This window comes from Sphaeramia orbicularis, chromosome 1 (genome assembly GCF_902148855.1).
Source record: "Sphaeramia orbicularis chromosome 1, fSphaOr1.1, whole genome shotgun sequence".
Classification (NCBI taxonomy): Eukaryota; Metazoa; Chordata; class Actinopteri; order Kurtiformes; family Apogonidae; genus Sphaeramia; species Sphaeramia orbicularis.
Window position 1 is genome coordinate 27,389,575 of NC_043957.1, and position 72,089 is coordinate 27,461,663.

At 36.4% G+C, this 72,089-nt stretch overlaps 1 long non-coding RNA gene across 1 annotated transcript; it reads left to right on the forward strand.

Moving 5' to 3' along the window:
- Positions 1-5,976: 5,976 nt before the first annotated feature.
- On the forward strand, positions 5,977-15,941 carry LOC115419113 (uncharacterized). Its single transcript, XR_003935405.1, has 3 exons — positions 5,977-6,082; positions 14,096-14,245; positions 15,862-15,941. It is a non-coding gene; the product is annotated as an uncharacterized LOC115419113 (long non-coding RNA).
- The last annotated feature ends 56,148 nt before the right edge of the window (positions 15,942-72,089 follow it).

The following is a 72,089-nucleotide window of genomic DNA, read 5'->3' on the forward strand; positions in this document are numbered from 1 at the left end:
CCAACACTACTGTGAGGTATCAGACAAACTTACAGCCTAGACTCTAAAATCGCCACCTCCTCAGAGAATTTACAGCTTTAACAGTAAACACATTTAATGGTATCACCTATAGAGTCATGTTGGAATGATACCAATCAATATTAATGTACCAGTATATGTTTTTAAAATAATGAGGTTGGAGAAATATGTGGCCATGTCCCAGTCGAGCTGGTAGGTTGTTTTATTATAACACCAGTGCTCTTGCTTACATTTCTGCTCTGTGTGTTCTGTCGTTCTGTGTGGAGACTCTTCCTCAGAGGTTCTTTTTCATCTTGCCCGTAAGCGTAGTTAGCTGCATAATTACTTGTTTGTCTCAGAAGAGAAAAGAAGTTTGTTAAGATACTGTACAAGTGGGGCTGCCATCCTATTGCTTTTATGCCAACGTTTTTTCAACATGTCATTAGTGGCTTTTCCATTGGACATCTGTGCAAAATTTACAGATATTTACAAAATGTTGAAAAAACAGAAGTACGTAATATCAGTTTTTCCAATAAATCACAAATGCGATTATTTGTTTATTTATTATCATGAGATGACATGAGACATCATTCCATAAACATAGCGACGAGCACAAATATCACATTGATTTACAGATATACAGGGTGGGGAAGCAAAATTTACAATATTTTGAGGCAGGGATTGAAAGACAGTGTATGACCAATTAGTTTATTTAAAGTCATGAGAATTTATTTACCACAAGAAAATTGACATAATAGAAAATGTTTTTATTCTATGTGTCCTCCTTCTTTCTCAGTAACTGCCTTCACACGCTTCCTGAAACTTGCGCAAGTGTTCCTCAAATATTGGGGTGACAACTTCTCCCATTCTTCTTTAATAGTATCTTTCAGACTTTCTCGTAATAGTTTTGCTCATAGTCATTCTCTTCTTTCCATTATAAACAGTCTTTATGGACACTCCAACTATTTTTGAAATCTCCTTTGGTGTGACGAGTGCATTCAGCAAATCACACACTCTTTGACGTTTGCTTTCCTGATTACTCATATGGGCAAAAGTTTCTGAAAAGGTATGGATAATAGTGTTAGGTATGATTATGACATCAATATATGTTTGGTTTCAAAACAATTGACGAAGTGACTGCTGAGAAAAAACAACTGAATGTTCATTGTAAATTCTGCTTCCCCACCCTGTATTTATTATTATTATTATTATATATTACCCCTCTATCCTGTACTAAATTAAAAAATTATTTGGTTTCCTGGTGTGTCCACACATACCGCACTATGTTTCTTTTAAAAGTCTTCTTCTTCGCTTGTGGTAACGTCCGTCGACATCATTTTTTTTATGTGACTCTAGTTGGAGAAAAAGGTCTTTCCATTGCAGTTTTGCACGAAATGCCAATTTCGCCACCTCTTGCCATCGCAAAAACTTTTCATCAAAAAACAAGAGTTTTGGCGAAATTGTCGTTTTACCATTAGACCCTTCACGATACAAGAGATAGGAAAGCCTTGGGATGCATAAATTTGCGCCCTGAAGTACATGTGGACAGATACCTCAGTAAGTAACGCTATGGTCTACAATGTTTGTATCCCAGCAAGAGCGCCTACATTTTTTTCAGCATTTTACATGTTCAGACAGGGGGTGTGGTCACCAGTAGATGAATCTGCAATTGATAAAGAATTTAAACTAGCCATAGAAACATTAGGTTACCTAACCATTTTTTTTGTATTCTCTAGTTGCAGAAAAAGGTCTTTCCATTGCAGTTTTGCGTGATATACCATTTGTGCTGCACCCGAAAAACCACTTCTTGCCAACGCAAAAACTTTTCATCGAAAAATGAATTCTGGCGAAATTGTTGTTTTTCCGTTAGGCAAATTACATGCGCAAGTTATATTTGCGCAATTTGAGGGTCAATGGAAAAGTGAATATTGCACTTGATGTCCATCTTTCTCTTCTTTTAGTGCATCAGTCTACCCATCTCTCCATTCATCATACAGGCATTCACTCCCAGATCCATCCATCCATCCATTTATTTGTTCGTTTTGTAGATGTTTACTGTTGCAAATCATTAATTTGTTTCTCCTATCAGGTCTTTAATGCTTGCACAGATGTGTGTCTACATATAAACATTACATGCAAATCCAGTCATCTGCAAACATATGCAATTTTTGGACTTTTTTTCTGTCCAGTGTTGTCAGTGACGTTTATCAAAGCCTGTTGAGTTTTTAATTTTCAATTATATAAGTGTTTTTATTCATTTTTTTAACCCAAAAAAGACCCAGTGCAACTTTTATAACAGCTCCTAAATGAATTGCTCTCTCTTTTTAACCTTTCTTAAGTGACTTATTACCATTTATTATGATATCATCCTATGTATTTTGCATTATTCAGTGTAAGTAATGTATTTTTCCCTATATTTAAATACCTGATCATGTACAAGGGTTGGACAAAATAATGGAAACACCTTCACCTCAAGATGATAATGCCCCAATCCATACAGCTAGAATTGTTACAGAATGGCATGAGGAACATTCTAATAAAGTTGAGCATCTCGTATGGCCGGCACAGTCCCCAGACCTCAACATTATTGAGCATTTATGGTCAGTTTTAGAGATTCAAGTAAGACGTCGATTTCCACCGCCATCGTCTCTAAAAGAGTTGGAGGGTATTCTAACTGAAGAATGACTTAAAATTCCTTTGGAAACAATTCACAAGTTGTATGAATCAATACCTCGGAGAATTGAGGCTGTAATTGCCGCAAAAGGCGGACCTACACCATATTAAATTATATTTTGTTGATTTTTTAAGGTGTTTCCATTATTTTGTCCAACCCCTGTAGATGTTTGCGAAAAATATATTAAAAAGAACATATAAAAACAGAGAAAACAATAAGAAGTGACTTTCAACAAAATATATCATTAAAAGAACATAAAAACAAGCCTCAAAAACCAATCATTTGTCATAAACTCCATGGGTTTTACTGGTGAATCAATGTTGTAGAAGATGACAGTGTTTCCATGGTTACTACAGAGCCTCTGAATGTCCAAATGGGTCATATCTGATGACCATGAAAAGATGACAAACTGTATTTTACACCAGTTATTTATTACAGTTATTTATCAACAGGTATTAGACATTTTAGATCAGCAGATGTTTTTGGTCAATAATTTATGTTTGGGTTTTTATGGATTAATGAATGATCAATCAAGACTCAACACTTACAGTTCTCTAAGTAAGTAAGTAAGTAAGTTAAAACCTATCAAGCTGAGGGAATCTTACACTGTTTTAATACCAAAATCAGTATAACCAGATTTTTAAACAGTGGGTTACTAAAAGTAGGCAAATGACAAAAATTACAATAACATTCATAAGAGTGGTCAATTTTTAATTTTTGATATTTCCCCCCCAGTTTCATATGTTCTCCTACCTTTCATATGTTCAACCACCTAGAGTGGTTGTTTCAATGCCAGTCTTACAGCATCAACACGACAAAGATCATAATCAATGCTGCACGTTATTAATATTCCAACCTGGCTATTTTTACATCAACATCTGGCATTTCATCACACATCATAGAATGGTGGAGAAAAAACGCAGGTATATGCAGGTGATCAGACCTTGAACTTGCTGTTTTTTGTTCTCACTCAAGCTGTTTTAACACTAACATGCCCAGCTTTTGTTGACCAAAAAAGCGTGTTTATTTTTGTCACTTTAAAACCCAGGTAATTAATCTATATCAAGGCATAATTAAGTTCTTTTAACATTTGTTAACCTCACAAATGTAATAACTCCTGTTATAAAAACTTGCAGCTTTTAACATAATAATCCCACAAATGTAATAACTTTCCCACAAACATAATAACAGTTGGCTACTACAAACATAATACCTCATTTCCCACAAATGTAACAATTATTACTTTTTTGGGGATTTATTATGTGTGTGAGATGGTAAAACTCTTCAGTTTCCAAAATTTTAATAACTTCCCACAAATGTAATAAATTAATACATCACATACATTTAAGTCATGCATGCATAAATATTAATTTATCTTTCTTTTTCTTCTCATTTATTCTTGTCCTTTGGATACTTGCCTTTTTAGAATGATCAGATGCAGTTACACCACATGGTATTAATTCCAGATTAAGAGGTGTTTAATTACAAATACAAGTGGAGGAACAAAATAGAATGGGCAAAAATGTTATAAAGGTTTTATTATAAAAGCTTCAGTATGATCTGGATCGGTGGTTTCCAACCTTTTTTGGCTCGTGACCCCATTTTAACATCACAAATTTCTGGCGACCCCAGATATTCAAAATGGAGACTTTATTTGCTAAAATTAATTTGTTTTTGATCATGTAATAGTTTGCTATACAATGTTGCAAACAAACATTCATTTTAGAGGACATTTAGTCTATATACTGTATATTATTATGGACGGAGGCAGAAAAGCCAGGTGTAGATTACTGCACAAAGTGAGAATTTTATTTTCCTTGGTCAGGATATGTACAGTCAGTTCAGCTTGGATTTACAAGGCTGACAATTAATACTGAACAAACAATAACTCAAACTATGAATTATGAAAGAGCTGCAGCATCTGAAACTGACCACAATGAACATTTGAAAGATAAACAGTACCACAGTGCTTCAGTTTCAGCTTCAGAGTTTGTCATGTCTTTTATGGATATTCATTGTCTCTGCCAGCTCACCATAGATTTTTTATTTGTAAGTTTTTTTGGTTTTGTTTTTATCAATTACTAGAAATTTCAGGTGACCCCAAGGTTGAAAAACACAGAACTGGATATTACTTATTCTCATTAAGTATAATAGAAGCCTGTGTTTGAACCATGTAAATGAAACGTCTAGATATGATTATGATAACAGTGGAGAAGGTGGGAGCACACTGTGAGAAAAGGAGATATTAAGTTTGTGGTAGGCGACTGTTATTACATTTGTGGGAAAGTTATTACATTTGTGGGATTATTACGTTAAAAGCGGCAAATTTTTATTACGTTTGTGGGGTTAACAACATTCTTATCAGGATTCCCCCTTAAATAAAGCTGAAATCTTAACGTTATTTATTATAAAACTAGATGTAAACAAACTAAAACACATTGTAAATGAAATCATACCAGTGCTTCTCTTTCCAAGATCTTCATTTCTTTCCCATGTTTTTTATTGTTTGATTTAGAGAGTGCATCTGTATATCTGCTTGCTACACCATATATCTGTAATTATGCCTATCTTCACTACAGCACTGCAATAAAATCTGTATGGATATATTCAAATGCAGTCTGTCTGGTCACAGGCTTGCAGCCACCAGTGCATCCAAGTGTGCAAAACAGGGGGGAGAATTGACTGTATTTCTCTGCTGTTTTTCTTGCTTGTAGGGACAGATTTGTGGTTAACAACATCTGAGCAGAGTCCTGGAGCAGCATGCTGTTCTCCCAAACACTACACATCTACAGATTGACAAGGAATGGGGAAAAAAAAACCCACACATGAATCCACACGTACAGGGATTTTAAAACAAACAATATGAGCACAGAATGTAATGAAATGTCGCTCAAATGTGTTCAGCTTTGTTCAGTCAGAAGAAACACAATGAGAGAATAATCATAATAATCCCATGTACCTGTGATCACGTCCATGAGATTCTAGATTGTCACAAAGGATAGATCACGTGACACATACTAGTTAATTTACCCATAGAAATAGACTGCCAGTCCTCCACTGCCTGAATTGGCATCGCCTGGGCTCTAAACAAAGGCTTGTTTCTCCTCTGGAATAATGAAGTCTCCATCTGCTAGGAAGGTGCATGTGCTTGTTTGTGTGATCGTGCATGTGTATTGCCAGGACTACCCAGCTGCTGAGTTATGTAAGGGCTGTTTTAGTGTAAACACATTTCCATGGCTAGAAATGTGTCAATCCTCTCTTTTCCTGCCTCACCTTCACAGCTCATTTACTCCTTCCACCGGAATCAAATAACAGAGCAAGTCGCCCAGAAGAACGGCACCAGAGTTTCCTCTTCCTTCTTGTCTTCGATAAGGATCAGGCTCACCTTTTGGGCAGGAACGTTTGGAGAAGGTGAGGCAATTACTCACAGTGGCAACAGTCTTTTATCAGCCATACAATGGGATTTTTTCTGCTGTTTGAGATGTTATTTAGTGCACAAACAGGATGTATCATCAAACATCCTACAAGCCTGTGAAATACATTCACTCCACAAACACTGTAAATAATAATTTTATTCATCATGTCAAGTTCATATAAACTCTTACTCAGTAACTAACCAGGAAGTGTAGTTATGGTAAATGATGGATGATACTGCTACCGCAGGCTTCACTTGATTAACGACTCAGAATGAACTGCTTGTTTTGTTTGTACAGCAATAACCACAGCTGTTTATATGAAGAGGGGAAAAAAGTTTAAAATAACCGAATATTTGCTTAATGTTGCAGAGTTGCAACATTTTTGCTCTTATAATTGCAGGAAAAATACAGCAACTTTCCAATAAATACAGCCTGAGTAGTTGTTTTGGATTCTATTATATTAAACTTTTTCCTGCTGTGCGATGTGTTTATTTTGCCAATTAGGAAGTCCAATGCAAAGCAGGTCCATTTTTAGACAAGAACAATGGGTAAAATTTTGCACAAGTGGTAAAAGTACACCCTTTCTTTACTCAAATATAGGAAAATAAGAACTCTGGTAACATTTATTATACAAATATATAAATATATACAACAAATATTTATAAATGAAGAGGGGTAATTTATGTATTTTATTGACTTATGTGCAAAAATCAAAACATACATTTTTATTCATGTAATGTGTCATTTCATTTCACCTGGTTTGGACCGGTTTAAACATCAGAGACAATCATAGACTGGATAACATTAGCTGATGGAGGAGCCGTCACATTACCCACTAGTTTCTCCTGTTTTCAGACCAGTAGTTTGTGATTTGTCTGTTGCCATGTTATCTTTGCAAAGCCAGAAGTGACCATATTTGGACAAAAGAGGTGGAACTGCAGGAGCCCAAGGGGTCAGAGGTGAGCTAATGCTAAACATTAGCTTACTGATCTGGTCTTGTTCATGTAACCTATTAACCACAAACACAGTGGAGCTGTTTGTCAGGGAAAAGTCTATTTTATTAAATGAACCAAAGCTCTGAAAGTCCAACTCAGTGGTCAAGGGAGCTGTCAATCAAAGCCAGACACAACAGACGTCAAAGCCTTCTGCTTGAACCTACAGCTTTTTAATGTAAGAGAAGAAGATGGATCACCAGATCACTTCTTAGAGAATGAGCCCTGGAAAAACAATTAGCATTAACCATTTTAGAGAAGTTAATGTTAGTCTGTGTGAACCAGGGCTTTTTGGAGCCCCCACTAGTGGTTGTCAAAGACAAAAGATAAAATTAGATAACATATGACTTTATTGATCTCACTGTGGGGGAATTGCAGTGGTAACAGCAGCAAAAAATACAAAAAATAAAGTGGAAAAAGACAGGCAGAAACATTCAAGAGTGAACAAGAAATATAAAAGAGAATCCTCTATTTATTTGTATTACTCGTTTATTTACATATTATTCACATATCTGCTTATAGTTGCACATGACATTGAATGAAAGCTAACATTGAGATACCTCTGCATTGTTTTTATTTTGGAGCTGAGGTCCTTGCCCCTTGGAGACAACATAAGTGTACAGTATATGAAAGGTACTGCAATGTTCATATATGTCACCTCTAACACAGTATTTCAATATAAAGCAAATTTATGGATACATTTCAGTATGGTACAATGTGCAACCACCAGTTTCTGTAAACCACCAAACTAATATGAAATACAAACTGTGTGATTATTGTACAAATGTAGAGTGAATAAATGCTAAATTGAGCTTCAACAGCAGACTCATGTAAAAGTGGACTATGAATTGCTTCCTTTTTCCACTTTTGTCTCAGACAGGTCAGTTTAATATGAAAAATCTCTAGAGCCATAAAGTCTTTATCTGGTACATTAGTCTTGACTGTGAAATGGTTCTTCTATTACACGCAATAAAAAGGTATCTAATTGTTAAAAGATGTCTATTCACAATTCAATAGAATGCAGGGTTGATCATATTATGTGTTACCTTGAAGGCGGTTCGCTTTGTGTGGTTGAGAGGATTGTTTCTGTCTTATTAGAATTACAAAATGCTGTATATGTTGAATAATCCATAACAGTCAGACCTGTTTGGACACCACAGAGTTAGTGCAGGGTGAGCGCTGCACATAGCCCACTCTGTCTGTCACACTGAGCACACAGATTTATCTCTGACAAATAAATCGGAAACTGTAATGATGGACTCTGACTTAGTCATGACTTGTAGCCTGCCTTCTCCACTCCTGAGCCACCAATTGGCCCATCTGTCAATCAATTGGCTCCATGATTTTCATGTGCCGCAGATTATGTATCGTTTATCACGGCGGCTCATCCAACCCCTGCAGCTGTCTATCATTTACCACAATCATCCCGCTAGGAAATTTGCCTCACACTTTCTCCATTCCATTTCCCTCCTGGATCATTTTTTTTCTGCCTGTCATAGGCAAACTGGATAGCGTGCCCCTCTCTCCTTTGCTTTCCGGCTTGAATTTAAGCCTGTTACATCCTTTGCATTTTCCATCTGCCTCCAACAACGTTTACAGTTGTTGGAGCTCCGAACTGCCACATGAAACAAGCAACTTATGAACATCCTCCACAGGACGCCATCGGCCCCCTGATGCAGTTTCATGTTCCCTCACAGAGGACACATTCATGGGGGCAAAACACTCATCAAAATGCTATTGCTCACAATGTGCTGTGTTCTGTCAAACTTCAAACTCCAGACAGTGATTTACAGCTGGACACCTGCATAAAACATTTAGCTGCAGATAACAATGATTATGTGAAGGCCTGATTTTCCCCCTCAGCCTGCAGAAATCAGAATCAGAATACTTAATTAGTCCCTGGGGGAAATTATTACTCTGCCCCCCGAAGGGTAGGCAAGGGGTATTGTTTTTGGTTCAGTTTGTTTGTTTGTTTGTCAACACTCTAGCAGCAAAACTATTGCTTCAATTCAAACTAAACTGGGTTTATAGATCGCCAGTGACCCAGAATACATATGATTCCATTTTGGGAACAGTAGGTCAAAGTTCAAATTTTTTATGAATTTTTTTAAATCTTTTTTTTTTTTCCCATTTACTTATAATGGGTGAAATTTCACATGTCTGTGGCAACAAAACTATTGATTGAATTCATACCAAATTGGGGTTATAGATTGCCAGAGACCCAGAATACATGGGCAAAAGTTCAAATGTCTACAAATACATCAGTTTGTTTCAATTTACTTCAAACCTGGCAGATATATAGAGGCAACTGATATGCTGACATCAACACACGCATAGACATGATGACATCAGCTGGACTGATGCCAAAATATGCTACAATATGTGCAAGGGGTGGGGTTTGTTGTGCCTGGCACCCCTTGTTGGGTGTTACAGTTGCTCCATTCAAGTATAATAAAAAGTAGCAGGAAAGATATTGTCAATACAACAGAAAAAGAATAATACCTAAATATACGCATATATATAAAGCTCTAACTGTACAAACATACAGGGTGGGGAAGCAAAATTTACAATATTTTGAGGCAGGGATTGAAAGACAGTGTATGACCAATTAGTTTATCGAAAGTCATGAGAATTTATTTGCCACAAGAAAATTGACATAATAGAAAATGTTTTTATTCTATGTGTCCTCCTTCTTTCTCAATAACTGCCTTCACACGCTTCCTGAAACTTGCGCAAGTGTTCCTCAAATATTCGGGTGACAACTTCTCCCATTCTTCTTTAATAGTATCTTCCAGACTTTCTTGTAATAGTTTTGCTCATAGTCATTCTCTTCTTTCCATTATAAACATTCTTTATGGACACTCCAACTATTTTTGAAATCTCCTTTGGTGTGACGAGTGCATTCAGCAAATCACACACTCTTTGACGTTTGCGTTCCTGATTACTCATATGGGCAAAAGTTTCTGAAAAGGTATGGATAATAGTGTTAGGTATGATTATGACATCAATATATGTTTGGTTTCAAAACAATTGACGTAGTGCCTGCTGAGAAAAAATAACTAAATGTTCATTGTAAATTTTGCTTCCCCACCCTGTATATACAGCTATGAATATATGTATATATATTAAAACAGTCTATTAAGATACAAACTAGCAATTTGTACGATATGTAGTAGACAATATATGATCAATATGATAATTAAAGACATACATATATATATAATAAGTGTGCAAAAATATAGTTGTGTGTAAGTATAATTCTGTGGTTATAAGGTGGAGTTAAACAGTCTGATGACCACATGGAAGGGATGATTTCCTGTGTGGTTCACTGGTGCATTTGGGTGGAATCAGTCTGTCACTGAATGTGCTCCTGTCCAATATTGTCTGGATTAATAAATAGTTGTTTTGTGATTAATTTTCTTCTTCATCAGTGGGGTCAGTGGACATTTATACATTTTAATACAAGAGGGCCAAACTATAATGGAACACTGAACTCCCATTCAGCTGAGTCTTTGACCTGCATCAGACACAAGGCAAGTATTAATAGAATGGACCTGCCCCGTGTCCAGTACCCCATGTGGAAGACCAGCAGAGGATCAGGATCCCACCAATGTGTGTGTGCAGGTCAGCCATGAAAACAGTGATTAACTGGCTGATTTATGCAGCCCATGCTGTATAATCAGGTGAGGCTCTTAGGAAATAGAATAAAGTAATTTAGGATGAAAACAGTACTTATCATTGAACCGACTACTTCATAATCTCTAGTGTTAAACATTTATCACAGTTGACCCGTGAGCTTCTGCATATCAGTGCTGGAAGGTGTAAACCCTGATGGGAATCGCTTTATATAATCTTTGATATATTTCTTTTGCAGCTTCAACTGGGCTCATATGTCAAATACATGCGTCCACATACTTTATATAATGGCTTCCATCTCTGTCACATTATGAATTAACCAAGTAAGAAAAAAGCTTCTTACTGTTAAAGGTCACTCCCCGACACATTTATGACACTATAGCCACCAAGACAGGGTTCTGTCAACATCCTGTTAATTATTCGTCTTTATTTCCTGTAGTAGAAGTTACAGTTGTTATAGTTGGAAATGATTTTGTATGTGTATGAAAAGAAGACATTGCCTATATTGGATTTCAAGTTGGCAATGCAGAACTTTGCTGCAATGAAGAGGCAGAGAAAAGCAGAAAAAGTAGAAGCAATGTTTGGGGTCATGTAGAAGAAGTTGTGTTACTTTAATCAGATTAGAGACATATGTGTAACCCCCATCCATATTTACATTTGTAATATATACTTTTTATACACTTTTTAAAACTCAACTGGTAAGTTCCAGAATCACTCTGTAAAATAAATGTGTTATTGAATGGAGCACCGATGTGCCTGCTATTTGCATAAATTGCTCAATACTGTTACAAACAACAGTGTTGAGCAATTTAAAATATTTTTTTATGTGCAGTATTTGTACAAAATCTGTTCTGCCGCATGCACCTATTCACAAGAGCTTTTGCCATAATGATATGCTGGTACAAACATGGCCATAATTTTTTTTTTTTGCACTTGAGTTCAACTTACTCTTGCTTTTTCAGGTGTTTCTCTGCATTTTTTAGCACTTAAGAGAAAAACAAAACCCTCAAACTGTGTGTCTTTAAATAGGAGGGACGTGCTCAAGCTGAGCTCTCCACAATGAAACCAACTCTCTTTCCATGTAAATGCAGATAAATTCCATTGGTGCTATTTGGGTGGCAGCACTGTTAGCAATGAATCACATCCTTTGTAGGTGCTTTGTGCATCATGCACAATATTTTAATCATTTGCACTGGTTTTGTTTCTGTAAATACCATGCATTCCTTTTTGTGGATATGGCCTATAGTAGTTGTGCCACAAACATTATCCATGTAAGTGTTTTAACCCTGTAAAGCCTGGACCATTAAATCATTGACAGAAAATTCCAGTTCTTTGAAACTGGTCCGTCTGAACAACCAAAAAAACATTTTTTTCAAATATAAATTTCCATGTATGAGTTTCAATTTTGCATCATATTTGATACATCAGGTCTCAATGCCCAAATATAATTTTTGAACAAACAAAAAAATAATATAGCACAAACCTGTCTAACAAATTGGTAATTTGTTCTCAAAACTGGCAAAGTTCTGCCTTTTTCCTCATTAACCAATCTTGACAATTGACAGTCTTGTAGTGTCCCTGGAAAGGCCTCTGGTGAACAAATTCCCCCTCCCTGGTGGATTATCTGTGTATTGCATGTATCTAATTGTATACATCAGGTTTTTTCAAGAAAAAAAAAATATCACACTGATCATATAGAGGGCTTCAAAACTCATCAAATATGAGATGTTTGGGGTCATAGGATTAAAATGACAGATAAAGACATGTACATTATCACTTTGTCTGATAATAAACAACAACTTAAGAGTGAATATGTGCCTTATTATAAAATGGTACAAACAACAGTATTAAGCAAATGTTCATTTAATGATGCTGATGGATGGATGGTACCACATACAGTAGATTACAGTTCAATACAAGGGGAATCTCTTAGGCTACGTTCAGACTGCAAGCAAATGTGGCCCAAATTCGACTTTTTTGCCCATATCATACCTGTATCCGATCTGTTAAAGACAGTTTGAACACCTCAAATCAGCTTTTTTCAAAGCCAACCCAGGCCACTTTCAGATGTGGACCTATATTCGATACGTATCTGATATTTTATAATGCAACATCAGTCTGAATGGCCAGGTCGCATTTATCTGACCTTTTCGTCATTGAATTGTGACAACTGTCACAATTCTGTGTCCCAGGAGAGGAAGCGGCTGGAAAAACATACTTACTTCCATAAACACAGTGCGTGGTCACGTATTAAGTCAGGGCCTCTTTCGTGCATGTCACTTCAGGGTCACATTCAGGTCATACTCAAAACTGATAGAAGTCGCATTTAATGTGTAATATGAACGAGCACGCAAAAAAAATCTAATTTCACCAAAAAATCTGAATTGTGCATCAAGAACTGCTGTCTGAACGTAGCCTTGGAAGCTGAGGCAGTAAAAACCGTGCATGTCAGCCTGTGGATAGCACTAGATAAATGTTTCAGAAGTTGCTACCATAGGTATCTGTACCAAACATCATTCCAACTGATCCAATAGTTTGACTGATATTTCACAAGAAATGAAACCAAAACTACACAAAAAGCACCATGCATGCATCTGTACCCCCCCATCTATCTATCTATCTATCTATCTATCTATCTATCTATCTATCTATCTATCTATCTATCTATCTATCTATCTATCTATCTATCTATCTATCTATCTATCTATCTATCTATCTATCTATCTATCTATCTATCTATCTGTCTGTCTGTCTGTCTGTCTGTCTGTCTGTCTGTCTGTCTGTCTGTCTGTCTGTCTGTCTGTCTGTCTGTCTATGCAACATGTGTCATAAAATGTAAAGTCGTGTCTCCTCGCCTGAACTGTGACAGTAATAATCACTGGAGGAGCTGTGGAGATAATTCAGCCTGGACCCCAGTGGTTGACAGGTCATCCAACATCGATGTGTTTAAAACATCTGAGACTCTTTTCTGCTTTTAAAAGGATGACAAGCAGGTCATTTACACCTTATTAGGCACACAAACAGTTGTTGACACGGGCATTGTTAAAGGCCAATTGTAAATGAAAAAAGACAGTGCTAATTAAAAATAATGAGCTGCTTGTGTTGTTTCTATTGCAACCTTAGAAGCAACACTGGTACTGCAAGTAACATACCTTTAAAACAATTGTGTCATCTGACTTTAGTTGCTTAAACTTTGCCATAGCTTAATCACAATTGTGGCTGGTTTGGTTTCCTGTACATGCACCTTTTTTTTTTTTTGTTAAAATGTCTCATATTTTGTCTTTTCTTACTATATTCTGCCTATTTGATTCTCTGAAAGAATTCCACTGGTGGCATCACTGATTTTTTTTTTTCATTTTTTCATATCTTTTGGTCTCCAGAGTCTGTCAGTAGTAATAAATGTATGACCTAATGGGCTGCTGTGGTAAAACTTGAAGACTTGAAGGCATCTCTGGCATCAGCCCAGTCTCAGAGAAAATTTCCTCGCTGCCAGCCGCCGACTCCTCACATCAAGTGGAGAGAGAAAGCAGGTGGGTATTAGGGGTGAGGGGGCGCAGAGAGACTCTTGTATGTGATCTTCGTATCTCATCACTGATAGAAAAAAAAAAGGAGTGGAGTGTGTGGGTGTGAGCACATGCAAATGGCTGTGGGAAGGGCAGAAAGGCAGACGAACAGACACACTGAACTGATTTGTGAAACATTCCCAAAGACAACAGAGATGTAGAGAAGCAGGTGAAAGCTAAAACATTCACTCCAGTTCATAAAGTAAGTTTCTTGCAGACTTGACCTCCAGTAACATGACAGAACACAATGAAATTAAAGGCTGTTGTTCGCTCAGTGAGGCCTTTCCCAGTCGGTTTGCTCAATAATGTAAAAGACCAGCTGGGCAGAAGAGAAGCTGCAGATTTAATCAAACTTGGGAAGCCTGTGAGCAGATAAATGATGACTCTTATGTTAATCAGAATAGTCACCTCTGATTAATTTAACAGTCATTACAGATGGATAAATCACTGTGATACTGATCCCTTCATTTATGCATTTTTGAGGACATTCATTTTAAAAACCATCCTTTGTTTGTTGCTTTTTTATGGGTCTGCCTCCTTCTGTGTTAGAGATTCTCAAGGTCCGTGGGCCAAAACCGGCCCGCCAAAGGGTCTATTCTGGTCTGTGGGATGAATTTTTAAATGTAAAAATCACAACGATGATATTAACAGTAAAGGGTGTGAAACTTCTAGTTCAGGGGCCACATACTGCCCCATGTGATCTCCAGTAGGTCAGACCAGTAAAGTAATAACAAAAAAAAACATAAATAATGACAACCCCAAATTTTTCTTTTTGTTTTAAAGTGAAAAATTGCAAAATCCAAATCACACTATCAAAATATTCACATTTACAAACTGTCCTTTCACATACTCTATGAACAACCTGAAAAATAATAGCAATTTTAACAATATTATGTGTATTACTAAATGTGTTGTGCCGTTGTACGTCCACTGCGATCTGTGAGTTTTAAGTGTAAATGCTACAGTGAGGCAGAATATTGTTATTAAGAAATTTCAAGGTGAACATGGTTGTTTAGGTTATTCACAGTTTTTTGTGTAACAATAGTTTGTAATTGTAAACATGCTTGTGTAATTTAACCTTTTTGTACAAAAACAAAGAAAAATTTGGAGTTGTCATAATTTATAGGTTATTGTGTTATTATTTTACTGGTACGGCCCTCTTGAGATCATATTGACTACTGAACTAAAATGTGTTTGACACCCATGGTGTAGTCAAACCAACATTAAAAGCCCTTTAGTGCCACATTTAACTGAGTTTAATACATGGAGCCACATGGCAGCAAAGACATCTACCAATTAGCTAAACAATGGAAAATATAAATCAAATGTATAAGTGCTTATTGTTGATAAAATTATAATAAAACATGTATACTTAAAAAAAAAAAAAAAAGTACACTTATGAATACCCTACCAGATTTAACCAACTTAAATCTTATGTTATTGCAAATAACATTGTTTTACTGTAATTGATACAGTCTATAGTCAACAAAAAGAACAATTTAGAAAACTAACACTGCAAAAGACGATCAGATGGATGATGTGTGACAGCTACAGTAAAGAATATTTTTTCTACCTATCAACAGTTCTCTATAAGTGGTGAACCTGCGATTGACCTCATATCTGGGGAATGATGTTGGTAAATTTGAACAGACTTTTCTTCTGGTAAGTGAATGCACCACATCAAACATAGACATGGGTGGTTCATTTCCATCTGACTGGAGGTCAGTCACAGGGTATACCAACCCCATGAATAGGCTTTAAGGATAGTCCTTTCATTAAAGAAAAAAGACACTTCCTTCATCTGTACCTGCAGATATCGCAGTAAACTCAGTGTTTCATTAACTGTGTGGTTGTGAAGGTAGAGACATTAACTTATATATGTTAACATCCTCACAGCTCCCCTTTATCAATGTTATATATGATGTTATGGCATTATGATATGGTAATTACCTAATTCTAATTCAAAGCAAAGCTAACTGCTATCAAGTGTATATTTAAGTGCTTGTAAATGCATAGTGGTGCAGGTTTTTTTCAGTCTTATTAATAACAAGTGGTGCCAGCCACAACAAACCCCGCCCCTCGCACGTATTGTGTCTTATTTTGGCATCAGTCCAGTTTATGTCATCATGTCTATGCATGTGGCGATGTCAGCATATTAATTGCCTCTATATATTTGCCAAGTTTGAAGTAAATTGACACAAAATGTTTGTTTTTATAGACATTTGAAATGTCACCCATTATAAGTAAATAGGAGAAGAGAAACATTTTAAAAATTCCTAAAAAATTTGAACTTTGACCTACTTTTACCAAAATATAACCACATCTATTCTGGGTCCCTGGCAATCTATAAACTGAGTTTGGTATGAATTCAACCAACAGTTTTGCTGCTACGAACATTTGAAATGTCACCCATTATAAGTAAATGGGGAAAAAAAGGATCTTGAAAATTCATAATTTTTTTTACTTTGACCTACTGTGCCCAAAATGTAATCAGATCTATTTTGGGTCACTGGCAACCCATAAACCCAATATGGTATGAATTCAACCTATAGTTTTGCTGCTAGAGTGTTAACAAACAAGCAAATTAATAAAGAAAAAAACAAAACAAAACAAAAACAGTACCCCTTGCCTCCCCTTTGGGGGGTGGGGCAACAATTATACAAACCTCACAAATAAAAAAAACTCCATATAAAGCATCCCCCTTTGTTGTACAACAGGTCCTGTCATGCAGATGAGATGCTCTTTAATCATATATTGACATATAATACTGGAGGTAAAGAGTATTAGTCACTGTTGACCAGAGTCACATCAGTAATTTATCAGCATCATCTTTCATAAAGATACACAAATATATTTATGACCAGGCGCTGTAGCTGGGAAAAATTGCAAAGTTGGACAATTTAATTATTGGATGCCTCATCCTCTTCGGTAGATCTATAATATGATCATTACCTGCAAAGAAAGTTGTGGTGCTTAAATGAAAATCTGCAGCTTAGACCATAGTCATGCAGCAGTTTGAAACTCAGATGCATATGGATCGCAGATCAATAAAATCTATTCCAATTTCATCACACAGTGCACAGCAAAAACTGCAAGGTCAGTTTTATGAATGTCTATGTAAATAAAAGAAAATAAATTGAAGGGGAATAATAAAGTTTCATGGATAAAAGTTTACAGAATTACCAAGAGGGATTATTTGCAGTGTCAGACTCCGTAGTGCAGGTACCCTTGACCACAGTGAGATAAGGCATTATCAGGCGCTCTTGTTCACAGCACTTTGTCTTTTTTCCTCCTCTTTCTCATTTATTTCCTTCAGTCTGTCTGAGTATTGGTGTTTTGCACCTCCCTCTTCCCACTCTATTTTTCACTACAGCATCTTGCTCATAAAAAAGTCAGCCACCAGGCTTGAAGGCAGAGTCCAAACCAGATTTTTCTGGTAGGTGTTTGTTTCATATTTTTTAAACTTTTAGTGCCAGTTAAATGGCCTCCCAAAGCATTTTTCTGAAAAATTGAACACTTATGCTGCAAACCTTCAGATATTTCAGATATATTGCTGTGTTTTTCAGAATCTGGCCACCTAGACAGCTAATCATTAGTGATGTGCAGATCGATACTGAAATATCAATATCTCAAATACCAGATCTTTACACTCTAGAACTGATTCATAAATCCAAATAACGATACTTTTGATACTTCAGTCAGTTGAGGTAATGTGTATCAGGAACACAGTGGAAAGCAACTAAACTATTGGGATCTTGTCCAAATGTTACGTGATTGGTGGGAACTACTTCCTCTTCCGCCTGGGTAAGTGTGTACTGCGTCCCACTTCTCAGTCAGTTAACTCTGACTCAGTCTGTATTGAGTAAAAAACAGAACAGACTAAAGGAGAAAACAGTAAATGTGCTTTTATTCCTTCACAAAAACTTGTGAATGAAGGAAAGTGTTGACATTGGATGCATTTGTTAGTGTTACATGTTCAGTGTTTTCATGTTTTATGTTAACACATTCATGTAACATGAATTAATATGCAAGTTTTCATTTGTATAATAGTTCTTAATAATTAATTACTCTCATGTCTGTATTCTTTATGAAGTTATGATTTGAAGTACACTTTTTTCCCCAGACATTAAGTGTATTTGTACAAAGTATCTGTCTCGGATCGATATCGCCAATACTAGGCTGAATTTTACTCGGTATCGGATCGGAAAGGAAATCCATGGTATCACTACTAATCATCACTTCCATTATGCAGTAAAAACCATATCCTATTTGTATTAAACCCTCAAAAGTTTTAGTTACTCCCATCCACTAGAACAGAACCCATAAAGACCCAGGGCTACTTTTGTGGCAATTCCCAGATGTTTTTTTCCTCTATTTCTACCTTTAACTGATTAATCAACATTTTTTTTAATAATATTATACGCTGTATTTTGCATTTTTTGCTGTAAATTGTATATTTTCCCACATTTAATTCACTGATCATGTAGATGTTCATGAAACTAATTATATCAAAACCCCAAAAAATGAATAAAAAGTGATTACTTCAGCAATGACATTACTAACTGAATGTAAAAACAAATGTGTCCATCCACTGTCATTGATCCAACTCCATGTTAGTTTTTTTTTATACTTTGTTTTTATTTGTTTTATTAACAAACAGACAATACAACACACAAACCTGGGGTCACTGGTTGAACACAAAATATTGAAATCACAGACAGCAATAATTGAGCATTGTTTTGTTTATAGTCCAGCCATTTTCTCCAGCGCTTCATGAAGATATGTTCCTTGAGTCGTAGGTAGTAAGTCAGTCTTGTCATGGAGTATATTTCCTCTATTATAGCTAGCCACTGATCCTCACGGGGTGCATCCGTTTTGAGCCAGTTCCTTGTAATGGCCTTTTTGGAAGCAATTATAAGAATTTTTAAGAGGTATTTGTCTTCTTTCTCTCATACATTTCCAGGTAGCAGTCTCAGTAAAAGGAATTTGGGGTCCTTAGGAATTGTGAAGGTCATAATACTCTCAATTATTTCAAAAAGTCTTTTCAGAAAGACTTCAATTTTATACAAGTCCAGAAAATGTGAGAGTGATTAGCAATTGTGTGCCCACATTGTCTCCAACAACATTGTTGATGTCCCCTTACTTTAGTAGTGATATGTGGTCTAATAAAGAATCTGATCAGGCTTTTCCACCCAAATTCCCTCCCAACTCCATGGGTTTTAATGGTGAATCAATATTGTAGAAGATGACGATGTTTCCATGGTAACTACGAAGCCTCTGAACGTCCAAATGGGTCATATCTGATGACCATGAAAAGACAACAAACCACATTTTACAACAATTATTTACATGTATTGATAGGCTTAATGGACCAACATGTATTAAACAGTTTAGATCAGTAGATGGTTTGTGACACCGGTGGCTGTTTGGGTCTTTGTGGGTTAACTTGATGATACTGTGTATAATGTACTCATGTCTAAACAATATGTAGCACACTGTGTCACATACTTTACAGAGACATTAAGCTCTTTATGTGTCTCACATATGACATGAACTGTTTGTGACCATATTAAACCAAATCCATAAATAATCCATTAAAGGCTAAAGATTGAGAGGATTAATATGAAGTAATAGCAGCTCTGTCATGATGGGAATCTTGTGAATCTATTGTCAGTGACTAAACCATATGACAGATTCAGATAATGGGGAAATCTCATCAACTTTTGTATTTATGTAAGACATTTATTAATATCTGAAGCAGGAATGTCACATCTTAGCTATTTGCTGTAGCATATTATGAAGGATATTCAAATAGAATGTATTAAACAAAAGTGGCAGTATTTGTCAAGTTAGTTTGTGTTTCTGGAATACTCTACTAATTAAACGTGCAGTTTTAAGCTGTCTACATATTCAACACGTGCGATGTGTACAAGCGACGCAATACCTTTCATAGTCAACACATTGAATGCAATAGAGCCAGGGGACATTTAAAATGCAATACATATCCTCCTGAGACCCAGCAATGCATTTTTGTCCTCTGTAGGGGACAAGAGTTTCACAGCTGTACTTATATACAGTACAGGGTGGGGAAGCAAAATTTACAATGAACATTTAGCTGTTTTTTCTCAGCAGGCACTACCTCAATTGTTTTGAAACCAAACATATATTGATGTCATAATCATACCTAACACTATTATCCATACCTTTTCAGAAACTTTTGCCCATATGAGTAATCAGGAAAGCAAACGTCAAAGAGTGTGTGATTTGCTGAATGCACTCGTCACACCAAAGGAGATTTCAAAAATAGTTGGAGTGTCCATAAAGACTGTTTATAATGTAAAGAAGAGAATGACTATGAGCAAAACTATTACGAGAAAGTCTGGAAGATACTATTAAAGAAGAATGGGAGAAGTTGTCACCCCAATATTTGAGGAACACTTGCGCAAGTTTCAGGAAGTGTGTGAAGGCAGTTATTGAGAAAGAAGGAGGACACATAGAATAAAAACATTTTCTATTATGTCAATTTTCTTGTGGCAAATAAATTCTCATGACTTTCAATAAACTCATTGGTCATACACTGTCTTTCAATCCCTGCCTCAAAATATTGTAAATTTTGCTTCCCCACCCTGTATATAAAAAAAAAAAAGCTGTCCACTGCAAAGGACATTCCAAAAAAAAGAATAAAATAAAATGAAAAAAGTTGTATCTGAAAAACTGTTGCTTTTTCCAATCAAGACAAATATTTAATGTAAAAAAGCTAAAACATTTACTTTCCTGGGTCTCAGGAGGATATAGGGGGTAGCTCTGAGTCAGGTGCAGTCCAGGTGTCAAACTGGGTGATGTTCAGATCAAAATGGTTACTGAAGAAGAGTGTATTCTAGTGTTTGTTGCACGGGACATTTTAAAGGTAGGAATACTGTGGTAACTCGCCCAATTCACAGGAGAATAATCACATACACAGCCATCGGTTTTGATTGATTGATGTATATCTTTATTTCAATCATGTAAATGTCAGTTTAAAAACAGAAATACAAATAAATGATAATCAAGAGAATGAGAACAAAACAAAACAAAACAAAACAGTAACTTAACACCTGGTCCTCAGTGGAACTCTGCAGTCTCCTGCGGCTGCACCACCTGTAACACTTCAATGTAGTTAAATCATGACGTCGCTTCTTACTTCCAAGTCCAATCCTGGTCATTTCTCCGTATTAATTCTGCTGTAGTTCTGGGCTTCTGACTCCATAAAACACCTCCAGCTGTCATTCTAGAACTTTCCATGTAATGCTAAAGACCAGAAGAACTGGATGAAATTAATAAGTAACATTAAAATTGTTCTGAAAATGAGAAAATAATTAAATTCAAGGCCAATTTTCATTCTGCATCTACCAAACCAGATCTTTATTGACTAACCTGATATAGATTAAGGCTTTTTATGAAGTGTTTCACGCCTTAACTCATGTTTGTTGTGGAAGTCCTTTATCTGTGCTTTTCAGCTCAAGAGAGAATAAAGTTATGATTTATGTCAACACACAACGGAGCATGAAGTGAAGCAATGCACTACCAGGATGTCTCGATGTACTGAGAGTAAAAACTGACTGTGGAAAATGCACTATTAACTGTATTTTAGTTAAATAGGTGAAGCTCCATGTGAACCCTGACTGGTGCCTCACTGAAGAGAAAAGTCATAGTAAACACACATAAAGGAAGTGAGTTTTATGACACCATGATGTCTGACTCTGTAATGCTGGGTGAAGTCTGTGAGTATTAGCATGAGTACAATGAGACTGAATTTACTGTATGGGAAAAAAATAATAGACCATCAAAAGTCATCAAAAACAATGATTATGCAATCAAGTACTAACTCCTGTGTGCATCATGTGACTAAAACAGACAAAAAAGAAACATGGAATGCCTATGAGCACTGTTTTTGTCAGTACAACGCCATAGCTATTGATGTAAGAATTGAAGTGATTTTGGTTATTATTAAGAAAACATGGAAAATGGCTAAATATCAGCTTTTAAATGGACCTCTCATGTGCTATTTTTGTTGTTATCATTACATTTGTACAGTTACTTGTACCAGACATCAAAACGAACAAGAAATTGAATAAAATACGGGTGGTCTACTAATTTTTTCCGCGACTATTTATAGGGAGTTGAAAATATATGAAAAGTGGTCATGGGAAAAAGACTAATACATCTTTGATCCTATTTCATTTTTACCACCATTTACCTGTATGTTTGTCAACTTTAAAGATAACTTTACTAGATGAGAAACTTGTGGTTTGTGGTAAAAACAGTCAAGAAACATCTAGTTTTGTGTTGAACAGTTCAATGGACAGTATTTTTCATTTCATATAATACACATCTACAACACCAAAGCGACTACTGCCTTTACACATTTTACCTCAGGCTTCAAGAGTGAGGTGAAAAAGTACTGAAAGTGGGGAAATCACTACAGTTTGTCCATGTTGATGCTGGAAAAACAAGTTTAGCAACTGAACAGATTGTGGAGAGAAACAGTTTCAATTTTTACAGACTGATACTTCAACAGTTTTACCACAACTTTTTTGACTTGTAAAATTTTCTTTAAACTTGAAAAACATATGTGTTAATGATGACGTAAACCAAACAGGTTTAAAACAAGTGGTGCCAGGCACAACAAACCCCGCCTCTCGCACGTATTGTAGCTTATTTTGACATAGATCCAGCTGATGTCATCATGTCTATGCATGTGCTGATGTCAGCACTTCAATTGCCTCTATATATGTGCCAAGTTTGAAGTAAATTGAAGCAACTTTGATGTTTTTATACATATTTGAAATTTCGCCCATTATAAGTAAATGGGAAAAGAAAAGTGATTTTAAAAATTCATTAAAAATGTGAACTTTGACCTACTTTTCCCAAAATGTAACCATATATATTCTGGGTGACTGGCAATCTATAAACCTAATTTGGTATGAATTCAACCAATAGTTTTGCTGCTACAGACATGTGACATTTTGCCAATTAAAAGTAAATGGGAAAAAAATAAAGATTTTAAAAATTCATTAAAAAAAAAAAAAAATTTGAACTTTAACCATTTCATGCATAGTGGTCACTGCAGTGGACAGCTGTTCAAAGGTGTTCTCTTGTATATTCGTGGGTTTTGTTGTTTTATTTTCATATCAGCCAACACAGTGGACGCTTATGCATAATCCTGAACACTGCAATTCATACCATTACTGTAACTTTACTGTTCTAGATAAACCTGATCTGCAATAACATGTTTGAGTGTAAAAAAAAAAAATTGCTAATTGTTATTAGACATGTAATTAACAGTTTTTTTCTGCTTTTTTAATCAAACAGTTGGTTTTTTTTTTGCATTTTATCTCCATGAAATGACTAATAACTAGTATTAGAGTATGCTAAAATGTGAGAAAACATCAGATTAGCTGCATTAAACATGTTTTTATTTCACAGTTTTTACACAGTATATCAGTAAATACATGTTTTTATTCTTCTAAAATTAAACGCATGGTGTCTAGCTGAGTGGACACTTTTGTAACTCCATGAAAAATAGGTTCATAAAAAAAATAAATAAATAAATAAAAAAATCGCTTCGTTTTTTTTTTTTTTTTTTCATACCCAAAGAGGAATAAAAACCACCCGGGGGGGTAGGTGGGTGGGGGTGGTCTTGATTAAGGTTCTCATAATTCATGCATGAAAGGGTTAACCTACTGTTCCCAAAATGTAATGACATCTTTTCTGGGTCACTGGCAATCTATAAACGCAATTAGGTTTGAATTCAACCAATAGTCTTGCTGCTAGAGTGTTAACAAACAAAAAAACAAACAAACAAACCAAGAAACAAACAAACTGAACCAGACACAATACCCCTTGCCTTCCCTTCAGGGGGGATGGGGTAATAATGACTTGTCTCTCCTAAGCTATCATCAAGGCTGCAGAAAACACTGCTAAAATGCTAAATGCTATGCTAAATCCCAATAAGTGAGCTAAGCCATTTGTAAATGACAGTGAGTGTCAGCTTTGCTTAATGTATAAACCATAGACTTCACATAAATATGGATGTGATGATGGTTCCATCTGTTCAGTAAAAATCAACCAGAAATTGTGAGTTTGTGCAGAAGAGACACACTGATGATCACCTGACTTTCATGTTAAATTCCAACACCATTAGTATAAATTAGGGATGTGAATCCCCACCACTGAGGCCGATTCAATACGCATCTCGATATGCTGCCATACGCTGGGTTAAACTACCAGACAAGATCAACAGCCGGGTATTCCATGCGTTCTTTGTTTATGCGAAATTTCAACTGGAACAGTACTTGGGCCACCACTGGTGACATTTCACGAGAACCCAAAAACGGAAGAACAGACAAGAACATGTTTAGAGAAATGTCCATACATTGCGCATTTACCCGGCAGTTGTAACCGATGCACACTGAAGCTACAGGTGCAGTCGCATCGTAAACATCTGTCTCAGAACAATGATTCAAATCAGTAAATCTCTCCATCCTTAGCATAAACAATGAAATTTATAAGTCAAATGGAACCAAAAAAATACTTGTCTGTCTCCAGTGACTGCTATACTTTGGTTTCTTTTTTGTGGAATTAGATTCAATGTAACACAAATAGAAGGTGTTTATAATAAAGTGAGAAATGTGAGGAAAAGCCTGAAATAAAAGGAAACTATATAAGAGAAAAAAGCACTTGCATTAGCTTTAATAAGGTCTGAACACTTGTATTAATCAACTATATGAACTCTGTCAATGAAGTTCATTGTTTCTGTTCATTTTCTTCCTGGAGGGTTTGTACTGAAAGTCACAATGCATGCTTTTCAAGTCTCTTCGGACATTAAAGTATATAATTTGTAGCGCTAGGAGGATGGACCCTGATAACAGTTATTTCTGCAAATTAATGTCAGTTTCCAAGTTTTTGTTTTGTTTTTTTTTTTCATTTGGAAACTTTGTCCCATGATCACAGCAAGGGCTACTATAAAAGAATACTGTGAAGAACTGAAAACTACATTAAAAGAATTATGATAACATGCGCTTAATTAAATTCACCATTGTTTGGCTTGAAAGCATTTGAGGCGCTGTGACAGGGGGGGAAAAAAAAAAAACCCTGATGGATAGAAACGTGTTATTGCAAATAGCAAAGTGAATGACAGACTGAAGTATCATCCATTTAGTAATTGAATGAGATGTGCGCATAAATTAGACGTAGCTAACGAACACTAATCGGAATGTTTAGAAATTTTTAGACATCTTTTAGAAATAACATATCGTACATTCTATTGTGATTCAAATATATTTAATTCACATACAAAGGGGGAGATAATATTATTCTGCCACTATCTGTTATCACTGGCACACAGCCCGCATCTTTGAATATAGATACAATAAGAAGTGAATAATTGGCTTATTTTCTTTTCTTTTTTTTTTTTCCACAGTTGATTGGTTCTGGTGGATCTCTCATTGTGTGTAGGTGCTACATGTTTTAAAGAAAAGGGGAATTTAATTATGTATCGAACAATATACTGCACCTCTAACTGCAGGATTTCTGTCATAACAATGGATTACAGTAAAAGCAATATGATGAAAAAAAAATGTTTTTTTCTCCAGGAAATCAAAGAAACTAATACACTGACGAGCAGGGTTTGGCTGAACAACTCTGTGGGAACTATGGAGAGCTGCCTAAATATTAGTGTGAGCAGTGGTAAAGCCTGAAGCACAGCTCCCAGGCAGCAGCCATTAGCATCTAATAGCAGCAACTAGAGATAGAGTCAAAGATGTGGCAGATGAAAAATGAATCACTCACATAGCGTTAGCCTCATAGCATAATTAAAGGTGGGTTGCGAGATGTTTTCCTGTAGCATTTTTTACTATGTTATCCTCTTCACACCCCAATTACAACCAAATAAATAAATAAACACTAACACAAAAATAAAAAAATTTTGTCACCTGTGGAAGGGAGAGGACTGAAAAAAACAGTCATTTTGAGCGCCAGATTGAAATGATTGACTAGTGATATGTCTATCAAACTCAACTGCCATTTGTCCCCCCGTGCATTCTCAGAGGTTTGGAGCACTTGTTCAGGAAACAAAGCCAGAGCTTGGCTTTATTAGTTATATTAGGATGGAATGTTCACCGGCAAACTGTTTTGTCACCAACATAGATCACTAGGAAATGTAAAATTAGTCAGATGGGGGGGGGGGGGGGGTCTGAATTGAGTATTTTCAAAATGTAGCTTGCTCAAACTGTTTTTCCTAAGACCTCATACTCCTCGTTTAGCAAAGTCATACACTATATGGATAAAAGTATTGGGACATTGTGACAAATACAATCGGGACCCAAATGCAAGACCACCACAGACGTAAGAGTTCGAACAGTCTTTATTAATACTAACAAAGAGCAACAGGAGTTCAAAAGTCCAATACAAAGTCTCAAACAGAGTCTCTTTAAAGCCGAGTGGCAACCGCTCACCACGGGGGAGACCCTGGGGAATCCTCCATGGACTGGACTCCACCTCCACGGTTGAAGATGGCCGACAAGAGAAAGGCAACGGGTACGTCAGGGACAGGTGAGAGATCCGGAACCAGAGAAGCCAGAGGAGCAGAGGCAGAAGACATGGTCAGGGACAGAAGGAAGGTAGGTTACAGGGGATCAGACGGACGGACGTAATCAGGCAGACAGGGAATCAGGCAACGGGTAGGTAGAGCAGGTCAGGTTCAGGAACGGAGAATCAAGCAGGAACAACGCTGGAATGTCTCGCTCAAGGCAGAAGACAATCTGGCAGTGAACAAAGAGCAGAGAAGTGAATATATCCACCCAGCCTGATGAGCCACAGCTGTGCTCACAAGTGAGTGGAATAACCTGATGAGGAGGTGTGACTGAGTTAAAGGACCAGAGGGAGAAAAAGAGCAGTAGAACAGATGGAGATGTGACAGACATGTTGAATAGAGGGTATGCACGTGACGTCACCGCTAGCGGAAGTCACCGCGGTTCCGTCCACTGAGTGGCAGAAAGAGGGAGATGAGTAGCAGCTTTGGCTTGAATACTGCGAAAACTTTAGAACAATCTAAAAAATGAGGAAGAGCTGTTGTGCCATTGATTGCACAAATAGGTTTAAAAAGCACTCGGAGCTATCGTTTTAGCGGCGACCTAAAGCCAAAGACAGAAGAAGCAGATGGGTTGATGCAATTCGTAGAGATAACTGGAATCCAGGCAACGAAACCTGGATTTGTGGTTGCCATTTTGTGTCAGGTAACATTAATTTATGCTGTATTCTTGTGTAAAATCATACCTTAAATTACATATTGTTTTGGCTAACGTTACTCCTTAATAAAGCTCTTAATGTTAGCATCTGTCATTTAGTTCTATGTTTCAGAACTGAAACGTTTTTGTCTTCAGTTGTGTGATTCTGAACCTTGTGCTCTACATAATTTGTAAACTAGCTTAAACTGAGGCTAACCTAGTTTTCCAAATAAGGGGGTACTCTAGCACAAAGCTGTTGTAGCTGTGTTGTATCAAGTATTTGATGTTAACTCTACTTAAATCTCCACAGTACCAGTAGATCATCCACTCACTTGGGTCAGTACTAAGGGTTCAACTCCAGTAAATCAGTAGTGAACTGTGAGCACTACTGCTGGGCCTTTACCTTGGCAATCACCTGCCAAGAAAATACATCTGCACTGACAGAAAACCTCCAAAACAATAGTATGTTGAATTAAAGCACTCACCAGCTGTAATCCTCTAATTAACGATGACGAGGATGTCAACAACTCTTTGTTTTTTGTATGCTTTCAGCCTTTGCATTGGGTATTTTCCTGGTGTTGAAATCAGGTTCATACAAATGTCAGGATAGGTGATTTCCACATATCAGTGTTCGTAGACCACTTGTTTGGTAGTTGTATGGATCCATGTCCAGTCCAATTGTCTTTAATTTCATGTTATATTCCACATTTTTCCCGGTCTCACTGTAGTTGCTGCTATGCTCCGTCATGTTGAGCTGGTTTGTTTTTGCCACTCAGTCTGACTTAGAGGGGCGTGGCCCAGGGGGAAGTGACGTATGTGCATTCCCTCTATTCAGGTGTTTCTTTTCTAACAAGGGTCTGGGCTACAAAACAATAATGACAAATATCATAATATAGTTTTTAGGGGTGTGATGATACACTCAGCTTATGAGACGACATATAATATTGGGTTCCTGAGAACAAGATGATATTTCACATTACTTTGAAGAAAACTAAAATGACAAAATATATGACTGGACAAACAGACTTTTATTTAACAGAGTTACAAAACAATGTAGGCGCATTTTGAAACAGAAACATGAGCATATCTCACCAGTTTTAGCTTCACTCCACTGGTTGCCAGTGCATTGTAGAGTTGATTTTAAAATTCCTCTATTTGTTTTAAATGTTTGAATGGCCTTGCCCCCTCCTACCTGTCTGACCTGATCTACCCCTACGCCCCCTCGTGCTCTCAGGTCAGCAGATCAGCTGCAGCTTGTGGTTCCAAAACTTAAAAGAAGCTTCGTGGGGACTGTTCCTTTTCTGTTGTTGCCCCAAAGCTGTGGAACCAGTTGCCTTCAGATGTTAGACAGGTTCAGTCTCTGCCTGTATTTAAATCACATCTAAAAACACACTTATTCTTGTTGACTTTTAATCTTTGAGTGAGACGTTTCTTTTTTTTTCTTTCTTTTTTATATTTCTTATGCTGTTGTATCAGATTTTAATTTGTCTTTTTTTTTTTATGACGGTTGTATTTTGTTGTTCCTGGTCCCGCTTTGCACCCTGTGTTATCACTAGTCGCTTTTCCATTGACCCTCAAATTGCACAAATATAACTTGCACATAAAAATTGACCTAACTGAAAAATGACAATTTCGCCAAAAGACTCATTTTTTGATTAAAAGTTTTTGCACTGGCAAGAGGTGGTTTTTCAGGCGTAGTGCAAATGAATCCATGTATCATTCATTCATTCATTTTTCAATTTAAAAACAAAAATCAAAAAACAAAAAAACGACTCGTTTTTTTTTTTTTTTCATTTTCAAAACCACTATGAAAACCTGATAACGGTTTGTTTGTCCATTTCCCGATTTTGTGCTCAAATGAAAAATGGAAAAAACAGATAACGACTGTTTCATCCGATTTGGCTATTTTCAATATAGTTAAGTTGTCTGACCCGGAAGTAGTCATTACTAGAGAAAAAACAAACAAACGGAATCATGGCCGGACTGGAGGAATATTTAGCTATAATTAAGCAGCTGTTTGATACGTACAGAAGCATATTGCATTCACACAAAAAATTAATTCGGCTCTGTTTTTCTGCATTAATTAATTCAGAAAAAGAATTAATTAATTCAGAAAAACAGAGCCGAATTTAAATTGTTTCAGAAAACAGTATCTTGTTAATTTGGAAAATTCCGTTTGTTTATTTTTTCCCTCGTAATGACTACTTCCGGGTCAGACAACTTAACTATATTGAAAATAGCAAAATCGGATGAAACGGTCGTTATCCGTTTTTTCCATTTTTCATTTGAGCACAAAATCGGGAAATGGAAAAACAAACTGTTATCCGTTTTTCATTGTGGTTTTGAAAATGAAAAACAAAAAAATTAGTGTTTTTTTGTTTTTTTATTTTTGGTTTTAAATTAAAAAACGAATGAATGAATGATACATGGATTCAAATTGTATATCATGCAAAATTGCAATGGAAAGACCTTTTTTCGCAACTAGAGTCAGGTGAATTACAAAAACGGATGTTGACGTATGTTACAACAAGCGAAGGAGAAGAAGAAACATGTCACGGTATGTGTGGACACACCAGGAAACCCAATCATTTTTAAATTTAGTACGAGATAGAGGGGTAATATATAATAATAATGAATATATCTGTAAATCAACACCATATTTACGTTCGTCCCCATGTTTATGGAATGACTTCTTGTGACATCTCATGATAGTAAATTAACAAATCATCGCATGTGTGATTTAATGGAAAAACCGACATTATGCACTTCTGTTTTTTCGACATTTAGTAAATATCGGTGAAGTTTTACACAGATGTCCAAAGGAAAAGCGACTATTGTTTTTACTTACTTATTCACTTATTTCCTTGTTTTATGATTTGTGCACTTTGGCCAACTGTAAAGTTCTTAAAGTGTTTTTTAAATAAAATTGGTATGGTATGTTATGGTATGGTATGGTATGTTTTATAACTTATATCCATGCATGACCTAACCATCAGCTTTTAACAGTTGAACTTCTTTCCACAAATAAAATGTAATATTTCTTTTTTTAAAGTGCAAACAATATGTGCTAAATTGTAAAATGGCCTCATATCAGCAGCACTGTAAATGCCGATCTCTATCGTTATTGCCGTGGCTCTGGTGCTTGGTTCTGGGAGTCTGTCAGTGTTGTCTGGCCTTTAGCCGTTTTAATCACAGGTACAGTGGACTTTAGAAGTGAGCTCTGGTGGTTCTGTACAGGTCTTTGCATAGCACTGGTGTTAGCTGCTGTGAACTGTACTATTTTCTTACTGTACTTACATACTGTCCATGTCTTGTCTGTCACTTGGTTACCATGTATTATTTCCAGGCACCTTGTTGAGCCATATTATGTAATAAATTCCCATTATGTAAAAAGTTCAACATGTAATAAGAATGTCACGTCATCTTGTAATAAAACCGCATTATGTAATAAACCGACGCATTTTGTAATAAACTGCCTCAATGCATTATGTAGTAAATTTTTTTGACATTATGTAGTAAGTTATTACAATTTGAGAAATTTATAACAAAATGCACTTGACACATTTTTATTTTCAGGAAAATTGACTGGAGCTTATCTCTGTGACATAACTCGATAAAACACACAATAAATGTTTGCTGCTCAATCTGAGGGTTAGGGTTAGGTTGTCAAGGAACATTTTTCCAAGATCATAAGATGCTGTATCCCATGGCAATATAATAACAATGTGCTAAATTAATCTTTAAACTGTGTGGTTAAAGTTCTGATTACATTACCTGTAGCTCCTGTGACTAATTTCTTCTAAATTGCTCTGAAATTATATTAATTTGGATTATTACATAATGAACCATGTTATTGCATTTTTAAAAAAAAATAAAATGTATCAAGTGCATTTTGTAATAAATTTCTCAAATTGTAATAACTTACTACATAATGTGAAAAAATGTACTATATAATGCGTTGACGTAGTTTATTACAAAATGTGTCAGTTCATTACATAATGCGGCTTTATTACAAGATGACATGACATTCTTATTACATTTTGAACTTTTATTACATAATGGGAATTTATTATATAACGCGGCTCAACACACCTGCGGACTGAAATTGTGAGGTATGGTTAGTTCTACGACATACCTCACCTACCTCCTACCTAGAAGTCTGGATAGCTCACAGTCTGATAGGCTTCTGCCCTGAGCCCACGAAGACAGCTTTTCACTTAAACGACAAACATCATCACAATTTAATCTCACAACTCACACCCCTAATAGTTTTATATTGTGACAAATATAATTGCATTGGATTTAATAAATTGGTTTAAATTATTATCTTTGCTTCCAAAATGCCTCAGAGATGGTTTTTATGTCATTTCTCTCAACACTATTTTTTTTTTTTTTTTTATACAAGACTATGATTTTAAATGTTCTACTAAAAATATTTTTTGTGCTCTGATGAAAAAATTATTTTCAACCACAACTAATTATCACTTAGAAGGAAAAATCTATCATTAAACTTTAAGGAAATATTGATGTTTATAAACTATATGCACGGAAATATTGGGACACATCATGGCTACAGCTGTAAGATTAGAGATATAAACATTAATATTACTAATCAATATGACATTTATCACAATATAAAAATATATTATGACATTTGACATTATTGTTTTGTAGCCCAGATCCCTGATAGAAAAGAAACACCTGAATTTAATTTGTCCCAAAACTTTTGTTTATATAATGTACCGGGGTGTTAGAAAATATCGGTTCTGCAAGATATCGCAATATTTTGTTTCACAATACTGTATCAATATTAAAAAGTGCTGTATCGATATTATTAGGTATTTATTCAAATGCAGATATTGTGGAGGTTCATTTTTGTTTTTTTGCTTTTCTTTTTTCTTTTATTTATTATTATTTAACACTCTTTTATTAAATAATGTTAGTTCCTTTGTTGGGATTGCACAAAAATAATGTTTTGTTGCTAGTTATGAACTAATAGAATATAAACAGTTGAACAGGATCTTAAACTATAATGTCTGTAAAACAGAATTTAAGTTTTAACAGGAAAATTCTGTGATATGGCAATAGATCCTATTCTGATCAAATAAAATGTTTTTAGTATTTCTGGTGTATTACAATTCTTCAAGGAAATAATGATTACAAAAACAGAAATGAACAAAAAATTGCCTTTTTAACAGTATCACGATATATTGCGATATATCGTGTCGTGATCCTAGTATTGTGATTTGTATCGTATTGCTAGATTCTTGCCAATACACACCCCTAATAATGTATGACTTTGGCAATTACGCTATGAAGCTAATGGCTCCAAACAGCAAACAGTACATTGTGTTTTGTCTTTGAGGGGAAAAAAAAAGAAAATTAACAAGCATTTGACAGTTGAAATCTAACAAATATGTAAACTGAGGATGTGCATGAATAATCGATTAGTCAAAACAGTAAGTGTAGTTGACAGTTGTCATATGTGGTGGGAGGATATTTATGTTTTTTTTCGTACAGATGCAGAACTAATGTTTGTGGCAGACTTTGCGCTGGAGTTGTGAATTATGGAAAGTGTAAAAAATAGTTTCAAGTGTTTTAAAAGATTAAACTGTGTAATTTCTTAAGAATATGAACATTATGTGATATTCTTGGCTTTCTGTCCACAACTTTACTTGCTTCATCATCATACACTATATTGCCAAAAGTATTTGCTCACCTGCCTTGACTCGCATATGAATTTCAGTGCCATCCAATTCCTAGTCTATGGGGTTCAATATGACGTCGGTCCACCCTTTGCAGCTATAACAGCTTCAACTCTTCTGGGAAGGCTGTCCACAAGGTTTAGGAGTCTGTTCATGGGAATTTTTGACCATTCTTCCAGAAACGCATTTGTGAGGTCACACACTGATGCTGGACAGAAGGCCTGGCTCTCAGTCTCCGCTCTAATTCATCCCAAAGGTGTTCTATGGGGTTGAGGTCAGGACTCTGTGCAGGCCAGTCCAGTTCATCCACACCAGACTCTGTCATCCATGTCTTTATGGACCTTGCTTTGTGCACTGGTGCACAGTCATGTTGGAAGAGGAAGGGGCCAGCTCCAAACTGTTCCCACAAAGTTGGGAGCATGGAATTGTCCAAAATGTCTTGGTATGCTGAAGCATTCCCAGTTCCTTTCACTGGAACTAAGGGGCCAAGCCCAGCTCCTGAAAAACAACCCCACACCATAATCCCCCCTCCACCAAACTTTACACTTGGCACAGTGCGGTCCGACAAGTATTGTTCTCCTGGCGACCGCCAAACCCTGACCCGTCCATCAGATTGCCAGATGGAGAAGTGTGATTCGTCACTCCAGAGAAGGCGCCTCCACTGCTCTAGAGTCCAGTGGCGCCGTGCATTACACCACTGCATCCGGCGCTTTGCATTGCACTTGGTGATGTATGGCTTGGATGCAGCTGCTCGGCCATGGAAACCCATTCCATGAAGCTCTCTGCGCACTGTTCTTGAGCTAATCTGAAGGCCACATGAAGTTTGGAGGTCTGTAGCGATTGACTCTGCAGAAAGTTGGTGACCTCTTCGCACTATGCGCCTCAGCATCCGCTGACCCCGCTCCGTCAGTTTACGTGGCCTACCACTTCGTGGCTGAGTTGCTGTCATTCCCAAACACTTCCACTTTCTTATAATACAGCTGACAGTTGACTGTGGAATATTTAGGAGCCAGGAAATTTCACGACTGGATTTGTTGCACAGGTGGCATCCTATCACAGTTCCACGCTGGAATTCATTGAGCTCCTGAGAGCGACCCATTCTTTCACAAATGTTTGTAAAAGCAGTCTGCATGCTTAGGTGCTTGATTTTATACACATGTGGCCATGGAAGTGATTGGAACACCTGATTCTGATTATTTGGATGGGTGAGCCAATACTTTTGGCAATATACTGTAAGAGGCCTGCTGCTGGTTACACAATGACTTAAATGTGAAAAGATCCTGAAGTGCATGACAGTATTTACGGTATGAAACAGCACAGTTTCCAATGAGTCTACATGTGTATTTGTTTGTAGCATTACAGGTAGGGTGAATGAAGAAAGCAGCTTATTCATTAAAGAGAAAAGCATTTTTGCAGAATTTTCCACATTTACAGAATTTTTCTTCTTAACACCAAAATATATGTGTCATTCCTGATCACATTTTTAGACACAAATGACCAAAATTAAAAGAATGATTTGATTTGCATTAATAAATCTTTTAACCTTAGACCATATTTCTAAAGCATGTGATTTTCCATCTCACTTGTAAAATAGAAATAATACTTTTATTGAGTATTTCAGTTCAATAACTGTAATAAAATGCGCTGCTGTTGTTACTGAAACAAACTGCTGCAAGAAGCACAGCAGGCTCTACTATTATTCATGTTTCTATTCATAGCAGTAATGATAAATAAAAGCTCAATCAAGTGCTCAAAATATATTCAACATAATTAGATTTTTTTCAGTCTTTTTTGAAAACATGGAAACATGGTTTTATTCATCGCATTGTGATCTAGAAAAATCCATTATGCTGATGATGAATGAAGAAAACAGGTTGGTAATTCATTTGAGCTTAATATTTCACTTTTACACCAATGAGCATAATAAATGAAAAACATGGTGGTATTTTATGTCATTTTAATTACATTTCAGTTTGAGAAATGTTTGTTTATAAGATAAGATAAAACTTTATCGCATCGTGGGGAAATTTCACATTTAACAGCAGCAACATACACACAGATGAGTGAAAAATTAAATAGAAATAGAAAAATATGAAATTTGGCATTTATATAAATATTTATACGAGTACAGAATTGTTAAAAGATATAAGATACAAGATAGATATTGATAAAATATATTGTAATATAATAAATAATATAAAAAATACTAATATATTATGAATATAATAAAATGGAAGATATTGATAAAAACTTCAGTACAGAAGGTGACTTTAAATATTAGACTCATCTGACTGAATGTCCTTTAACCTTTACTGTACAATGGAATTTACCTCCTGAGACACAGAAAAGTAAAGGTTTTGGCTTTTTTACAGCATAATGTAACAACTTTTTCAGATACATTTTATTTATTTTTTCATGGAATGTCCTTTAAAGTGAACAGTGTTTTTTTTTTCTTTTTTTCTTTTTAAGTAAAACTGTAAAACTCCTGTCCCCTACAGAGGACAAAAATGCATCGCTGATTCTCAGGAGGTTAGTTTCTTTTAAGTGGTGGGTTCATTATTCATAATATAAAACTATAAACTCAATCTAACTTTCAACACCGTGTCTGTTTACTACTGAATGTTGCAGTTGCCGGTTGTTAGACCAGCCGGTTTCTTTTTCCTCTGTAGATCAGTCCTTATCTGGCTCCCGTGCGCTGCTGAGAACTGACCTTCAGACATTATCTTCACCCACTCTTCTCTCATCAAAGGGAGAGATGATAAGAAATGACTGTGTAGTGATAGAAACCTTCCACAGTGGGTGCTCGACACGCTGTCTTCATTCACAGCCTGCAGACCGGCTGGCTCTGTCATGGGGACTTCCACATCAGCGGTTTTGTGTAAGTAACAACTCAAAAAACAGACAAGATCTTGAGGTCGAACACACAAAATTAGGTTCAGTAGGTTGTTAAGTCATCTAATACTGTTTATATTCTATTTAGGATGCAGTCTGGAGGCGGTTCTCAGACTGAAAGGATTCTTTTTATTTTCAGAGAATCTTTTTTTTTCATAGGCGTGAGTAAACCCCTGTTCTGAGTCGAACTTCACCCACTGCATGACTCTGAAAACCACTACAAACTTAGAAAGAGGCTGAAGTGGAGCTGATTATTCCATTCAGAAAAGAAAAGAAAAGAAAAGAAAAGACTTTATGTATCCCACCTTTGGTAAATTTCAGTTAACAGCAGCAACATACAACATGCAAGTACAGAGAAAAAGACCGGCAGAAAAACCGCAAACGAGTGAAAAATTAAATATAAAGAGAAAAACTAGAAAAGCACTTGGAGAGCGCAGACCTCCGCCAAGGCAGATCAGCCCCCCCCCAACCACCAAAATTTAATCATTTGTTCCTTGTGCCAGTATCAACATTTCCTGAAAATTTCATCAAAATCCATTCATAACTTTTTGAGTTATCTTGCTAACAGACAAACAAACAAACAACAAACCCTGATGAAAACATAACCTCCTTGGAAGAGGTAGTAAGAAACGTAGTATTTATATGAATATAGAATTAAAATGAAATATTATTTACATATTAACATTGTGGTTGCACATGCACATAGTGTGACATGGGGGGGTGGAGGATTTACTGTAAACTATAAATGGAACTATGGAATCAGTTGAGATAGCGTATGATTCCCTTGGTGCCAGTTGGGCCATATTCAATACGTACCTACTCAGGACACTGTAAAAAATGATAAATTGTAATCTGTTTTATTCATTTTTCATTACTATTGACTATTATGCCTGTTGTCACAAATTTGCATCACACTGAAATTAATATCTATTTTATATGCTATAGTCAAATTAACAATCAGCTTAATTTAGTAACTGTCTGAAAACAAAAAAAAAAACAAAAATTATATACTTGTATACTAGGGTGATGCTAGCAATTGTGGGCCCCATAAAAGCTAAATGTTGTGGGCCCTTTCTAAAATTCAGTATCTTGTCGATTTCTCAAAGTGAGGGTGGGTTATGTACGTGGGGTAGAGGCAACACTTATATACGTGGGGGTGTGGTCCATAACTAATGTAACTAAAGTGAAAGTGAAACTTAACATGCTTTCAATGTCCGACTCCAGGCTTCTACACATCTATTATACAGCGGATCTTACACGAAATTTTCACAACTTTTAACCTGTTACCACTGGACCCCCTCCACTGCTCTATGGGCCCCCCACAAATGCTGGGCCCCATGAATTTGTCACGTTTACCACCCCCTTTACGGTGCCCCAGCTTGTATGTAAATCCAGGCATTAAGGGGTTTGTTTGAGTCTGATGACGTTAGCTCCTTTTAATTTACTTGGCCCAAAGAATTCCTGATAATCTGTGTGTTGTGTGTTTCCAGACCACCTCAAAATTCCTGGAAATTTATTCAAATCAGACTCAGTCATTTCAAGTTGCAGACTCAAAGTCCTGCTGAACTTCTTTTGTGAGTGTATTTGGTGAATCGGCAACATAAATAGGCTTGATGAGGTCCAGGCTCTTTTGAGTGTATTTGCTGCATATGTTCTTTCGCATATTTAGACGAACATACAGATGATCGGAATGCATGTGTAGGAGTGAGACAAATATACTGCAAAGAACATATGGTGGTGAATGGACCTGGTCCCTCCACTTCTCACAGCTTCTCTTCTTTTACTCTATTTTCCAAATGATCAAAACACAATCTTGTAGAAATGGAATAAACCAGTTTGCACACTGGCTTAAACATTGTGAATGAATGTAACGCTGTAATGTAATGAACGCTGCAGGTGTGTTCCACCAATCAGCTTTCTTCAACACACAGACTCGCCTCCAAGAATTCCAGGGAATCTGAGCTTTTTCAAAACCTCAGGTAAGGTTTAATTTACCCCTAGACCACTAAAGTCTCCATATAAACAGACAATAATTAAAAAAAAAAAAAAACTTGATAGGAAACCAATTCATTCATTTTCTGAACCCACTTTATCCTCACTAGGGTCGTGGGGGTCACTGGAGTCTATCCCAGCTCACTTATGGGCGAAGGCGGGGTACACCCTGGACATGTCACCAGTTCAACACAGGGCTGAACATATAGAGACAAACAATCACTCACACAAATGGATAACACTGGGGAACAATTTGAAAAAAAATTTCTGTTGAGTTAGATTTTTATGCTGATTAAAACTAAAATTGGCATGCTGATTCCAAAATCGCAGTCAGTTTTTTTGTAGCATGTCAAGTTTTTTCTCCACAGTTTACCCTCCAGATAAGCAAAATTCCACTGATTAGCCGTAGTAAGACTTGCCAGCTGATTACGATTGGACTCATCTACAGCTACGTGGCAACTTGTTTGTGCAGTCACAATTGAGACAGTGCGGTGAGAGGTGTGTGCAGCACCCAATTGGTCAGTACTATCAATATCTGCAAACAGAAAGCTAGCATAGTAGGAATTAAGAGGATTTGTGCTGGCTTTTCTCTTAACCTTGTAACCATGGGCATACCGTTGTAAGTTCTGTTTCGTTTTATGCTGTTTTTTTAGTTTTCAAAGCTTGTAACTATTCCATCTTAGTGTTTTATTTACATAGGTATATATTTCCTTTGTTCCAGATCATGTCTGCTCCTGCTACTTCTCGTCGTAAATGCCTAAACAACCCTGACTCCTTTTGCTATATTTGTGGTAGTTTCACCATTCCAAGTCAGAGGGCAAACATCAGTGCATTTGTCAAACAAGCATATTTTGCATATTTTAAGTTAAAACTCGGTGATCAAGACAAGCCATGGGCCCCTCACAAAGTGTACAAGCAGTGTGTTGAGAGTTTACGGATGTGGACCGAAGGAACACGTGAAAAGTTGGCATTTGGTATCTCCATGGTTTGGCGAGAGCAAAAAGATCATTGCACAGACTGTTACTTTTGTTTAGTGGAAACATCAGGATTTAACAAGAAAAATAGCAGTAGAATAGAATATCCTAATCTACTGTCAGCTATAAGACCAATGCCTCATTCAGCTGAAAATCCAGTGCCAGTTTTCAAACTACCTCCTCTAGAAGATCTGAGTGATGTTGAAGAACGCAGTGACAGCAATGATGCAGATTTTGAAATTCACGAGGATTCAGTTCGTAGGGAATTTGATATTTCATTGCATGTAAATATTTGAATATTTTTATAAAACAAGCACGTATCTGTTAAGTACTTTATTTTTCATATTTTTTAAGAAAACGGGGATCCTATAGTTCAAAAACTTGACGTGATAGAGAAAAACTGAGATCAGTTTTGGATTTCACACCCAAAAATTAGTTAAAAACAGCTGTCAGACCTATCTCAAAAAAAATGTGTTCCCCAGTGTAATTTAAATTAACCAATTAACCTATCAGTGCATGTCTTTAGATGGTGGGAGGAAACTGGAGTACCCGCAGAGAACCCACGCAGACATGGGGAGAACATGCAAACTCCACTCTGTCCTGATCCTTCCAGTTAGAAGCTGACAAAATTCTAGCCTATGGCACTGATTTTTGGTGGAAGACATCTGCAGAAAATGACTGAGGAGATGATGAAGATTCTGCACAAACAGGACAAGGGAGAGACAAAAATGAAATATGCCAACGATACAGTTCCCCTCTAAAACCACCTTCGTCATGTTCTCTATGAGCTAATGTCTCCGACCAAAAGCTCATTAAACATTATTTAACCGAATAGGTCACTGATCGCTATTTCAGTGAAAGAAAATAAAAGTAAGCATGTTATGCATAAGTTGACTGTTACAGCCATAAATTTACAAAAAGGGTGGACAATCAGTTTCGGTTCAAAACAATTCATGGACGCTTTAATCTACATTAGCAGATTAAAGTAGAGTACCCGGAGAGAACCCACGCAGACACAGGGAGAACATGCAAACTCCACACAGAAAGGTCCCACCCCCATTGACTGGTGTTGGAATTGAACCGAGGCCCCATTTTACATAAATATAACCGAAGTTGGGAAAATGTGATCAAATATACAACTTCATGTTTACTGTTCAAAATTATTAATGACTTCAGACAGTTTGTAAATGTAAGAGCTAAGGGGGACGGTATAGTTCCACTGAGACAAAGTGCTTTTGGCCAGGCCTCATTTGCACATGAGTGGAACTCTATTCCAGTGGTAATCTGAGAACTGACCAGTGGCGATTTCTCATAGACTGCAAGGGAAGCCCGGCTTCCCCTGAAATTATGAAAATGAAATGGTTAAATATGTTCGGTTGTGTTGACATTTTATTGACTATAAATGTGTTAGAACACGTTCATCTCAAAGATGAGTTCGTTCAGAATCAGCTTTATCACAAACCAACAGATGCGATGTTGTTCACTTGTCATACATTCCCGTTGCGCTGTTTTCTCCTCCATCTCTGCTCAGTGCATTTGTCCGTAGACTCTGGGCGTCTGTGGGCTTCAATGGGACTAAATGGAACAGTTTTTTTCATTGCGTCAAAACTGGACGGTAATTGGATAAATGCCACGATGTTGTCCCGCCCCCGGACGCAGGGCGTCTCTAGGGGTGAATGGAGCTGTGGGCGGAGCTCGGCCGGGCTGGACACCAGAATCCCACGTGCTGATTGGAGGATCGGTCGAAAGGCTGAACCCCGTTTGATTGACAGCTAGTTTCAGATCTCCTCCTTCACTGACACAGTTCAGTTTAATACCGTCGCACATTCTGCTGTGAAATCAAGAGAGAAACCACTACGAAATTACTCGTTCATTTCTTGCGCTGTAAATAAAACACACTCATTGTACTTCCTTGTTTCAATTTAACATAATTTCAGCGTTTTCTTGTTTCAGTTCCATAATTTAATCATTTCTTGTTCAAGTTTAATATCGTTTTGTAGATAGTTAAATCAATCAAACTGTCGGCTAGGTCGGAGTGTAAGGAGCATCTCTAGTTTAAAAAGGCTGAGGTCTTACACCTGCAATAAAATGGGCCAAGGCCGTCTAAGCAGCCTAGCTCTGATGGATATTGAGAGGACACTGGTCCAGTCCCTGGAAAAGACGCCTACTTGGTACAATAAGGTCACTGACCATTTTCTTAATTCTTTTTTTTTTTATTTTTTTTTTTTATGTAAGCCGACAATGAGCTTCCCCTGTCTGAAAGACGAGCAGCCGCCACTGGAACTGACATCCCATAATCAGTTCAAAATGCATCTAAAACACTGGTACATTAAATATCGGAGCTGCAGACATTAGACATTTTTAGTCATGTCTCTGTTGTATTTTTAAATATGTCTAAGTACCAAGTGTTTTTTTTTTTTTTTTAATGTTTGACTTTGTGTGATTTGTTATTAATTGTAAATGTTGTATTGTACTCATCTGTGTTTGGGTATTTTAAATATATGTTTTAAAAATTAGATATTTCAAACCTTGTGCTTCCTTTTCTTCATTTCTTTATTGAAGGATCCCCATTAGTGTCTACCAAAGTACAGACTATTCTTCCTGGGGACCTTTCAGGGCAGGAGTAGGCACCTCCAGTCCCCCAGGGCCGGTATTCTGCATGTTTAACAGATTTCCTTCTACCAACACACGTGGTCCAATTAATGATCAGCTCATCATCAAGCTCTGCAGAAGCCTGATAATGAGGTAATGGCTTCCAGGTGTGCTGGAAGAGGGAAATATCTTTTTTTTTTGCTACCCACCACCACCACCCCTTCAGAAGACAACTTTATTTTTAATTACAACTTGTGCTTAACTGACATCCACATTAAAATTTTCCTCCATTTCTTGCTAGTGTGCACAGTGTGGACTGACTTAAGACAGTGGGACAGAACAGACATAAGAACAGACATAAGACAAAAGAACAGACAAAAGACAAAAGAACAGACATAAGACAAAAGAACAGACAAAAGAACAGACAAAAGACAAAAGAACAGACATAAGACAAAAGAACAGACAAAAGAATAGACAAAAGACAAAAGAACAGACATAAGACAAAAGAACAGACAAAAGACAAAAGAACAGACATAAGACAAAAGAACAGACAAAAGAACAGACAAAAGACAAAAGAACAGACATAAGACAAAAGAACAGACAAAAGAATAGACAAAAGACAAAAGAACAGACATAAGACAAAAGAACAGACAAAAGAATAGACAAAAGACAAAAGAACAGACATAAGACAAAAGAACAGACATAAGACAAAAGAACAGACAAAAGACAAAAGAACAGACATAAGACAAAAGAACAGACAAAAGACAAAAGAACAGACATAAGACAAAAGAACAGACAAAAGACAAAAGAACAGACATAAGACAAAAGAACAGACAAAAGAGAAAAGAACAGACAAAAGAACAGACATAAGATGAAAGAACAGACAAAAGACAAAAGAACAGACATAAGACAAAAGAACAGACATAAGACAAAAGAACAGACAAGACAAAAGAACAGACATAAGACAAAAGAACAGACATAAGACAAAAGAACAGACATAAGACAAAAGAACAGACAAAAGACAAAAGAACAGACATAAGACAAAAGAACAGACAAAAGACAAAAGAACAGACATAAGACAAAAGAACAGACATAAGACAAAAGAACAGACATAAGACAAAAGAACAGACAAAAGACAAAAGAACAGACATAAGACAAAAGAACAGACAAAAGAACAGACAAAAGAGAAAAGAACAGACAAAAGAACAGACATAAGATGAAAGAACAGACAAAAGACAAAAGAACAGACATAAGACAAAAGAACAGACATAAGACAAAAGAACAGACATAAGACAAAAGAACAGACATAAGACAAAAGAACAGACAAAAGAACAGACATAAGACAAAAGAACAGACAAAAGACAAAAGAACAGACAAAAGACAAAAGAACAGACATAAGACAAAAGAACAGACAAAAGACAAAAGAACAGACATAAGACAAAAGAACAGACATAAGACAAAAGAACAGACATAAGACAAAAGAACAGACATAAGACAAAAGAACAGACAAAAGACAAAAGAACAGACATAAGACAAAGAACAGACATAAGACAAAAGAACAGACAAAAGAACAGACATAAGACAAAAGAACAGACAAAAGACAAAAGAACAGACAAAAGACAAAAGAACAGACATAAGACAAAAGAACAGACAAAAGACAAAAGAACAGACATAAGACAAAAGAACAGACATAAGACAAAAGAACAGACATAAGACAAAAGAACAGACAAAAGACAAAAGAACAGACATAAGACAAAAGAACAGACAAAAGACAAAAGAACAGACAAAAGAACAGACATAAGATGAAAGAACAGACAAAAGACAAAAGAACAGACATAAGACAAAAGAACAGACAAAAGAACAGACAAAGAACAGACAAAAGACAAAAGAACAGACAAAAGAACAGACATAAGACAAAAGAACAGACAAGACAAAAGAACAGACATAAGACAAAAGAACAGACATAAGACAAAAGAACAGACATAAGACAAAAGAACAGACAAAAGAACAGACATAAGACAAAAGAACAGACATAAGACAAAAGAATAGACAAAAGACAAAAGAACAGACAAAAGACAAAAGAACAGACCAAAGAACAGACATAAGACAAGGCAGTGGGACAGAACAGCTAAGTGGTTGCTATTGGAAATACTGATGCTGGTCAGATATGGTAGGCATGAGTGTGTGTGTGTGTGTGTGTGTGGGGGGGGGGGGGGGGGGGGGGCTGGACTGGAGGGACAAGGGTGTGTGTGTACTTTTCTAGTGCTATACATAGTACGTATAGAGGGAAGTATCTAAAACATGCAGGATAGCGGCCCTCCAGGACCAGAGTTGCCTACCCCTATTTCAGGGTGACAGTTCAACATCTGTCCAGAGACTGCAGGTGAAGAATAGGCTTTGGACTAACTCTGGTGCAGTTACAGCAATGTAAATTAATGTACAATGTCCTTGTGAAATAGACCAATAAAGACAAAAATAAATAAAATAACAGTTCCTGCAGTGATAAAGGGCCAATAGAATTAGAATGGACCCATCAGGTGCTGGAGGGTTTTTTGTTTGTTTGTTTGTTTGTTTGTTTGTTTCAAAAGCTGTCTGTTTCATTCAGTTACATCTGTATCAATGGTGTGGAGATGGGGTGTGCTGTTCCTTTTCTTGGATGCCTTTGTACTCTGTGTTTCCTCCTGTCCCCCACACTCCTACCAAATCCATTGAAAAAGTTACCCCATGTGACCGTGTGTACTGGGTGTATATTGTATGATGTCTTATGTATGTGCTTGCATTATCCTCTCTGTTCTTCAATGTAATTTTCGAAGAAGGGGGTTTGTGGTGGCGCAACTAGGTTGCAGTGGCTCGATGTCCCTAATATTAATCATAATTTTGTTTGATGTACTGTGCATTGTACTGTGCTGTCATATGACAATAAGAGCTATTCTGATTCTTCTGATTCTGATTCTTCTGATGTATAATGGTCTTTTGACCCGGTGATAAAATGGACATTTGGTGTAAGAACTGACACAGAGAATCTGAGTGGAATCAAAGAGCAGAACTTCTGTCATTGTAATAAAGCCACAGACTCATACTGAGCATTTGTTGGCTTCATAACATCCTTTTCTACTCATCTGATGTCAAATCTGTCTGAGGAAATAACATGTTATGTTAATACTTTTAATGTTACTGGGTTTGTTGCTGTCGAGGAGTTTAATTTTTTGATTTTAGTGATTTATTCCAAACATGCAATGAAATTTAACATATATGTGAGCAAGTGAAACATAAATAATAATACAAAAATCAACAATCAAGACAATCTGAGACAGAAGAACAGCTCAATAGTTTCATTCACGTGCCTGAAAAGGGGTGGGAAGAAGTGCAACTTATTTAATCCCACCCCTTCTCCATAAAATATTAATAATATAAATGTATCTCCCTCTTCTGTTACATTATTCTTTTGTGTTTTGAATTTATTTTTCTCATTTCACTATAAAATTAAACATCTGATACTGACAAACAGTCACTGAATGGTTAAGAAGTAAACAACGCATGCCTTGTTGAGATGGTTTGTAGTTGTGGCTTGCTTAAATGTATGTGGTTAGTTTAATTTTCTTTGCTGTGTGTTGCCAGGTTAATTAGTGCATTCCAACTTTGTCCCAAAATGAGTTTACGCTATTACCAAGTTGTATAAAGCGGAATCTGTTAACCACAATATTATCAATTTTAAGACCATGGGAGATCAAAATAGACTATGGCTGTGCACAACACTCTGTAAAATTAATAGCAAACACTGAATGCCAAGTACAAATGAGTAGGAAGGCTCAAATATGAGGTGAGTTGAGTTGAGGTTCTTTTTTCACATGTCGACTTTTATGTACATTACTACCAGTATTGACCTTCACAATGAAATGTTATTAACCCATAAAGACCCAGTGCTACTTTTGTGGCAGTTACAAAAAATGTTTTTCTTTTGCTTTAATTTAACCTTTCTTAAATGTTTTATTTATTATAATATTATCCTTTATATGTGAAAATCAGGTACTTTCCTATATTTAATTTAATGATCATGTAGATGTACATAAAAACTCAGAATAAAGTTGAAGGATTTTATGTCAGACACAGAAAAAAGTGAAGAAAAAGTGACTTTATGAGCAAATATATCATTAACTGAACATAAAACAACTGTGTTCATTCATTGTCACTGAGCAAATTCTATGGGTTTTACTGGTGAATCAATGTTGTAGAAGATGACGGTGTTTCCATGGTAACTCAAGACCCTCTGAAGATCCAAATGAGTCATATCTGATGACCATGAAAAGATGACAAACTGCACTTTTCACCAGTTATTTACATGTATTGATTGAATCAGTGGATCAACAGGTATTTAACCTTTTACATCAGTAGTAGTAACTAGTAGTAACTAGTAGTAACTTGTATTAGGTCTGGACTTAAAGAAACCCATTTTAAAGCATACCTTACCGTCATCAGAAAGTGTGTAATAGGTCTAAATGTGCATCAGTTTACTTTTGCAGCTGTACTGATATATGTAATGAATGAACTCAGTAGTCTGATAAAAATTCATATTCAAAAAAATTCAATTTTTCACTAAATAATTTGTTCATGATCACATAAAAACACAAGTTCAAGTAGAAGTGATTTGCAACAGGATGTCCTCCATTTTATTTGAATCTATAATTTTTTTTTTGCCATTTTCCACTGATATGTTGTTGACTCAGTGACACTGAACTCCTCTGAACATCTGAAAGGAGGCCAAGCTGAAAGATGTCCACATGCCCAAAATTAAAATACCTTGATTATAGCCACCCTAGGATGTGAGGAAATGCGAGCTTCCAATAATTACTTAATTGATGCTTGAAGCGATAATTTCTTTTTTTTTTTTATTTATTTCTTCTTTAAATCCAATATGTGCAAAAGCCTGTTATACAATGGAAAGGACTATAATTGTTTTTGTCTGAGCAGTACCCTCACCTCAGCAGTCCTCTTGGCACCCAGTCAAGCAAAAATTTCACAAAAAGAATAACAAATAATTATGACCATGGATACCTCTGTATTCTGATGCGATCCCACTGCTGTGAGATGGCATTTCCACACCCATTTGGTTACAGCACCTGCTGTTGGTATGTTCTGTTAGAGTGGGGATGCAATTAATGTAACCTACAAAGGCAGGATTTGTGTGTGCTCATTGGTTGGCCCACCTGCAGATGCTTTTGGCAGGAGACTATCCTGAGAGTAGCAGTCATTCTCCATGTGTTAATTAACCTGGCGGTGACTGTACAAAGAGGGTGTTTTTGGCTCTGTTCTTCTGGAGAGGCTTTTAGACAATCAACCCATTCATTTCTCCCATAAGCATCTTCCAGTGAATACTCTGAGCTCGTCTGTTTAAGAAATGTAGAATCAGACATATAATGAACAATACTAACAACTACGAATATTACCGGAAAACTAGTTGAAGAATTCTCTAAGTAAAAAATACTAATCTCTACGACCATGAACAGGAGAGTCTCACCTGAAAATTAGACGTCATGTATGTGACACGTTAAAGTGCCTTATTTTTTTGTAGGTTAAAAAGTGCATTATTTTTGTGAAATGTTCCCCATGGGTCATTAAGAAGCCTATTTGTTCTCAGGTATTACTATGGCTTTATATATATTGGTACTGACGTACACAAGTACAATATAACTACATTTATATTTAGCTAATGAGGGAAAATAGAGGTTTACACAAATTTAATATTACATTTAAAATGGTTGTTATTAAAATCATTACATATTTTGTTTAAAAAGCTAATGCATTTACAAAGGTTTTATTTAAAACAAGCAATGTACTGCTTTGTTCGACGTTTCATGTCTGATCGATTGATACTGTCTCAGAGGAAGTTGTCGTACGCATGTGCATCATTGGGACCATTATTGTAATGGCTGTCATTGAATAAACTACACGTGTGAGGACAGGTTGCTAGTTTGTGGTCTTTTACAATGCAGCCATCTAACTTGAACGTCTGGGCAGAGAGCACAACATATATAGCTCCGGAAAAAATTCAGAGACCACTGCAGTTAACTCTGAAATCATCATGTCTGCTTGGATGACAGCTGTTCCATTCCTGTTTGTTAAATTCCAACACAAACACACCTTATGCTACTGATCCATTATTTAAGAAGGAAAAGTATAAACACCACTACTGTGGCCATCACTATCTTCTTACATTAGGCAAAAACAGTGCTATTAGTACTGCAAAAGTCATTGGAATCCAAAAATAATTAAACAAAGGTTTTGGCGTTGGTTTTGTGTGTCTACGACATTCCTACTGGAAGTTTGCAATTTGAGCATTTTATTTTGAAAGGCAAATCCTGAACTTCCTTTTGGAGTTAGGTCATGAGTGTCAGTGCGTGATTTGTCGGGCTCGATGAGACGAAAATTTTGGCGTTTGTTTCATGTTTCTACGACATTCCTACTGGCTGCTAGGGCCGTTTTTGTGTATCTAGGGGGCGCTAGAGAGCCTATTTTGGTACCTATGGAGTTAATTTTTACATTTTATCAAATTTTTCACCAGATCTGACATGTGTGCCAAATTTGGTGAGTTTTTGAGCATGTTTAGGGGGTCAAAATCCAGGTGAAAGGAGTGGAGTAAGAATAATAATATAAAAACGAACGAAAAACAATAGGGCCTTGCTTGCAGGCAAGGCCTCTCACTGTGTGAGAGGGCCTTACCTTTCGGCTCGGTCCCTAACTACAGAAAACTACTGGACTTCTGCTCTGACAATGTTCCCAAACTCTGAGGACTGGTTCTTCAGGACAATGCTCCTGGTCTCAGCTAGGTCAATAAAGGTGTGGATAACGGACCACCAGATGAAGACCCTGTCATGGCCAGCCCAATCTCCAGACCTGAACCCACTTTGAAAACTTCTGAAGAAAGATGGATTTTCAAAAGCCATGGAACATTACTGAGCTTCTTGAATTTCTATGTCAGGAGCTGCATAAAGTCATCCAACAGCAATGGAGGAGAGCCAAGATGCGAAAGCTGTCATTGAAAATCAGGTTATTCCACCAAATACTGATGTCTGAACTTTTCCCAAGTTACAACATTAGTATTGTGTTGTTTAGAAATGAATAGGAAGTGGTTTTCTTTGCATTATGTGAAATGTGAAAACACCTGCAGCTTTGTTATTTTGACCATGTGTCGTGTTCTGCATATACATGCTCTAAATAACAATATTTTTATTTGGAATTTGGGAGAAATGTTATCGGTGGTTCAGAGAATAAAACACAAATGTTAATTTTACTCAAACACATTCCTATAAATGGGAAAATCAGAGAAAGCGATCATTTTGCAGTGGTCTCTTACTTTTTTCCAGAGCTGTATTGTCATTTCTAACACAGTGACAATATGATTTTTTATGTGTCATATTTCTATTTTTCTGTATCTTTTTTATCATCAGTTATCAAGCATAAAATAAGTCTGTTGTTAATGTGTGATTCATGCATGACACTAATTCGCTTCAATAAAGAAGCTTATTCATAGCCTCATGAATCACAATAATTATTCATAAAAGCTAAATCAAGTGCTTTAAAATGCATTTATTGCGTGTGACCATGTCTTCAGAAACAAAACTTCAAGAACTAAAAGATTTGATCTTGACTTGAACTTCTTGCTTTTAAAAAACAGAAAAATAAATACTTTTTACTGAACATATACATAATATATAACATATACACACATTACTCTTATCATGTGTCATGGACATGTCTGTATGGATACATGTTATTAAATATATACTACACCAGAATCAGAAGATTTGGATAAATACCTGCGATTACAAGCTGTTCCTCATCTCTGTGCAGTCACCATTTTATTTGGTCCCATTTCATGTTTCATGTGTTCATTTTCCACTCGGACCTGTGTGTTATGTCTGCTGCAGTCCACTGATTGTGAGTAGGAGCTCTGTAGAGGACTTTAGAGTGGACAGAGGGGGAGGGGTTATTTATACACTGTAAAAAGTGATTTTCAAGAATAGGATATTCACCTGTTTTTTTCTAGCTTTAAGTACTGACAGAAAAAATATCTTGGCAGTGCAAGAATGCCAAACTTGCTTTTAGAACATATATATTCCCTTTTCTAGGTCAGAATTTGCAGCTTATTTTGAATACAAATGATCTAGAAATGAGCTCTAATATTGTGCACACAAGCAAGCAATATTTTGCCACATATGCAACCAAAGTTTTCTCCTTATTTTAAGCAATAATCTTCAATTCAAGAGCAATGCTTTTTTTCTACATTCAAAGACACAGTGACAGAGCAATGTCAGACAAACATCTTTATTGATCAGCATCACAAAGATCTGTATTGTTCCAACACAATTCATGCAGCGTGATGGAGATTTTGTTTTTGAGTATCACAGTGCATGTTATCCTGCCAACAACACTGCAAAAAAGGAGTTCTAAGAAACTGAAAAAGGCCATTTGTCTTTTTTTTTTTTTTTTTTTAATCTAAATAGAAAAAAAGCTTGCCAAGAAATTATTCTTATTTAAATATATGTCACAGTAGAGACTGAAATCCAGTAGGATTCGTAATCCTAATAGGACAGATAGGAATTTTAGTTTGTCCTAGGACAAACTGAAATCCTACAAGAAATTAGGATCTGAAGATTAACCCTAACCCTAACCCCTAACCCCTAACCCTAGGACAGATAGGATTTCAGTTTGTCCTAGGACAAACTAAAATTCCTATCTGTCCTAGTAGGATTACGAATCCTACTGGATTTCAATCTCTACTGTGATATATAAATGTGTATATATATATATATATGTGTGTGTGTGTGTGTGTGTGTGTGTGTGTATATATATATATATATATATATATATATATATTTATATATGTGTATGTGTATATATATATATATATATATACATATATATATATATATATATATATATATATATAACTTCTAAAGATTTTCCAGCTAATATCAAGCCACACTTTACTGGTAACAAGGTTTGGTTTTCTTTTCTGAGGCTCGCGGTTAGTTTACCTTCTGTGGACGCACGATGACATTGCGCATCACAAATTACATCGCTGCCCGTGTCAAGTTACAATGCAATATTTTTTAAACTTTATGTGGAAAAATGCAGGGATTATGTAATCATGTGCACCCCGCATATTTTGTGTGAAAATATGCTATTATTGTGGTGAAATGTGCCCTTTTTGAAAAAGTGCAGACCCACGCTCAGTGTGCACTATTTACTGGATTATGCATTGAATCATAGGATCATATAATCATGTTTTCTGGAGGGACTGCTCATTCATTGTAAAGCACCAATATGGTAAAAAAAAACAAAAAACAAACACACACACACACAATGTGAATGTCTAGCAGTTATATTAGTGCGTTGTGTTAGATATGACAAAAATCGAACTTCTTTGGACACCGGCTGTTTATTCCTGGCCGAAAAGTATACATTCAGGCTCATTAATAACACCCGCGCCTTGTTCTCACACTGCTAAGCTAAAATAAAAAGTCAAAGTTAGCTAACACACCACATGTTAGTCATGCTATGAATAAATGATTAAAAATATCGTCATTTTCACTCAAGAATATGCTCAACCGACAGGGAGCAAAGTGCTACACAAATATAATAGTGTAATACAATCACTTAGACATGAAATTAAAATAAAAAATGCAAAATAATGACAGGACTAACAATGTGTGTACCTACCAGGTACACAGAACAGTGAAACTGTTGCTATCTCCCTGGGGTGTACGACCCTAGTCTGCAGGGGTGCTGCATTCAGTGGTGATAAAATCAAATCGTAATTAAAACAATAACGGTGTGAGATGGCAAGTGGAATCACACACTCCATAGAATAAAATAGTCTTTATTGTCATGGTAACATGCAACATGTACAACGAAATTAAAAAAGTGTCAAACAATCAGTGCATAGTACATACAGTAACTCTGTTACAAATGCAAGTCCCAAATTTCAGTCTGTATTACACAACTTACTTTAACCATAATCTAATAAAGAATGTCACTCATATTTGTCCAACAGGACTCAAAAAGGATGAGACAGAACTAATGAATCCAGTGTGATGTAAATGCAAATACATATGTTTAAATACACAAATACAGTTAGGCTTATGTATTTATCATACAAAAAAAATCCACTTTGTTTTAAATAATAAGAATCAGGTCTGTGGTTGTTTCATACATAACCACAACATCAGTGAGGAAAATAAAGATTAGTGTTTGCTTCATTTAAAGCATGCAAAGTTGGAAATTATGCCTTATTGCACAACAAATGAACACACTAAGCTCTGTGTGAAGGGAGATAATTATTAATGCATGAGTAATGGGCTTTTGCATGCTCTGAATACTTTAAATGGACATCGGATGTCACTGATTTAAGCAGATGTATTAGTTGTTTTGCTGGAACAATTACTACCTAAAAGGCTTCTCCAAATAATCCATGCAATATTCATCATATTCTTTTGGCTATCAGGCTTCTGCTGCTGCTGGCTCTATGCACAGGGAAGTCTACAAAATATGAAACAAGGACATCATTATCAGCAATGTGGCATGTCCAGACTGATTTGGGCCCGAGAGAATCAATGGAGTTATTTTATGTAAGAATGGTACTGCCCTCAGAGATTTCAACGTGCAATAACTCTTACGCTCTCACTGTTTTGAAAGCGCAGATAAACAGTGAAGGCAACAGCGCCTGTGTGACAAATGGACATCTGTGAACAGTGACTTAGCCTGATGTTGACTCACCCTTTGCTTTCACAGCAGGTTTCAGTGAGATTCCTGTGGATTTTAGCCGTATGACTTAAGTAGTTCTGCTTATTCACATAAATTCCGATTTCCCCGGATCACACACAGAGGCGTACTTTCACAAGAGGCCTTATAGATCCAGTAATCAGCACCCATGGGATCACCACGAAAGATTTTGATTTCTACCTCTTTCCATTTTGTGTGCTTATTATCTGCTTCTTTACTATGCACATAAAAAACACAGTTAAAAAATAGTTAAACACACACAAGCGGGAGCTCTGGTGGGTAGGGACCTGCTGTGGTAAACAAATACACCTTAAATTTAATACGACTAGAGCTCTAATTATTCAGAAAAAGCCAAGTTGTATTTAATGGGCACTGAGCATGCTATATCTTACATATAAACAGGATAAGTAGGGTTTGTGCTGTGTTCTGTTACAAAATCTAATGGTAAAAACACGCTGCAAAATTGTTAATGACTAAAAAAAAAAAAAAATGCTGAACGGTCTGTGGTAAATTCTTAAATGTCAGTCTTGTGTGGACTTTTATAGTTGCAGCAAATGTAGGTTTATGTTCAAGCAGATGCCATATTTTAATAATTCAACACAGGTTTGGTGCTTAGAGATATTAACTGGAAAAGAAAACCTGCAAAAGCGATCTGGTTTAATAAAAAGCAAAGCACAACATGGACTGGAGGTCTGAAGTGATTGTTAACGGTGAGCCAACATGACCATAAAAACCCGATAACTGGGAGTAATCCGATAATTGACGTAATCAGATGCAACGTGTTTAAATGCACTTCAGAAATGCGATAATGGAAAAACCCTGGTTTACATGTTTCAGTCCATTATTTGATTTCTTTCGTAGTGCGTACATACGTTATGAACCACGAAGAAAAGATTCTGTTTATCAAATAATGGAGTAAAACTATGGAACAGACTGAGTGTGGAGCTGAAATAATGTCCAAACATCAAACAGTTTAAAAACAAACACAAACAAATGATTTTTACAAAATACAGAGAGGAAATGGCTTGAAGGGGGGAATTTGGTTGTTTTTCATAGATGAGCTTTGCCACAAATGTGTTGATAAAATCTAGTTTAAATATGGATATATGAATATATTATTACTATATTACTATATGGGACAATATAGAATATTATATGTATTTATACTATATATATAGGGTGGGGAAGCAAAATTTACAATATTTTGAGGCAGGGATTGAAAGACAGTGTATGACCAATTAGTTTATTGAAAGTCATGAGAATTTATTTGCCACAAGAAAATTGACATAATAGAAAATGTTTTTATTCTATGTGTCCTCTTTCTTTCTCAATAACTGCCTTCACACGCTTCCTGAAACTTGCGCGAGTGTTCCTCAAATATCCGGGTGACAACTTCTCCCATTCTTCTTTAATAGTATCTTCCAGACTTTCTCGTAATAGTTTTGCTCATAGTCATTCTCTTCTTTCCATTATAAACAGTCTTTATGGACACTCCAACTATTTTTGAAATCTCCTTTGGTGTGACGAGTGCATTCAGCAAATCACACACTCTTTGACGTTTGCTTTCCTGATTACTCATATGGGCAAAAGTTTCTGAAAAGGTATGGATAATAGTGTTAGGTATGATTATGACATCAATATATGTTTGGTTTCAAAACAATTGACGTAGTGTCTGCTGAGAAAAAACAACTAAATGTTCATTGTAAATTTTGCTTCCCCATCCTGTATATGTGTTAGTTTGTTTTAGTTTTTATTAATATCTGCCATTAATATCTGGTAGGATAATTTATAAATGGGTATTATTATATTAGTGTATATAGGAAAAAGGATGTGTGACATTGTTATACTATTATTGTTATTATTATTATTGCAGCAACTTCAGAGCTAAATAAAATGAAGTTATGGTTTGACAAAAATAAGTTGTCAATAAATATGTGTAAAATGAAATTCATGATTTTTGGTAAATGTAAAACAAGTAATGAGGTAAAGGTACAAATAGAGGGTGTAGATATAGAAAGGGTGAATCAAAACAAGTTTCTGGGGGTGATAATTGATGATAAAATTTGCTGGAAACCTCACATAAAACATGTACAAAACAAACTATCCAGAAGCATCTCAGTCCTGGCCAGAGCAAAGGGGATATTACATCGAAAATCATTTCAGATTTTGTATAATTCATTGCTCTTACCCTATTTAAGTTACTGTTTGGAGGTATGGGGAAATACATACACAAGTTCATTACAAAGACTTTTTCTACTGCAAAAAAGAGCAATAAGAATCGTTCACGATGTTGGTTTTCGTGAACACACAAATCCACAATTTTTACAATCTGAAACTTTAAAACTCATTGACCTTGTGGAATTTAAAACTATTCAAATAATGTATAAAGCAAAGAATAACTTACTGCCGGGCAATATTCAAGAAATGTTTTGTGAAAAAGAGAGAGGTTATGATTTAAGCGGAAAGTTAAAGTCAAAGATTCATAAAGTACGCACTACGTTAAAAAGTTTCTGTATCACTACCTGTGGAGTAAAATTGTGGAACAAATTGCGTGGAGAGATAAAACAAATATCAAATATAATTCAGTTTAAAAAAAGATATAAAAAAATTATTCTTGAGAGGTACAGCATTTAATAATGACAGTGAGGCCTGTTTGTTTAGGGATGATGTTGTACTGATAAATATGCTGCAATTATTGAAGAAAATTGTTGAATTGTTGAGTCTGTTTGTATGACTGTACTACCATGATCATATTGTTGTGGTGTAATTCAGTTACTGCATTATGTATTTGTTGTGGTTTGATGCTAAAATTAGGAAAAGAGTACTGTTTGATTCTTGTATCAAGTTAGTGATAAAGGTGTAAAAGCACTGAGGGGTAGGATTAAATAAGTTTATACTTCTTCCTACTCCTTTTTGACCATGCAAAATTCAGACTTGTATGTGCTTGAAGATAGATTCTGTCCATTTAAATGTTTTATTTTGTTTTATTTTATTTTGTTTCTTTGCATGTTCGAAATAAGTAAATAAATAAAATATATTATTATTATTATTATTATTATTATTAATATTAATAATAATAATAATAATAATAATAATAATAATAATAAAATTATTATTTTTTCTTTTGTTTCCTTATCAGTCTTTTATGTACCAGTACTTATATTTTGTTGGTTGATTTTTGTTTTGATTTCACTGTCTACATGTTCGCAATAAAGATTTCAATCATTCATTCATTCATGATATAAAACATACACTTCCCGTTATTTTCAAACCATCCCGTCTTATCTCGGACATTCTAAAGGACAACTTTTGTGTCGCCATTCCTGTATTTCCTCCTGTCAACCAGATGGAGGATGTTGAGAGTCTTCATTTGTAATAGTATGAAATTTGTTTCATTTTCACTCCAGAAGTGAATCTTTGCCGACTTTTCGCTGCAACTTGCCATGTTTCTTTACTTTTTTCCTTAGGCTCATGTTGTCACTGTGTAACTTCCGTTTATATAGACTTTTTTTTTTTCTTTTTTCCAAACGTGCGCAGATGTAAAAGAACTACATAAATCAGATTAACCTGTATACATGCATGAAGACATCGGAGTATTGGGGAGAAATCTAGGTGTGTTAATCCGATTTCTCATAATCAGATTACTGCGGTTATCGGATAAAGCCTATCAGATTATCCTGTTTACATTATCACTTGAATAATCTGTTAACTACAAAAATCAGATAATGATCAGAGTATTGGTGTGCATGTAAACGAGCTCAATGACTCACCAAGCAGCAACTCCCACTCCATTCCCACAAACCTATGATGCAATCTCCAACTCTGAAACACAAACATGTTTGCAACGTTGTTAATAAAGTAAAGTGTTTTGGTCTCTGTAGCTGATTTCTATGTGACAACTGTCCAAGAAGTGTCATTTGTTTCAATTATATTAAGGCTTTCCATAATTAGACACATAGGTGCTTTGAGTGACAGGTGGGCGGGATCTATGTAGGCTGTGAGGGATTTGATTGACAGCTCATACCAGCTAATCTTCTCTTTATTGCATGAATCCCATTAGATGGCTTTATCGTGGTTAAGAAGTTACACCATGAAGGCCGTCACAGGATTAATGTAATTTACTCACTACACACAGATGATGAGTGTGTTTATATCATAGAGCGTATATAAAGATGGATGCTGTTAAGACCCTCTGAAAGTAAAGCCAAAACATCTCAATCTCCCCCAGGTGACTGGCTGCGGTACGTGAATAAATGAATGTTTATTTCAGACATATAAAAAACACAACATAACCACCAACAAAGCATAAGCCCAACCAAAAAAGGTCAACTGATGTGTTTACATGCACTTCAGAAAAGTAATATTTGAAAAAAAACTAAAATAATTTACATGTTTCAGTCCATTTTCGGATTTGGTAGACTCAAACTTCCTATTATTGTCATCATATTGTCTCACATTTGGCCAAGTCACTTCTAATTTGTACCATTTCTTAAAAAAAAAAAAAAAAAAAAAAAAAAAAAAAAAGTGGTGCCATGCACAACAAACCCCACCCCTCGTATGTATTGTAGCTTATTTTGGCATCGATCCAGCTGATGTCATCATGTCTATGTGTGTGTTGATGTCAGCATATCAATGGTCTCTATGTATGTGCCAAGTTTGAAGTAAAGTGAAACAAAATTGATGAAAATTATTGACATTTCAAATGTGGCCCATTATAAGTAAATGGGAGAAAAAAATATATGTAAAAAATTCATAAGAAATTTTTAACTTTGACTTACTTTTCCCAAAACATAACCACATCTATTCTGGGTTATTAACAATCTATAAACCCAATTTGGTATGAATTCAACCAATAGTTTTGTTGATAGAGTGTTAACAAACAAACAAACAAACAAACAAACAAACTAGAAAAGCAGTCTGAAAGCGCAGCCCTCCGACAAGGCAGATCAAGGCAGACCCCCCCCCCCCACCCCCCGCAATCACCACCAAAATGTAAAAATTTGTTCCTTGTGCCAGTGTCAACATTTCCTGAAAATTTCATCAAAATCTGTCCATAACTTTTTGACTTATCTTGCTAACAGACAAACAAACAAACAAACAAACAAACAAACAAACAAACAAACAAACAAACAAACCCTGATGAAAACATAACCTCTTTGGTGAAGGTAACAAAGAAACAAACCAAACCAAAAACAATACCCCTTGCCTTCCCTTTGGGGTGCGGGATAAAAATAAATCAGATTAACGGGTGTACTGTGCATGCATGAAGACATCAGAGAACTGTGGAGAAATCCAGGTGTGTTCATCTGATTTCTAATAATCATATTACTGCTGTTATCTGATAAAGCATATCATATAATGCAGTCCCTCCAGGAATTTGCGATGTTGCGATCGCAACTATTAACACAAATTCAACCAATCGCCACAAATTCTGTGCAACGCTGCAATTTTGTCCAATTACTGCGAATTTTCCGCAAATTTGACTAATCACCTTGGCCCCCTTTCGCCCACCCCTGTCTACATGACATGTACATCATCACGTTCACTTCCTTGTTGATGGTTGAGAAGATGAAGACATGTGCGATTAAAAACACTCATATTTACAGACAAATATCACTGCCAAAGTTTGTCCAAGTCAGTTTCTAGATGTGTTCCACAAAAGCGGAAGTATACTGTTCTGCACTGCCTGCAATATTGTGGTGGAACACGAACGAAAGTGGACGCTCCACAGACACTTTTCAACCACAAAACATGCAGGAGAACGGCTGAAACTGGAAGAGGAAAGACAAGACAAGTCCCAATGACAGAGGCTGTTGGATCCAGAACAATAGCAGAAGCTGAAAAGGTCAAGGTTAGCGCAGATCTACTCTATAAGGCAATAGAAGAGAAGAAGAAAGAACCTGTGGAGGCATGCTTTCCTTTCTGTGTATTGTGCGTGTGTGTGTGCGAAAGGGAGTGCAAGTGCAAGTCTGTGTGTGGAGTTAAAAAACGAGCTCACAAACGAAAATAGTCATTAAACTTGGTGTTAATATTAATGTTTACTCCTATGTGTTAGATAGAAAGCAACCCAAGTTTGGCTGCACTGTGTGCCTGTCTGTGTGTGTGTGTACAGGGTGGGGAAGCAAAATTTACAATGAACATTTAGTTGTTTTTTCTCAGCAGTCACTATGTCAGTTGTTTTGAAACCAAACATATATTGATGTCATAATCATACCTAACACTATTATCCATACCTTTTCAGAAACTTTTGCCCATATGAGTAATCAGGAAAGCAAACGTCAAAGAGTGTGTGATTTGCTGAATGCACTCGTCACACCAAAGGAGATTTCAAAAATAGTTGGAGTGTCCATAAAGACTGTTTATAATGTAAAGAAGAGAATGACTATGAGCAAAACTATTACGAGAAAGTCTGGAAGATACTATTAAAGAAGAATGGGAGAAGTTGTCACCCGAATATTGGAGGAACACTTGCGCAAGTTTCAGGAAGTGTGTGAAGGCAGTTATTGAGAAAGAAGGAGGACACATAGAATAAAAACATTTTCCATTATGTCAGTTTTCTTGTGGCAAATAAATTCTCATGACTTTCAATAAACTAATTGGTCATACACTGTCTTTCAATCCCTGCCTCAAAATATTGTAAATTTTGCTTCCTCACCCTGTATGTATGTGTGTCTCTGTGTGTACATGGGTGTCTATCTATATGTGCACGTGTCTGTGTGTGTGTGTGTGTGTGTGTGTGTGTGTGTGCATGTAACCCATCTAACCCTAACCCTAAATATACTACTATATCATTGAGGAAGCCAAAGTCATGTGTTGCGTTGTATAAATGTGAGATGGGGGTGGGATTTAATAAGTTTTCTTCTTCCCACTCCTTTTTGAGCAGTACATGTTGAATTTATTTTGTTATTACTAGTGTACACGGCTATTGTTATTTTGTCTTGATCATCTTTATTAATGTATTTGCTCTGATATTAGTTCCTTGTACACAAAAAATGTTTAAATTTTTCTTCTGCTCAAAACAAATGAATGAATGAAAAAAAGCCTGTTTTGTTTAAAATCATTGCTTCCTGGTGCTTTTTAAGGCTAAAAACTCAAAAAAGACTGTTCTAGGAAATTTGCAAATGCCCATGTTCCTGTGACTTCAATAAAAGATGCCTCAAATCATCACAACTTCCACTGCAATTTTTTGGAAAAGCTGCCGCAAAATCAGGCATTTTTGGCCGCAACAATAAAAAAAATCCTGCGAAATCCTGGAGGGTCTGATAATGGTGTTTATTGATCACTTGAACAACCTGATAACTTCAGAAATCAGATACTGATCAGAGTTTTAGTGTGCATGTAAACAGGCTCATTGTTTCATGGCTTAATGGAGAAGAAAAGCCACTTTTCTAAGACTCCATAATGACAGATAGACTTCAGCAGAGTGACGTCCAGGTCACATCTGACCGAATCTGACCAACGTTTTCTAATTACACCTGTAATTATCCAAAACCTGGGAATCATAAGGTCGATCTGAAAACACAGACAAGGAGTCAATGCAGACATTTCAGAGTCCTCTAAGACCACTTCAGTTACAAGATGCTTACAGATAATTATGGATTTTGCAGCCTGTGATGCCTCGGGTACAAAGTGAAATTTTCCTGTGCTGTGGACACAAATGTCAGCTACGAATGCACAAATGTATTGCTGATGCATTATTACTGTAATTTTGTTTCACATATAAAACTGTGCTTGCTGAAAATTACAACAGATAAGCGAAGCAAAGCTGTTTGTCCTTCTCAGCAGGCAGATGCTCCCAATGGAAGGAAAAAAATAAATACATAAATGGAAGCTTATCTGTGTTTTCATAACCAACTGATGCAAGTTATTTGTTGTTTATTTAATAATTATCTAATTTCTGGGTCATCTGTAGTTTAACCCCGGGATATATATTTATAAATTACAAAGGCAGTAGCTACTGAATAGGTTCAAATGGGATTTCTCCTAGAGAGATGAAATGCACAAGCCTCTAGCATATTTGGATCGTGGAGGGGCTTGTTGATGATGAATGGTGATAGTGAGGCCATCTCAGCAGCATCCTTCACCTCTGCTGGATGTAGAAGAACCCTTTGACAGTTTATCAGGAGGACATGTTCAGGTTGCAGAGCACCCAGAAGGTCTCACTGCTCCCTCCCAACCCACAGACCATCAGATCACTATCATGGATCACTGCCACCCAACACATGAGCTGTTCAGGAGTTTGGAAAGCTATGAAGGAAGATCTAAAGTCCTTTTTAGGTGGAAGAAGCAAAGCTGTACAAGACTATTTTACCCAAATAAAAGTGAGTTTTCTCTTGGTACTCCAACTTTGTCACAGTCCAAAGTCATACCCCTGAATACAATAAATTGCCTCTAGGATGTGAGAGAGAAAAATTAAATAAGTCTGAAGTTTCAAGTTCAAACATCTGGGGCTTGGGTTGGTACACCTACAGGAAATCAACCCAACAACAAACAATAGCAGTTCTCTGAATTTTATATCCAAAAAACTGAACAGGTCATTGAATTCAGACCTATTTCATGTACCTATTATATTGAGATAGTATACTTAGCATTATTTAAGTATACTATCTAAGGCAGGGGTGTCAAACTCATTTTAGTTCAGGGGCCACATCCAGCCTAATATGGATAAGGATAAGAACTTGTATGGATAAGGATAAGAACTTTTGAGTAAAAAAAAGGAAATTCCGTAATGAAAATGTTTACATCTGCGAATTGTACTTGAACATAACATGAACAAATACGAACAACCTGAAAATTCTTTAGTAAAATAAGTGCAGTGTTAACAACATTGCACCTTAGTTTATCATTTATACATGTGAATCACAACCTGGAGATCACAATGGATCTACAAATACATAAAACATTAAATAACAGGACAAATATTATTAAAATTCCACATATTTCTCTTAAGACATTTCAGATATTTACATTTTTTGTTAAAGGCTAGACTGTAAATGTAAACATTTTTGTGTAATTTTACTTTTTTTTTTTTTTTTTTTTACACTAAAACGAAGAGACAAATTTACAGTTCTCATTATTTATAGGTTATTATGATAGTATTTTACTGGTCTGATCCATTTTAGACTGAAATGACCTAAAATGACTGTAACATCCTTGATTGTTAATATCTTCAGTGTAATTTTTGCATTTCACAAATTCATCCCAGGGGCCGGATTGAACCCTTTGGCGGGCCGAATTTGGCCCCCGGGCCGCATGTTTGACACCTGTGATCTATTGCATAACCCTAAATACATGGGTACGTTTATATGGAACACTTACCGGCCACTGTCTATGTTATAAAAGCCAAGTGGCCTCTGTGTGCGTACGTGTATGTGTGTCTGCTTTATAACTTTAAAACTGGGCAGATCTAGCCTGTGCCTTTTGGAGTACTTATGTACACTCACAGTCAATGAAAACTTTGAGACCATATTTTTCGACATAATTTTTATTTTGAAACCTTAAACTGGAATTTTTTCATATGAATCATTTGTTTAGGATATTGGCATACAGAAACAAAAATCTAAACTTTCAAGAATAATTTAAAAACAAAAAACTTAACAAAAGAAAATGGCATCTGCCAAACACAAAGTCACAACAGTAGCGGCCCTGGTCGGTAGTTGTCACTCTCTCTCGCCCTGGACTCGGTCTATCGTCAACACAGCCTGTCGTGTTGTGGTGTTCAACCAGGTTTCTGACTGTGGGTCGGGAACAGCCCATATGCCTGGCTATATCACTGGAGCTCAAACCGGCCTCCACCATACCCAGTGCCCGGAGATGTTCGCGTGATAGATGTGGCATGATGCCGTTCACCGGACTAACAATGGTGGCCTTTTTTGGGCCTTTATAGAGACCTTCAAAACCAATCCTCAAATTGTGCAGATGCCCACTGAGTATTGCTCAATGTGTATTTGGTCCACTTTTGCAAAGAGACCAACCCATGTGTAACCCATGTTAAAAAAATCAAGATATAAATAACACATTAAAATGCTTATAAACTTTCCTAAAATATGCAAAAAAACAGGTTAAAATCTATGAATAGGGTTAAAATTCATAAAAGCATTGATTAAAACTCTGTTAACTATATTTTGATACCCCTTTAATTAGACTGATTAAAATTATGCCGATGTAAAACAAATGCGACACTTCCCCTTTAAGAGCCAGCATGCACCTGGGACTGCGCGCTGCGAAGTTAGCGGAAGAGACGAAAAAAGAGACAAGCAGAGGGATGAGTGCAGTGCGTGAAATCGCCGATAAAGAGGTTTTTTTTTCTTTGAAAACTACTACTTACCTTGCTGTAGATTCACAACAACCTTTTTCACTATCTAACCTCAACGGTTTTGGTGAGTTTCGTGTTGTTGTTATGTACTTTGATTGAGTAAGGATTTCACTGTGTGTGTGTGTGTGTGTGTGTGTGTGTGTGTGTGTGTGTGTGTGTGTGCGGGAACAGGCCCGTACGAGTGACAAGATGGCGAGTCGGACCCATGGACCACAATGCTAGAAACTTCTCCTCTTCATGCCAGCGAAAGGACCCGCTACACACTGGTGGATTCTAAGTAAATTTGCTGCCAGAGTGGTAAGAGTGCTGAATTCTTTTTTTTTTTTTTTCTCTGAACTGAGCTTAGCTAGCATCTCCGTTTGGATTTTGAACTGAACTGAACTTAACCAGGATTTCCGTTTGGATTTTGAGCTGATCTGAAATCTGTCTCAGGAACTGGAACGGATCTTGAAAAAGGTTTGAACTGAACTTGAACTGATTGAATTATTACATTGTGAACTGTGTTATCTTCATATTTGCTGAATTTATGGTTTGGTAATATACAGTATGCAATGTTTTTTTCATAACTGTGTTGAAAAGGGTAATGTTTATTTCTTAACTGTGAAAAAAAGAGTTAACTCAAAGGAATAACTAGAAAAAAAAAGTAGGTATAACATTTCTTAGGTTACATGGTTATTCAAAAACCGGTCAAATTAACATAAGGATAACTATTAAACTTAAAGGAACTGTTTCACCTAGACATTTCATTTAACTAAACTATTCACAATATAGTTTTAAGAACCTATAAAGGGGAAACTGAGGATATATCCACCTTTTGGGAATTCTATTTATAATTTTGACACCTGCAGGAATGTTTATGTGTTTCAAATGACTATTTTTGTGTTTTATTATATTCGTGCAGTAAAATTTCAATTCTGCATTTAAAGTAACCGGTCTCAGCCAACATTTATGCTTTAGTTCCACTCCTTCAGAGCCTAGAACTGGTCCAGTAGTTCTGTTAGTGTATAGGTTGGTACATGTGCTACACATGTGCAATGAACCGTGACAACATGACAACTCATCATTATCTCAACTACCCGAGTACTAAGTCATCAATAAAATCCACATTGAATAATTACAACCCCCCTACAAGTAGAAATACGCATACATTTGTACCTCAAAGTTTCTATTGACTGTCAGTATGTTTTGGGTCAAGGAAGAGGCAGGCGTAAAAACAGCTTATTGATACGACCAATACTTTTGGAGTTATTAGTTGTTTTTAAAATTACAATGGGTTCACAGGCAGGAGTCCGTTCACAGCCACAAATGGGGAAAGTGGGGGGGCTTGATCCGGATCAACGGAACTGCCAGGACACAATGGGAGAACCAGGTCCAGTTGTGACTAACAAGGTTGGTCTGGTGTTACGCCCTGGCTAGGGGACCCTAGGGCATGACATGAATTAGTGGACACCGTTCCTCACTCCCAAGCCACAGAGAAAACCCCAGGACGCAGGTTGTGCATTTTAGCAAATGGATGATTTACAAACTACATAAAGACAGGTAGTGAAAACTCAACAAAATGGCAGCTTGGTCTTCGGGGTGGGCTCAGGCCAAAATAACAAACATAACTTTACTAACTCAGGAAAGCGAGGCTGACCTGCAAAAGAAAAGAAACCAAAATACATAGCCTGACCTCCCTACTTACGTAAAACATGAGAAAACAAGGTGAAAGAAATCGGCAGTCCACCCCTACTGCTGCAACCAGGAACAAAGGCAGAGTGAAGATGGGGTTGGGAGTAGAGGAACGGTGACGATTGACTGGCTCAGCTTCGTCAACTTTATAGTCCCTCCTTCGGCTGGCTGGCCCAATCCGTGCGTGGGATCTGGCTCCGCACCTGCAAGACATTACCCACTCATGCACAGATAAACTGACACACCCACAGACTGACTCATAGACCCACCTATGGGTCATAACACGGGTTCTTATTGTGGCCCAGTTCCACAACGCTGGTCCCCAGTCGGACCCGGCCCGTTAGCGGATCACTGACCAGAGTTATTGCAAGTCACTGTGGATGGCAGTGACTCGCAATAAACCGTAATGTTCAGTCCTGTGTAAAAACAAAAACTGGTGTTGTGGCTGCATGGTGGAAGCAGAGGCTCATGGATATGTCCGATTATCCAGAAGACGAATGAGTAATGGAAACCGTTGTAAAGCCTTTAATGTGTTTGAATATATGAGGACTTGAACATTTAGGACCTGATTTACAAAGACCGCAAATAATGGGTACAAATTTGCTTGCTCACGCTAAAAAATGTGCGTGCTATTGATTTGCGTGTCACGGATGATCAACTAAGATTGCTTGCATAAATGACAACAAGTGCAAAGTCTTGGAGACCACCCTATTTAACTAGGGATTTTGTGTGCACTACTGGTTATCATCATGGAGACAGTACGCTGGAAAAACTGCTCTGGGGTATGCCAGCACTAAAGGTAACAGTACCCTGGAATGATCCGAATGCAAAGAAATGTAATGTTGGAGGAGTTTTGTCATAGAAGGTATTACATGACTCCTCCTTGTGACTACCCTAGTTCATCTAGAACACAGGTGTCAAACATGCGGCCTGGGGGCCAAATCCGACCCGCCAAAGGGTCCATTCCGGCCCTTGGGATGAATTTGTGAAATGCAAAAATTACACTAAGATATTAACAATCCTTTTAATTCAGATTCCACACTCAGACCAATTCAATCTCAAGTGGGCAGGACCAGTAAAATACTATCATAATAATGTATAAATGACAACTCCACATTTTTCTCTTTGTAAATGTAAATATTTTCATGTATTTCCACTAAAACAAAGTATAATTTTGCAAAAAATGTGAATAACCTGAACAAGTATGAACAACCTGAAATGTCTTAAGAAAAGTACATACAACTTTACCATTATTCTGCCTGTTACTAAATGTTTTGTGGGTTTGTAGCTCCACTGTTGATCTGTAAGTTATAATGTACATGTGTAAATGATAAACTGAGGCAGAATATTGTTAAAATTACACTTATTTTTTCAGTTTGTTCATGTTATTCACATCTTTTGAAAGGATACTTTGTAGATGTAAACCTTCTCATAGTTTTTTCACTTTAAAACATAGAGAAAAGTTTGGAGTTGACATTATTTATATATTATTATGTTATTATTTTACTGTTTCGGCCCACTTCAGATCAAATTTAGCTGAATGTGGCCCCTGAACTAAAATGAGTTTGACACCCCTGATCTAGAAGTTCTAAAATGGCATTGCGGGGTAGGTGATACATCTCAATTATTTTTTCTTCCATCATTAGAAAAATGTCGACAGATTGGCTCTCTGCGTTGCCTTTGGTTGTGCCTGTGCCACCTCCTCGCCACAACAACTGCAGCCAGTTTTGCACAAAGCTGTGCCAGTTAAAACCAGCCTTTCAGATGTGCTAAATATTGATGCAAAATCAGCCACCGCAATCAGTTTCAGGTTTGGTAAATACCATTACGCACACTAAATAAATATTTGCATCTGTAACATGAGGGTTCTTTGGTGGTTAATGGTTTGTTCTCTATAAAATGAGACAGCAGGATGGAGAGGGATTTCTTCTTAAACAGTGCTTTACTTTTTCACACACCGCAACTACTGCCCCAACAGTTCCTGACAGATCATCTCACATGACCAAACAAGCCAATCGGGAGCTAGTGGTACTTACATCAGTAAATGTAACTGATTTAGAAAGGCACATTCAACAGATTATTTTAGCTGCCTGTACACGACAAATGAGAATATTTAAATGTGTAAATAATAATTTTGCAAACATAAATGTAAATAGTTAATTGGGTAAACACTGTCAATATATTTTTAACAAATACATGAATTAATGTATTCCTTGCAATTTATTTTAATTTTAAACCTTACATTTCTTCAACATAAATGACTTTAACTTCTGCGCCTTACACATCTACTCCTCCCAGTAGTTTTGCGCGTTCTAGTAGAAACGCCCATATTGCATATTCATCTAACACGCTAAATGGGTTGCGCGAGCTATTTTGCCCATTTGAGAGACACAACCCTGTTAGTAGATAAGCTTCAACGTGTTTTTACGTACGCAGTCAAGTTTGCACAAACCTTGACTTAATCAGGCCCTTATGCTGCATTTCCAATACATGGTACTGACTCGGCTCGACTCGACCTTTTTGCATTTCCATTACGAAAAAGGACCTGGAATCTGGTACCCGGTACTAGTTTTTTGGTATCATCTCTGCTGAGGTTCCAAGACTGGGGACCAGATACTAAAACGTGACGTGTAAGCACTGGAGACCACTGATTGGTCAGAGAATTGTCTCTGTGACATAAAAACAGATGCAGAAGTTTACAGTAATGTAGCAGTAGGTTAATCCTCATGATGACAGCCCACAAAACTATGCTATTCAGTTAGGAGATTCAGTCTTTGGTGGCCGACGTAAACATTCAGCATGAGATTGATGAGACAACATGCAACGAGTGAGTTTATCAGCAACTCTCTGAGCAGACGACACTGAAGTAAGACGCCGCATCGCTATGACGTCCAGGTACTGTAAAGTCAGTAGTATCCTGTAATGGAAATGGTCTCCAGGAATAGTATCTAGTACCGGAGTCGAGTCGAGTCGAGCCGGTTCTACATAATGGAAAAGCAGCAATAGAGAGAGGCAGATTTTTTTTTTCCTCCAAACCTCCTGCTTGTGTCTCTGTGTTAAGCACTTGACCAGTAGTAAGGATGAAGAGAAAAGCACAGCATCCTGTCATGGAACAGACCCAGACCCTCACACCATCGAGGGTGGGCGAGGTATGGAGGGGTGTGTGTGTAACAATACCACCTTTCTCTCTCAAAAGCACCACAGACAATTTGGCTCTATGTCCGTTTGGCTTCTGCTTCAACTATCCATCCATTCCTAAGTACAGAGCCCTCGTCTAAGGAGTGTACTATGTTTAACATAATGCTTAAAATATAGAGCCACTGGAGAGCAAACTTAGCACATTATGCATTTGTTGGTGCTTCTTCAGCCAGGTGTTACTTCAGCTCTGGATAAAAAATGTGTGACAAGACTTGACTTCCTACTGGGAAAATGTAAAAAAAGAACAGGGAAATGCAGATAGCACATTAAAGGAACCAGCGAATGCAGTGAAATATAATTCCCCTGCACAAAATGGACAGTTAATTTCACATTTTTCCACTTAATAAAAGATACATCTGCAAAGTTACACCCCTGAGCTTAATAAATAGTGGGTTATTTTAAACACTTTAAATAGTTTCATAGTTGGCCGTTCTCCACTTACTTCTCCATATGCACCCACTCATATAAACAAATCCACCCGAGCAGAGCTGTTCAGTCCAAAATCACTTAAGCTCCCATGAAACTGACTACATAATATGCAGATGAAAGCCAGGATAAATGAGTGGTAAATGTTTCATCAAGGACAAAATAAATTAATTTACAAGTCGAGGTATAATTTCAAAAGGGAAAAAGGCGTATTTGTTTTGCCAAATTTTTATTTAAACTTATTTCTTTGTTGAGGGAAATCAGCTCATCAGATACTTGCTAATCCATATTTAATAAGGTTTGCTTGAGTGATGTATTTTCAGCCAGCGTAATTTCTATCTTCCACTGCAAAGTAAAACATTAGTATGTGTGTGCAAAGTGTATGAATTGTGGATTTTAACGAATCTTTTATTGACGCGCCGAGTTTATTGGATGTTTTGATTTTATTGGATGTTTGATTAAATGCTATTGTTCTTTTTATTTATTCTTTTGCTCTGAAGAGGTTGAGCTCTACCCAGTTTAATTGTACAGCCATTGTACAATGACATTAAAAATCTTTTCTATTCTATAAAACAAGAAAGAAGAATAATGGCCGGCTACATGTGAGCTACACTGACCACCTGTCATTATCTTTCTAATAAAATGACAAACATAACCTGAACAGGTGTGTAATCCCACATTCAGATGCTTATCTATTGTTAAAAAACTTATTAAAAAGCATCTTAAAAACTGACTGTACCGAGGGGTCAGTATATGACGACTTTGGAGTGAGAGCAGGTCCATCTACACTCACCGGCCTCTTTATTAGGTACATCTATCTATCTATCTATCTATCTATCTATCTATCTATCTATCTATCTATCTATCTATCTATCTATCTATCTATCTATCTATCTATCTATCTATCTATCTATCTATCTATCTATCTATCTATCTATCTATCTATCTATCTATCTATCTATCTATCTATCTATCTATCTATCTATCTACTGTATCTGTCTATCTATCTATCTATCTACTGTATCTGTCTATCTATCTAATGTGGACATGATGAAGATTCTGCACGAACAGAACATGGGACAGACAAAAATTAAATATACCAATGATACAGTTCCCTTCTAAAGCCACCTTCATCATATTCTCTATGAGCTAATGTCTTCAACCAAAAAGTCATTAAACATAATTTACCCGAAGAGGTCACCGATCACAATTTCAGTGAAAGAAAATAAAAGTAAGCATGTTACGCATAAATTATCAGAAAAAAATACACAATTTTATAAGTAATCTCCAATGAGTCTAAAGGTTATCTTGTTGATGAAATTTGGAGCTACTTAAGTTGTCTGATTAAGACCTGAACATCCTGTGGAGACACGCAAGAAGTGGAAGCAGTTTATGGTGCAATAAAGTCTGCGAATGTTATCATCCCCTGCCCACACCAAGGTAAAAAGCGTTACATTATGAAGGCTGTAAAGCCTGAAGGGAGTCAAGAAAAGACTCCAGTGACTTCAAGGTCAAAAACAGACAATAGGTGGTTCTATTCTTTGGTAACTGACCAACATGTGGCATACACTGTTGACTGCTGCAGGCTTACAATACCATTATATACCAGATTTAAGAATAAGTTTACAAAATAACCTTGTTAGAGTTATCTAAAGTCACCATAAGCTGTTTCTCGACTGTGTTGTCTCCACTTAGTGGCATCATAGAAACATAATAAACACTGGATGAAACATCACAGACATAGTCATACAGTAGTAAATACTAGCAGTGATATAGCTGTATTTTGGCCTGTGCGTATGTTTTCATTACTTTCATGCAACTTCGCAGTAATTTAGTGCACAGATAATATACTGCTGTAAATATAGAATCCATAAAGCTATTAATATGTACGGAAATGTCAGTAACAATTAAATAAATCAACTTAGAAAATTTTTAACGAAGTGCTTTATGTTACATTAGCTACTGTTACTTGGGACTATTCAAAAGTATTTGACTGTTGTTTTGTTTTAGAAACAGTTCGTGGTGGAAATTGCACACTGTAGACTTTTTTTTTCTCTTTGCTTTATTTGTGTGTTTTACTTATATTATTTATTGCTTTTATCTCTTCACACTTTTTTTTTTTTTTGCTAGTGTTTTTTTCAAAGTTGTTTTTGGTTGCAACTGACCAAGTTATTTCCCTTGTGGATCAATAAAGTTTATGTAAGTCTAAGGGACGTCAACTCCCACTTATTCCAGTTGTGCCCATACTTCAGCAAATAATTGTACTGCAATTTTTTGATCACATTTGACATTCCGATTTCCCTTTTGCTTTCCGTTTGTAGTAGAACTGTTGAATTATCAAACTGTGAAAATGTGAATAGAAAGACTACACACCCAAAAGTAAGATCACGTCATTGTGACTTTTTCTTTCCATGGTCTGTTTAAAGTCACCGAAGATGTCTCGCCTTCCATGAGTAGATGTATTAGTTGTGATTTTCGCTTATTTCAATACTTTCTTACATTCTCTTTCATTTGCTGGTTTCCAACTATCAATCAGAAACAAAAAACTCATTAACCAAGATAATTAAAGGGGTCACATTTTTGCTAAACCCACTTTTATTAGTCTTTGGTACATTTATTTGGGTATTTGGACCCTAATAGTTCATAAAGTTTGAATTTGAACCCTCCATTTTTATATTGATTTTGGCAAAAATTGAGTGGATTTCTACAGTCCATTTTAATTCCTTCCTAATTTGTTGCATCTATAACTAGTTACGTCACGACATTTGCACATATAAGGTCAAGACTTATGACGAACATTTCTCCGAGTATTCTCCGCCATAATTGTTTGTCAGCCGCAATGATTATAGTAAAAACTGAAAATATGTCCAAACTTCAAGCCGATTACCTAAAATGTTCAGTTGTTGGTTGAATGGGACAGAGCAGCACAGTCAACAACCTGGAGGGGGTGGGGCATGAAGTGGCTCATTTGTATTTAAAGGGCCAGCGCTCAAAACGACCTTTCCAGTGTCATTACTCAGAAATAGGGTTGAAGATGGACCTGTGGAGTTGAATTGATGAAGAATTCCGACCCAAACATAGCATTTACAGTTTATGTAGACCACAGGGAAATGTTTAGTGATGTGACATTCACGAATGAATCAAATCTTTTGAACGGCTCTTTGAAATGAACGATGGGAACCGAGTCTTTGTAAAGAGCCGTTCATTTTTATTTTTTTTTAAGGAGGGAGTGTCTGGTTGCCTGTCAGTTTATCGTCACCGGGGAGGCACTGGACAGGAGGAGAATGTTTGAGCAGAAAAAAAAGAGTGCTTGTGCACTGCACGTCTCATGGCAAGAAGTTAGCAAAAAACAACAGTTTGAAGCGTGAGGTGAGCATACTCAAGGAGGTGGAGCTGGAAGACTGGCTGAAACTGGAGAAAAGTTTGAGAGTGAGTGAGTGACCACCTGTGAAAATGTTTTATTTTCTCCTTCATTTTTAGGCTACAGACTAGTCCATATAACGTACCGAGATGTTTTTTGTCAAATTCCAGTATCTGCCTCATGTCACCTCTCATGTCATGTATTTAGCCCACACATTTGAACTAATTATTCTTTTTTACGGTAATATAATGTGAGGGTTCGTTGGTGGTTAATAGTTAATTCTTTATAAAATGAGACTGCAGGATGGAGACGGATTTCTTCTTACAACAGTGCTTTACTTTATACGTACCTTAACAGTAACCGCAGCACTTCCTGAAACATCATCTCACATGACCGAACCAGCCAATCAGGAACTAACAGTACCTAGATCGGTAAATGTTAAGTGATTTAGAAAGGCACATTCAACAAGTTATTTTAGCTGCTTATAGACAACAAATGAAAATAATTAAAAGTGTATATGCGTAAATAAGTATTGTACAACGTAAATTTAGTTATTTGTGTAAACACTGTCAATATATTTTTTTAACAAATACCTGAATTAACTTATTCCCTGTAATTTACTCCATTGTTAAACCTTA